The sequence below is a fragment of the Peromyscus eremicus genome, chromosome 5, assembly GCF_949786415.1.
Source record: "Peromyscus eremicus chromosome 5, PerEre_H2_v1, whole genome shotgun sequence".
Lineage (NCBI taxonomy): Eukaryota > Metazoa > Chordata > Mammalia > Rodentia > Cricetidae > Peromyscus > Peromyscus eremicus.
In genome coordinates, this window is record NC_081420.1 from 120,733,981 (window position 1) to 120,806,069 (window position 72,089).

The 72,089-nt window shown below is 40.6% G+C and overlaps 1 long non-coding RNA gene across 2 annotated transcripts; it reads right to left on the bottom strand.

The window, feature by feature from the left end:
- Window positions 1-20,036: 20,036 nt before the first annotated feature.
- On the bottom strand, window positions 20,037-26,402 carry LOC131910764 (uncharacterized). Of its 2 annotated transcripts, XR_009379217.1 has the most exons (4): window positions 26,294-26,402; window positions 25,303-25,445; window positions 24,925-25,050; window positions 20,037-20,396 (listed from the first exon to the last, which is right to left on the bottom strand). It is a non-coding gene; the product is annotated as an uncharacterized LOC131910764 (long non-coding RNA). The 2 variants fall into 2 exon arrangements; XR_009379216.1 differs by lacking the exon at window positions 24,925-25,050.
- Window positions 26,403-72,089: the final 45,687 nt, after the last annotated feature.

Here is a 72,089-nt window from a genome sequence, read left to right on the forward strand (position 1 = left end):
TTACAATGTAATCTAACTCATTAAAATACAGAGCACATTCATAAGAAACCATGAAATATGATTAGAAATGGTAATAGCAAGATAAATAGAAAAACTTCAAATGTTTGATAGGCAATGTACTTCTAAATAATCCATATGTCACTGAATAAATGTGCAATGTATTAATATTTTGAGTTGAGTTGTAATGAAAGCATAATATGAAATGTGTTGACATAGATAAAATATTACTTAGTGAAAATATAATCTTAAATTCATATTTGAAAAGAAAAAATGTCTGTAAACGGATGATTAAGCTAGGAAAAGGAACATCAAATTATTGATAAAGAACATAGAGGAAATGGTAAAGAGGAAGCAGAGAATGTGGAGGTCAGGGAAAAAACAATGAAGCCCAATGTTGAGTCTTCAAAGTTACTGGGAATTATTAAGGAAGCTTGAGAGAAAATAGCAATAACCCACATCAGGAATGGAAAACACAATACAGGAGTAATTTTACAGACATGAAATGAATCTGACAACTTAGATATAATGGAAAATGCCTCAAATCTCACACAAAAGAAACCCAGAAATTAAAATACATTTTGTTAAAGGAAACTTAATCTGTAGAATACAAGGTCATTCATATTTAAGGAAATAAAAACTTTTCTTACAAATAAAACTCTAGGCTTAGATGTCTTTTAAACAAAATAAAATGTAAAATAAAAAATAAAAGCCAGAAAACCATGAAATTGAAGTTGGACAAAACAAGCCAACAGAGAAACAAAAGGGCTTAAGAGAAGGCACGAGAATCAGAGACCGACTCATCTGCACACTCAGGAATAAAAACACTGCACTGGAAGCCCTTTACACATGCAAAGGACCTGGTCAGGCCTGGGAGGCCCTGGGCAGGCTGCTTCAGTCTCTGCTATTTCCGATTAGTTTTGCACAGTTGTTTAAGAGGGTCTTGTTCTCCTGGTGCCCTCTGTCTCCCCCACTCCTTCTGCCCCTCTTCTGTGGGGTTCCCTGAGCCTTGAGGGGAGGGGTTTGATAGAGACATCTCATGTAGAACTGTGTGTTCCAAGGTCTCTCTGTGTAATGTCTGGCTGTGGACCTCTGTATTTATTCTCGTCTGATATAGGAGGAAGCCTCTCTGATGATGGCTGAATAAGGCACCAATATATGTGTCTAACAGAATATCATTAATAGTCATTTCATTGTTACAATTTTTTTAGACCAGTAGTATTTTGTTTTACCCTAGGTCTCTGGACTATCTAGACCCTGGTTTTTTGGTGATCCAAGCAGTATTGGTGTGGATTCCATCCTATGGCCTTAAGTCAAATCAGACATTGGCTAGTTATGCCCACAAGCTTTCTGGCACCATTGCCTTAGCGTATTTTGCAGGCAGGACAGATTGTAGGTCAAAGGTTTGTGGTTGGATTGGTGCTTACTTTTCTCCTTTGGTAGCCTGCCGAGTACCTTTCTGTGTCATAGACACAAGAACAGCAGTTCTCAGTCTGTGGGCTGCAACCCTCACTATGTCACATCAGATACCCTGCATATCAAATATTTACATTACGGTTCATAACAGTAGCAGAATTACAGTTATGAAGTAGCAATAGAAATGATTTTATGTTTGGGGGTCACCAAAGCATGAGGAACTGTATTAAAGGATCAAAGCATTAGAAAGATTGAGAAGCACTGCACTGGAACATGGGAGTAGAAGGTTCTGTGTGGGCACCAGCTGGACCTCTCCATGTTCAATGAGTTGTGTGGGTGTTGTCTTCAACACTGGGGCCTTGCCGTCAGTTTGTAGAGAGCAACCTGTTCTCTTGTCAACAGCCCAGGATGTTTGGGGATTTCCATGGGACCCCTTTGGCTAACAACTCAGTTGGATAAAGCCCAATCCTGGCCCTGGAAGCTTCATTTGGTGACAGGAGATGGGCCAAATTGTTTATATATTAAGAAGTAATTAATATTCATTTTTAAAATTTTAATCTTTATTTTATTTTATGTATATGGGTGTTTTGCCTGAATGTGTGTCTGTACATGTATGTGCAATGTTCTTGGAGGCCAAAACAGAGCATTAGATCCCCTGGTCACAGAGTTACAGAAGGTTCTGAGCCACCAAACCAGGTCCTCTGGAAGGGCAGCCTGTGCTCTTAACCTCTGAGCCATCTTTCCATCCCATTAGTATTAATTTTTTACAACTCAGATCATTAAAAAGAATATTTTCTGTTTCACTTTATAAGCCTAAAGTAAACTTGTTAACAAACCTTGACATTATACGAAAGGAAAAGTATGGGGTGGTGTTTCTCAAATATCTAAATGCAGAAATCTTTCATATATCAGCACATCGAATCCAACCTCATACTTGAAGTGTTAACTCATTTCATCTAGACTGATTTGTTTTACAGTTGAAAGAAATGGATGAAAATCTTTAAATTAACAGAGTGAAAAAGAAAATGGTATCCCCACTAGAACAACAGAAAACATGCAGAACAAAACCTTCCAGAAACCAGAGACAGACCTTTCTTATTGATCAAAGTTGTCCACCAGCATCCTTCATCAAGCATTTTATTGGGGACCTCCCAAGTTCAGATGGCAAATAAATACATGTGGTCATGTGTGTGGATACACATGGAAGCAAACTGGCATCCAACTGTAGATTTAACAGAATTATGTTAAGTGTATTGTAGATGTAACCAACTGTCTTATTAAATAAGAAACACAGAACCAATGCAAAGAAGAAAGCCAAGAGGTCAGAGCTAAGAGCTAAAACCTTACCCTTCCTCCTGTGGTGGTCCTACCTCTCCAAAAGAGAGCTACTTCCTGTGTTAAAGTCTTTATAAAGACTTTCAGTTCTGCCTTCTCATTGGTTGTAAACCCAACCACATGACCGCCTCGTCACTGCCTGTCTGTACAGACCTCCAGGTTTTCTATGGTTGGTATTGAGATTAAAGGCATGTGTCTCCAATGCTAGCTGTATCCCTGAACACACAGAGATCTACCTAGCTCTGCCTACCAAGTGCTGAGATTAAAGGCGTGCACCACCACCACCCGACTTTCCTATGGCTTGCTAATAGCTCTGACCCCCAGGCAACTTTATTTATTAACATACAAATAACATTTTAGTACAAAATAAAATATCACCATAGTGTATATTAAAAGGGATCAATTTAAACTATTAGAATTAAAAAGTAAATTCCATCAATATTTTTAGATAGAAAAAAAACAAATGAAAAAGGCATTGTGTTTCTAGTTTCTAGCTGGAAATGCAAAGTTAATAAAAAAAAAAACTTACAACTATATAAACCTGACGCTCAATTATCACTGCACCTGTACCTGGTACTTTCTCATTGTTGTAACGAAGGATTTAAGAGCCTGTGGGGCTTATGGTTTGACGGTAAAATTCGTCATGGAGGAAAGGCCCAGCAGGCCATGCTATGTCCACAGTCGAGAAGCAGAGAGATGAACACTGGTGCTCAGCTCACTTTCTCCTTCATATCCAGTCTAGAACCACCAGCAGTCAGGAAGCGGAGAGCAATCGATGCTGGTGCTCAGCTCACTTTCCCCTTTCTATTCAGGAGGGGACCCCAGCCCAGGGGATGGTGCTGCCCACATTCAAGGAAGGTATTTCTTCCTCTCTTAAACTCTTCTGGGAATCTACCTATCTATCTGTCTATCTTGTGCTGTCATTACTTGTTTGTTTTTTGGCACTTTTGGGGGGCCCACCACCCAGCTCCCAAATAAATTACACACAGACACTTATTCTTAATTACAAAAGTCCGGCCTTAGCTTGGCTTGTTGCTAGCCAGCTTTACTTAAATTATCCCATCTAGCTTTTGCCTTTGGGCTTTTACCTTTCTCTATTTCTATATACCTCTCATTATTTCTTACTCCATGTCTGGCTATGTAGCTGGGTGGCTGGCCCCTGGTGTCCTCCTTTTCCTTCTCTTGCTCTTCTTCTCTTTCTCCCAGATTTCTCCCTCTATTTCTTCTCTCTGCCTGCCAGCCCCGCCTATCCTTTCTCATGCCTTGCCATTGGCCATTTAGCTCTTTATTAAACCATCAGGTGTTTTAGACAGGCACAAGTAACACAGCTTCGTAGAGTTAAACAAATGTAACATAAACAAAAGTAACACACCTTAAAATAATATTCCCCAACAATTACTCATGCACTTTTCTCTGCTTTCCATGTTCTTTTGTCTCCCTTGCTCTGTCTGATCACTCATCCATTGGGTCTTGTTGCTTTCTCTGAGAAAGCTGTCCCGAGCTGAGCCCCTAGTCTGAGTTTAACACTCCTGTCCACAACCATAGTGCCCTGTGATCACTACTAAATACCTGTCAGCATCCAGGGATGCAACTGCCTCTGTATGTGTCTAATTTACCCTGAGGATTCCAGAGGGAACCAGGGTTGTGTCTCCAGCCAGTGGAGATGGCTACAGCACAGACTTAACCTCAACAGAAAAGCCACACCTGTCACCTGATGCCCGGGAATTGGAGGCACCTTGGAGCAGCATCTAACAATATAATAGAGACAATGCTCTTGGGAAACACTGAACACCCCTCCCACACGAAACTGAGATCTGAGTTAAACCTCACCACTGGATGTTGTTGAGGCCTTGAACAGGTCTGCTAACTAAATCTGATTTGTAAACCCCAAAGTACAGGAGGAATTTGAGACAGAAAGTGCTGTAGCAGGCCTTTTCTTCAGGGCGAGGTCTTTTCTTTGGGCCACCATCTTACAAAAAAATGGTACAGAGACTTATTATTAATTATGAAAGCTTGGCCTATAGCTTAAGCTTGTCCTAGTAGCTCTTATAACTTAAAATAACCCATTTCTCTTCATCTACATGTTGCCATGTGACTCGTGGCTTTTAACTCTCCTCCTGCATGTCTTGCTCCTTCTGGGTTCAGCTGGCAACTCTCCTTTTTTCCCAGACATCTCTCTGTCTAGGAGTCCCACATATACCTCCTCCTGCCTAGCTATTGGCCATTCAGCTCTTTATTAAACCAATGAGAAGGTGCCTTGGCAAAGACACATCTTCACAGTGTACAGAAAGATTATTCCACAACCGAGTGTAAATGAGAGTGAGCCTGTACTGACACTCCTAACTGTAACCATGGTCTTGCCCCTGCCATGTGGCTTACAGACATCTGCTTAGAAGAACCACGGTTCCTGTTCTCATTGATGCCAGCTTGACCCATGGTTTGCTTTGGCCAACAGAACGGGAGCTGTAAAGGCATTCTTCTCATAGGTTGTTTTTCATTACCTGCCACAAGAGCAGCATATGCCAAGGTGGGGGAGGGAGCCCCACCACCTAACTTCTGGGCCCACCGTCAGACGAACAGGCAAAGTGAGAAGGGAATGAGCCGGTGTTACTGGAGGCCACTAGGGTTAAGAGGTTTTGCCATAGGATCCCTTAGGCTAAGGTATGGAGGCGAGCACCAGAATGCCTGCTTGTAGCGGGGTCAGTAGATCCTGTCACCATGGGGATGAAAGCTCAGACGTACCAGAGGAGCCTAGCCATGCATGGTGACATGTTGTACTCCAAAAACTCAGGAGACTGAGGTAGGATATAAGGGAGCTGAAGGGACAACTTAAGCTAAACATTGAGACACCATCTCCAAAACTAAGAGCAGGAACAGACAAGGACCCTGGCTGTAGTACACCAGTACAGCATCTTCTAAGCAGGCTTGAGACTGAGTTCATCCCAGCACCAAGAAAGAAAACTGAAGAAGATAAAGATATGTTATGCCGGCAGGGAAGTGCATGCCTGTAATCCCAGTAGTTGGGAAATAGGGGAGCCAGGAAGGCCAGGAGATCCAGGGCAGCTGCATAACAGGTTTGAGCCTGCCAAAACTTCAAAGAAGCAAAGAATAATCTGGTTTTTCCATTTAATATCCTGGTTTTAAATTGAGCTGTACCTCTGTATCAGTCAGGGTTCTCTAGAATCACAGAACTTAGAGAATGGTCTTCTGTATATTCTGGAATTCTGAAGACGCAGGCTCCACTGCCAGCGAAGGAGTGGATGTGCTGGCAAGGTGAGGGCTAGCAGGTGAGAAGAACCAACCCTTCCTTCTTCCACTGGCCTTACACAGGCTGCCAGCAGAAGGGGTGTGTCTCCCCACCTCAAGGTCTGGATCAGAGGTGTGTGTCATCCAGCCTCAAGATCCTGCTGGAAGGCATCTTGTCTTCCTGCCTCAAGATCCAGATCACAAGTGTACCCTCCATTTCTGGATTGCAGTTCATTCCAGATGTGGACAAAATGACAGGCAAGAACAGCCATCATAAGCTCTGAACAATGACAAATAGTCTTTGATGAAATCCACACAGCCACAGGTGGGACAAATAGGGACTACGTTGCGATCTCTTGTCCGTTCCCTGGTTTTCTCAAGTCTAAAGAGTATTATCTGCCCCATCTCTCTAACAGGGTCACTTTGAGCATCATGTATGTATGACTTTGTGTTTCCTTATGTTTAAAAAAGCTTGCAAAGGAAGAAAATGAATCCAGGAGGTAGAGCATTCTGACTAGCAGCCTGAGCATGCTGAAGGATCAGCCACAAGGAGGCCATTAGCACAAACCACCGTCTCAACTTTCCTGTACCATTTTCCTTGGTCCTCCATGTAAAACAAAAAAAATGTTCTCCCTGGCAGACGTGACCAGCATGGAACTGTCTTCAGAAATCATCCGAGCCAGGTGTAATTCGGAGATGTTAGGAGGCAGAAATGAATGGCTAAAACAAAGAAGATTGGTGTTGGTCTGTGTCCACTGATCCAAGCTACTTTCCTCCTTTCCAACATAACTTCATGTTTATCCATGTCATTGCACGGACTCTCCCAACAGCACTGAGAGGAAAGTAGCCAAGCACACACAGAACCAACAACCTATGAGACTGCTAGTAGATTGAACACCTCAAACACCTTTGGTTTAACTCGTAGGCCCTGACTCAAAATTCTCAAAAGACAGTTGTGTTTACCTGACACATTTGCATGATGGAAGTCAAAGGCAGACTCTTATGATACTCCTGAACTGGGAAGGAAAGGTGTAAGGTTATGTTTTTTCCAGTTGCGTTGTTCACATTTCTTTTCTATTACGCAAATCGGCCGCTAGAGGTCCCCATGTGGCTCCATTTCCACACTCCCTTCTGTGACTCTGAGGCTGACATCCAAGTCCCATCCTGAGAAGTCACCAGGTTTTGCATTTTTTTAATCTGGGTAGGACAGGGCAATGAGTTCGCCTGAAGGAACCGCATGTCTGTATTAGCTCAAGATCAGTTCCTGCTCCGCAGAGCCGAGGAAGAGCTGACTAGTCTTCCAAAGACCGTCAAAGCAGCCCTTGCTCTCCTGTATCCTGAGCCGGGGAGAGCGGCTGCCTGGAATTCCTATGGGCTGTGTTCCTGCTTCTGGTTAGCCCAGATCTCCTTCGCGTTGCACACCCTTCCTTACAACCTGCTTTACTGCGCGGCTTGGCGTTTGCCTGTTTTTGCTTTCTACTGTTTACTTTTGTTATTTTAAAATGCATTTTAAAGAAAACTGCTTCTACAGCCACGTGGATACTGGAGTTCAATTTGAGTTCCAGTTTCCTGAAAAAGTTCTCCTGTCTCATGTCTTTTTCATTACTGTTTGAATTGTCACAAATTTGAAAGCTTTTTAGTTCTCAAGAGCATCAATTCATACATAAGAAGTCACTTTCTTAGTGAACCATGCGGACTTCCACATTAGAAACATTCGCATTCTACAGCAGTCTAGCACCGGCCCTGACCTCATAGCTTATCTTTTTGTCCAACTGAGTGGTTCCTGCCGCTACCTTGCCATGCCCACTTCATTTACATAAAGTAAATTTAACACAGCCGGCAATTCTTTGAAATGAAAATTTTAATTACACACATCCTCTCAGTTAGGCAGCCCTCTGGTTATCTTTATTAACAGACACTAAATAACTTTGCATCATTTAAGTGTTCTCCAGTGTGTATCAACTGATAGAGGCCCGGGGAGGGTGGACCTGAGAGATACCGGCCAGTAGGCAGGGTCAGGGAATAACGTTTAGCCCTCCTGGCTGAGCTAAACGACACTCCCAACATGCAGGAGACCACAACCGGTAAGGCATCAACAACAGGTGAGTGAGTATTTTCCGTTTGATGATGTTTCATTTATTAAACCATGAATCGCGCCAATTTTGGTTTTCTTACTAACTAAACAAATGAATTGAGTAGTATGTTAATGTCAGTCTCATGGGTGGGTTTTACTAGGATTCAGCTGGCAATGAGAGCCGAGGACAAGGGTGCCCACCATTTGGGGCATAGTCTGAATCACAGTCTCCCAGTATAAGAAATTTGCTTCAATTCTAAGCCTAGACAGAATTAAAATAATTGTATCAAGTACAAGCAATATCTTTATATAAATAAACATGTTACTTTGTTTGGGCTATGAAGAGACTCATTTCCAAGCCAAAGTTAGGAGTGAAGGTTCAGGTAGACTTGTGACCTTTCTTTTTCAAAAGTAGTATATCCAGTTTCTCCTGCTGAAAAGAGACAAGCTGTGAGTGAGCATGAACTCTGAAACCGTGAAGGGTTTCTCTTTGTGGAACTCTTACTACAAAACTAAAAACTAAACAAACAAACAGAAAACCTTTTTAATTGGTTTAGGTGTTCTATGGCTGGGGTGAATCTAAACTAGTGTGTTCATTAAAATAAATTCCATGTATTATTAAATTCCTTTAAAGTAGCTTTATTTTTTGGCCTCCCTCTGGGGATATTTTAAGCAATGTTCTCTCAAACACAGTGATTCTGTGTTAGAAATGCAAGGGACCCAGAAGGCAGAGGAGGAGCAGGGAGCTGTGTGAAGCAGAGTTTGCCCATAGGCATAGCTGTGATCTGGGTCTGAGTGAGCAGAAAGGTGCAGAGCATTCTGTGGGATGCAGGGATGGGATCCAGACTCCCCTACAGATGGAATGAAGCAGGAGTTAAGAACATGGTGCAAGGAACAGCAAAGCTGGGTTCAAATCTAAAAGTCTGGAAAACATTGAGGCAAATCATAGTCCCTCCCTTGGCTTCATCTGGAAAATGTGGGCAATGTCGGTACCCGTCTCATAGTAACAGCAGAAGAGCTAAGAAAAGTACTAATACAATGTACTCATTCCAGCACCCAAAACAAGGCAAAAATCTGTTTATTGTATATTAAGAATCACCATCATAGTAAGTATTGATAAGTACCACTAAATAGGTGCTAGCTATGATGATCATGACAGACTGAAGAACAAAGTTGAATATATGGCTGAATAGCACTCCATAGCATCTGTTTATCACATGCTGATGGCCTTAGGCTGCTTCCACATCCTAGTGCACACGAATAGAGCTGCAGTAAGCATGACATGTGGGTGTCTCTGGTGAGCTGATTTCACATCCCTTCAATATACACCACTAATAGAACAGCTACGTAATACGTTTGGGGGAACTCCATACTGTGTTCACAGTGACTGCAGTAATCCATGTCCCTACCAACACTTTGTAAGAGTTACATTTACTCCAAGTCCTCAACACTTGTTTTGGGTTGGGGGGGGGTTGTTTCTTTCTTTTTTAAAGAATACCTATTCCAGCTAGCATGGGGGCACATACCTTTAATCCCAGCACTCAGGGTCAGAGGCAGGTAGATCTCTGTGAGTTCAAGCCAGTCTGGTCTACACAGCACATTGTAAGCCAGTCAGGGTTAAACAGTGTGACCCTGTCTCAAAGCAAGAAGCTGGCAAGACAGCTCCACGATTCAGAGGCCCTTGTAGCTCTTGCAGACGACCTGAGTTCTGTCCCCAGCACCCACTCAGCAGCTCACAACTATCTATAGCTCCCCTCCTAGGGAGTCTGGCCTCATCTGGCTTCCACCAGCACTGTGCACACACAAGGTACATGTGCATACATGCAGGAAAACATTCATACCTATGAAATAAAAATCAGTAAATCTTGTTTCAATCGCTGTTCCAGCTGGAGTGAGACGGCAATTCCCTGGTGGGAACTAGGGCTTCTCCACACACCTGTAGCCTCCTCCATTTTTTTCAAGAAGAATCTGTTCAGATTATTTCCCTATTTTTGAGGACTTCTCCATGTTTTTAAGTATTGGAGTTCTTGGTGTGTTCTGCATAGTAACCTTCTACTGGATGAATAGTTGACAAATTCTGTGCCATTCTGTACACTGTAGGAAACACATTTTAAATGACTTGTCCACCTTTTCCTTTACAACTGCCCTTTTTATATCTTCAACTGCAGGTTACCAAGAAGAATATTCGACATCATTGCCAGACTTAGGTAGAACCCATGTTTTTACATAACACATTTCAATAGTTAAGAGCACTTGTTGCTCTTGTGGAGGACCTGGGTTCAAGTCCCAGCACCCACATGGCAGCTCACGACTGTCTGTAACTAACTCTAGTTCTATGGGATCTGATGCCACTTCTGGCTTCCACAGGCACCAGGTACATAAAGGTGCAAAACACACATGCAAGAAAATCCTCCCACCCATCAAATAAAATGATAAATCTTTTTTTAATAACCGTTCAAGCTGGGGTGAGATGTTAGCCCCCTGTGGCCTGTGGGAGGCTCATTTGAACTAACTTTCCTATCTGTATGTAGACTTTCTTCATGTGTCACCTGCTCCCCTGATACCTTCAACTGAACACTACCAAAGAGAGCATCTAGTGTCATTGCCAGCATCGGGTAGGCACTGGGTTTTTATATAATGGGTTTCTAGCCATTGGAATCTTATCTGAGTTTTCAGTAAGGTGTATCTGTAACATCTTCTGGTGTCAACAGGCTGACACTAAAACATTGACCAGAAACATCCCACAGTTGCCTCTGGGGGTAGGCTCGCAAATTTCTTTCCTTTGGCTTTTTCCTAAGCAGAAATGTTTCTGCAAAGAGAATCAATCATCTCATGCACTGAGGAAATATTTAAAGGGTTTAGAAAAGCAAAATGAACGAACACAATCCCTGCTTCTTAGAAAGCCTTTGTCAGCAAACAGTGCTTTCCGTCAATGGAGGAAGACACATGACGCTGTTCACTGTTTTGTGGTTAATAAAATTTGTGGAAAGATTCATGGTGAAACTGCTTCTCAAAGGATACAGTAGAGGAAAGAGCAAGAAGTCACAGTGAATATATGACACAAACCATTGGCAACAGTTTCTCATCTTAGACTTTCCATTGTGAAATGGGAACTCATTCCCAAGTCCCTTCTATAACTAAGAGTATCAGAAAAGCAGCTGTAAATAGAACCACACAACTGCTTGAAGACTTCTACCATATCCTGAGAATGAGGTAGTGTTCTGGCCAATGCCTAATTCAGAGCTGTGAATGGTCCTGAAGCATTGCCCATTTTCCTTCAGTTTTCTTGCCCCATGCTGACCTCAGACGTAGGTCTGGGGAGGGAGTTCTAGCCCTCATGTCCTCTACAGACATCTCCTGAGATCTTTACATCAGGCTTGAGTTCAGCAACTGGCTGAGCTTCCTCTAAGGTGGTATAGAACAAAGACACTGTTCAATCTAAGCAATGAACTTGACAGAATACAGAAAACCAAACCACTCAACGCAGGGAAGAAGAATCTAGTGCTTGGAAGTGTGTGTAAATATAAGTAAAAGAGGTTCTGCTTAGCTGTGTTTCTTCAAGTCCAGGTTAAAAGTGAGATCTGTTTTGAGTAACATTTAGCCTTTGTCCTACCCACCCGCCCACCCCCCACAACAAGGACTTCAATTTGTCAATATTTCCACGCAGGTAGTAATCACACATGCTCAGTGCTGTTAGGAACCACTTGGAATTTTGTATCCAAGGCTACAAAAATATACAGTCAGACACAGAGAAAGTAAGGCCTCCCCTTCAAGAAACCATCTCAAAAAAAGGTTGGCTTCTACCGCTTCTGGTTAGTGGGGTTATGATGTATATTCAAACATCGTGTGTATTTGTTACAAGAAAATGAGACGAAAAGAGTTCTTGCTGAGCCCAGTCTAAGCCTTTCCTGGGTTTGTTTCCATTATTCTACAAGTTCTTTGCAAAAAGTATTTTATTTTCAGATGAAAGAAACAGGAATTCAAAATGTTTTGAAAACTTACCTCTAGCCAGTGAATGGAGAATTTAGTGTGTAAATCTAGACAATTTCACTGTGGTATCCTCATACTCAACCAATGTCCCATGCCCCCAAGAAATAAAGTCATCTCATTTCTTTATCAACATGAAATATGCTTGAGACAATGTTCACCATTTTTGCTGTCTTAAGTGTTCTGTTTGCCCAGAGTGATGTATATTCATCACCACTGTCTGCTTTCAGAATATCTTCGTTATTCCAAAAAGCAATCGTAGGTCCATTACCAGCCACTCCCTCCTCCTGTGCCCACAGTACCACAGCAACCACTAATTCTCTTTCTACTGCTATGGATTTATTTATTTATTTTGCATATTTCAAATAAATAGATTCATACAACCAGTGGCATTTGTGAGGCTTGTTTCTCTTAGGATAACATGTTTATCTGTGCATATTGGGGCATGAAGTATTCATTCCTTTTTATGGCTGGATTGAATGAATGAATTATTCATTCACTGACTGACAGAAATTTAATAGCAATGTGTGTATTTGAGCTCTTGTGAATCAGGCTGCTATGACTATTCATATGCTACTTTGGGGGAGGACACCCATGTAAATATTCACAGAGGTCAAATTATGGAGTCATAGATACTTCATTTTGTTTGCTGAGTTGGCCCCAGACTTTCCTCACAGGACCTACACTATTTACTTTTCTCCCACCAGGGTGTAAAGATTCCAGTTTCTCCAGATCTTTGCTCACACTTGTAATTTCCACCTTTTGAATTGTTGATGGTCCTTGACTTACCCTGGGGTAATGTCCCCAAACTATAGTGAAAAAAATGAACCTGATGCCCCTAATCTACTAAATCTCACAACTTAGGCCAGTCTCCCTTAAGTGTGTTTAGAATGCTTGTGTTAGCCTACAGTTGAGCAAAATCATCTAACAAAAGCCTGCTTAATGTACAATGTTGAAGGTCTAGGATACTATTGAAGACCTCTAAAAGTAAAAGATGCTTCTATGTACTTGACTTTTTCTGGTAATCAACATGGAAAGTCTTAAGCCAACCCACACTACTTTGGCAAACCTCCATGTAGCCATGCTAGCAGATGTGGCATGGAGTTCCATGGTGTTTCTGGTTTGCATTTCCCTAGTGACTAATGATGCCCAGCAACTTTTACCAGAGCTGCTGGCATTTTAATTTCATATATTCTTTGGGGGAAATGTCTATTGAAATGTTTAAAATGTCTAAATTTTTTGTTGTATAGTTGTAAGAACTCTTTGTATATTCCAGATGTCATCTTACCAGATACATGACTTGAAAAATATTTTCTCCCATACTGGGTTCAACTTCTTACCTTTTAATGTCTTTTTATGGACTCTATTTCCTATTTTGTTGCTTTTGTTTATGGTATCATATCCGAAGAACCATTTTTCCAAATTCAAGGTTATAAAATATATCTCTACATTTTCTTCCAAGAGTAGTTTTACAGTTTTACCTTCTATACATCAATGTATGTATGTGTGTATATATATATACACATATACATATATTCTATATGATAGTTTAAATGTCTATACATATGCTGTATGTATATCTTCAATAAATTTTGAGTTAATATTCTTGTGTGACATGAAGAAAAAGTTCTTTAACCTTTTGCATGTGAATATAGCAGTTATTGAAAATATTGCTTTTTTCCATTGAATGGCCTCCACGCTCCTTTGAAAATTAGTCATAGATATAAATTAACTTCTGGATTCTCAATCCTATCCCACTGATCTTTATGTTCATCACTAGAGCAACACAACTTTCCAAACACTGGAATTTTTGTTTGTTTGTTTGTTTGTTTTCTGGTTTTTTTCATCATGAATTTTGAACTCATGAAGTTTGAATCTTCAGACTGTGTCCTTGGATACTGCTTTAGCTATTTGGATCTATTCATTCCATATGTGTTTTAGGATCAGCCTTTCCATTCTGTCAAAACACTGTGCACACACATGCATTTAATGTGGTCAGTGATGATGTGATGTATACACTAGTCACAATCTCATTTTACAGTAATGAAAGATGAAATAACTGGCCAGAGTACCCCAGTCTTCAGTTGGACTCATTTGCCTTTAGGTAACTCAACTCCAGTCTATGTGCTGAGTGGACAGCTGTGGTTGTCCACTCTCTTTGTGGCTCTCTTCATCACACACAATGATGTAATTGTGTGTTCTGCTTTTTTTCATAAGGAGAAGCCTTCAGTGAAGGTTCACAGTCTATCTTCTCCTGTAAGAACAGCAATTAAGCTGTCTCCAAACCCATGAGACAGTACTAATTTCTTACTCTTTTGTAACATGGATTATATTTTTTAATCTGAGAGCAACTCTTTGATGTGGCCAGTCACATCATGATTATATTCAATACTTAAATGGAAGAAATTAAATAAAAAATGCAAAACAAAATGAATACAACTATTTATTTGAGATCACCAGGACAATGGATCATGACACTGAAATCTGTAGCTTACTAGAAAAAAATACTGTAGAAGTTCACCTTCCCTCCTGAACTATTTTTTGGGTACAGATCTCAAAATCCTTCTGTCATGCATTGGAACAATGTACCTACAAAATGAGTGGGACCTTGCATGGGAATGTTAGCAGACATGATGGCTAAGTATATGTTCATTTGTTTATGAGCAAATTAGAAATATAATGTAATCATTTGTTATTGCAAGTATTTTGGATTTTTTTTCTTGGTCTGTCACAATTGAAGAACCTTGTTAAAATTTAGTATCGTATTTATGTCGATTTCTCCTTTGGTTCACAGTCCTTGTTCCTGTGTTTAGGAGCTACAATGTCCCGTATTTACCTAAGTGTCATTCTGTAATGTATCTTTTATGAAAATAACCCTCCTCCTCCTTTTTAAGTACAGGTGCTTGCTGCCAAGCTTAGCCTCCTGAGTTTGATGCTCAGAATCCACATAGTAGAAGATAACCAACTCCCACAAGCTGTCTATCTATTGCCTTCCACACACACACTGTGGGACATTGATGCCCACACACGCATACACACATATAAATAAGTAGATGAACAAACAAATAATGTAAAATATGTAGGAAGTATGACATATATACACATTTATTTGTTCTTATCCTCTCTTATGTATGGGAAGCCATACAGCCTATTTGCTCATTTTTCCATTGGTTACCTATATGTCTTAATGGATCCTATATGAGATGGATAAAGTTGTACTGAGCCAAATGGCCAATGGCTTATAGGGGCCTTCAGTAAACTTCATGTGTCTCATGAGCTATTGATGCCCTCAGTGGTGGCATTGGTGGCAGTAAAGTATTCAGAGGAGACAGTGAGGCAGAGCCATCCAAAATGTAACAGGAGCATCATGGGTCACTAGTGCAGGCATACACTATCTTCTCATGATGGGATCATCTCAGGGGGTCTAAGAACCCTGATAATTGGGTTTCATAGCCAAAGAGGCTGATTAGACAAATATGGGGCTCAGAAAACTATACATAGCCTGCGGATTTTGTGCAATCTACAGCTTATGGCCTTTATATTTGTAAGTGCTTAGGAAAACAAAAGAATAGCGTTTGAGGACACGTGAATGTCATATGAATTGAGCTTCTTCTGCCCATCAGCCCTGACAGCACAGCCATATCCTCAATATGCTTTGTCTCTACACTGTCTCTGCCTGCTTTTGCACAAGAACGATTTAAACCGACAGGTCTTCGCTGAAGGCAATGTTAAGGAGTGATAAGGACTCTGTAAGGAGGGGCGGCTTGTATACAAGAGGACTGCTTATCCAGAAAGGTCTTGGCCACAAGGAGGGGTTCCCTCATGCACCTCTCTAGGCATGCCCTATTTATCCACCTCCTCCTGGATACTATTGACAGTAGTTGTCTCTTATCAGAACCTTAGTGTAGGGTAACGTCCACATCCACAAGCAGCCATGTTGTGTGGTACCTGCCTGTCCCTGGAGACTTTCCCTCCATTGTCAACCCACCTCTCCATTCCTTTCCTCTCATGAACTATGAGGCACCTGTAGTTCCCTCAGCTTGTAATGGTGTCTCAAATTCTAGACCGTCTGTGACATTATTGGTTCTGTACCTTTGCCTATGTAGTCTAAGTCTGGTGAAATCAAAAATCAAAAATGACTTTCTGAGAGATGTTACCAGAGGTATGGTCATTTCACAGCTGAGAAAACTAAGCCACACTCACCCTGTCTCTGTGCCTGTGTTGTAAGGATGTTCTGAAGCTGCCACCAAGGAGCATGGGGTGAAATTGTCTTCTACTGAGTTCTTTATGGTGCATGCAGTCACTGCATGTTTACTCTCTTTCTCATCTTCTGTCTTACACAGGTATTCCTGTCAGTGACCCTTCTGCCACTCCTGAAGTCCCCGTCCTCACAGCAGAGAATGGCACAGGTTTGTTGTATTTTCACCTACTCTACATTGTGATGCAGATTTCCTCAGTGGGATCCCACTGGTGACCATGGGGAAACTGACCAACACTGAGAAATGCCAGCTAGGCGGCTCGGGGCCTCTCGCCTTGGAATAGCGCACAGAAATAACACTGTGAATCAAAGAAAGTGAAACCAGGAAAGCACCCAGAAACTGGGTGGGGGGGGATGACAAATAAAGGAACCAGGAGCGAAGGCCTCAGAGAGTCTGGAACAAACCAGACTAGTTCACCTGGGCTGGCCCCGTTTCCCTACAGACCTTGAATGAATTGCCTTGAGGTACCTCTATGCCATTAATCTTAAAAGGAAGCCAGTCATACTTGCCCTAGAGTGTTTCTCCACAGATTAAATAGGAGGTCAGTCAGAATACAGGTCCGGAGCCAGATGGATCCCCAAGCCTGCAAGCTGACAGCCATAAGCTCAGCTGGGTGTGGAGATAAGTGTGAGCCTGTGGTGCGAATGCTTGTGCGATCTCTCTCTCTCTCTCTCTCTCTCTCTCTCTCTCTCTCTCTCTCTCTCTCTCTCTCTCTCTGAGTGTATGTGTGTCTGTCTGTCTAGTTTTCTAAAAGGAAGAAGGTAGATGGTCTGTGTCTGTCTGTCTAGTTTTTTAGAAAGAAGAACATAAATGGTGGGGGTGTGTGTGTGTGTGTCTAGTTTTCTATAAGGAAGAAGGTAGATAGGATGTGTGTCTGTCTGTCTGTCTAGTTTTCTAGAAGGAAGAAGGTAGATGGTCTTCTGTGGACTTAGAGATGGGCTTAGAGAAGGCACTCCACATTTAAAATAGAGCCTCAGAAAGACTCAGATGGCTTCAGGATCATAAGTGAGTTGGAATCGTTGAGAAGTATCTACTGAAATGAATGAAAGCAATAGGTTTCAGAAGCCAAGGGAGAAAAATTAGGCCAAGTGCTTAGGACTACTTTTGGGGCTCATGGATCCAATTAACAATCTCACTAAAGAGTAACTTCAACATGAAGCCAACAAGAAGACGTCAACTGGAAAACACGTAGAGCCCCTGGTAGACACACAGTGCTACACGACATGTATTCTATAAAGGACAGCTGTGGTGGGACAGGGCACTATTTATTTTCATGCATCAGTTAATAGTCTAACAACAACACAGAGACATAAAAATTATAATTCTCATTTTCTCTGAAAAAACTGTAAAGCACAGAGAAACTAAGTAACTTGCTTAAGTAATAGACATCCTGTGGTTGAATCCAAAGCCTATATGCTTAGCCCCAAAAAGAGATACAAAAAGCTTTGATGAATCTTTATTCTTTGGATATATTTTGCCACTGTCTAGAAATCTCAGTCCTAAAGAGCAGCAAAATATATCCAAATTCTTGGCTGTGTGAAACCATGTCATATGAGACAATTATTTGTAATAAAAATAGGAGACTTCGCTGTGATAGTGTGAGGGCTTCATTGGTGAAAGGGCAGGAGAGAAAAAACTCTGTGGTGTGGACTGGTGGGGGAAGATTGATTCTATTAGGGCTTTGAGGAAACTTCCAGAAACCTTAACAGATGGGAAATCTGGTGGAACCATTGCCAAATGTTCAAATGAGACACAGTAAGCGTTCGGATTCAGACACCAGCCGAGCCATAAATCCAGAAGATTGACAGCCATGTGAGCCTCTTTAGGCTGGAATAGAGAATAGAGTGTGTGGAGTGTTGGCTGAGAGTCTCTACTGTCTCACTTTTTCATATGTTTCCACACCCTTATGAAGTCATCAGGTGTTCCTCTACATTTTTTCACACCCTTCTCCTCAGTTAATGAGCTGGTTGGCAAGTTTCTGACACAAGAATATTTGTTGGGTAGTAAAAGTCCACATTGAAATGACTAGAGGTAAGAATGACATGTTTCCTAATACAATGTATTAGTTACTTTTCTGCTGCTAAAACAAAGCACCATGACCAAAAGCAACTCATGGAAGAAAGAGTTATTTTGGCTTATGATTCCAGGAGTGAGTCCATGTGGTGGGAGGTGTGGAGAAATCACACCTGCAACTGCAAATTTCAAAGCAGAGAAATCCATTAGGAAGTGAGGCAAGGCTGTCACCAGCGCCATACTTCCTCCATCTAGGCGGCACCACCCCGTAACCTCAGCATAGTTCCATCAACTGAAAGTCAAATGTTCAAACACTCACTTGAGCCAACAAAAATACTTTAGTGTTAAAAAGTGACCAATAACTCCCCCAAAAAATGGTTAAGAATAAGAAATCCTTTTAGCACTGGACAACCAGTTGGTATGTTCTTCCCTGGGGAAGGACATTCCTCCCATTCCCAGCATTCCTCAGTCACCTATAGTTCTCTGAAAACATATATACAAGTAGAATTATATAGGCTGAACAGGTTATATTTAGGAATTTATATGTATATACATATACATATGTGTGTGCAATAACAGTTTTTTATAAAAGAGGCCATAAATTTGAAGGGCAGTGGGGAAGGGTCCATGGGAGATTTTGGAGAGAGAAAAGGGAAAGGAGAAATATAATAAATTATAATCTCAAAAAGAAAAAAGGAAATCTGTAGGCAGATCTTTTCTGTATCTTGGCAGCCACTCCCAAATAACCACACAGAGACAAATATTAATTGTAAGTGCTCAACCAATAGCTTAAGCTTGCCACTAACTAGCTCTTACAATGGAAATTAACCCATTTCTATTCATCTATGTGTTTCCCGAGGCTCCTTTACCTCATCTGTGAACTTCTATGTTGTTTCTTCTGTGTCTGGCTCACGACTCTTCTGACTCCACCCTTCTTCCGCCCAGCATTCTCTCTACCCCAAAAATCCTGCCTAGCTATTGGCCAATCAGCTTTTTGTTAACAATGAAAGCAACACATTTTCACAGTGTACAGAAGGATTATTCCACAGCAGAAATCCTCTTGTTTTAAAACATTTTTTTTGTAAAGACATATGCTACTTATTATTCTGACTTACTTTGAAAACTTCATTTTTCAGAACTGGGAAGAATTGAACACCCTTTTTCCGAGCCAGGTATGTTGGTGTGCATTAATGAAATGACAACCATTCCACTTTTAAATTGTAGTGATTTTGTTTCATATGCCAAAGAAGTGACAGGGCCTATGCCATTGTGAATATATGCCATTAACGTCAGTGACAAAAACAAACAGTCCTGATTTTGAAGGAAGAACTTTTTTCTTTTAAACTTTGGAAGTAGCAGTACATGATTTGGTCTTTTGTTTCTGTCAGTGAGTGTGCAGGAAGCAGACCATAACAACACAATGCTTAGAACACAGGTGACCTGGAGAATCGTTCTAATTCTGCTCTCCCGTGGTCGGACTGGGTAGCTCAGCCTCATTCTACTTGATTTACTCATTTATAAGCTGTTAGTACTACTTCCCTTCCAAACCTGTGATTCTATGATCCATTTCATACCCTTTGATACATGAAAACATTATTTTCTCTCATAATGTTCAAACCATCAGAGAGTTTGTGGCTTTTCCCAATCAATGCAAATACCAACCAACTCTTGTCTGCAATTATGCCTGTGAAGAACACTGAACTTGGTTAAATTCACTGTGTGGCTGAGATGCATAAAGTTCCAGATGCCCACAAGGTTACCATCAAAATCCAAAGTTTTTAAAGATTAAATGTGGACAAAACTATGAAGTATTGATGCATTTTCTGTGAGCAGGCAAGGTTATATCACCTGTTTGGTTTTTCAAATGACACAGTTGATTCTTCACTTTCTTCCTTTTTATCTCCCATAGTGACAATAGCCATTGTTTTGGGGGTGATCGCTGGCATCGTTGGAACTATCCTTCTCTTTTATTACTTAATCAGCCTAGTAACCAAGGTAAGAGTTCACTGTCCATCTTGTTTTAAGTACCAGTGTGAACAACTTTGGGCAGCATAGTCTTCTGAGTACAACTGGAACACAAAGAGAAGCAAAATTTTGTAAAGCTCTATCCTTTTTAACTGGACACCTAAAAACACAGAATCCTCAACTGAACCATTTTTTGCATTTGCCAAATTTAGGGTGACTCCTGCATATAGATCTATTTGAGCTAGTCAAATTTCTACTTGTGTTTAATTTGTGAATAAAATATTTATTTAAGACAATATGTCATACTTAGATACATTTAAAACTTCTACTTATTTCCTTTTTAAGATTGATATTGTAAGTGTGTGTGTGTGTGTGTGTGTGTGTGTGTGTGTGTGTGTGTGTGTGTGTTTGCATGAGTTTGGGTGTACCATGTCTATCCAATTGCCTCCAGCATCCAGAAATGATCAGATCCCCTGGAACTGGTTATAACCAGCCCAGTGTGGGTACTGGGAACCAAACCTGGGTCTTCTGTAAGATCAGTCACTGCTCCTAACCACTGAGCAGTCTCTCCAGACCCACTTCTACTTATTTCTATTCTAGCTGTTTCTGAAATAAATTATTCAAAATTCACCCCTGAATTTTCACCATGTGAATTTTTAATCATTAAAGCCATTTTTTAAAGACATATACAAGACTATACTTTCAGGAATTATTTCTATAATTTGTTAAATACATATTCAATAGTTTTCTAGGGTATATAGGTTTCTACCTAAGATATTTGAGACACAAACCTTGTACATTTGTGATACTGTCCCTGGATCTGTAGTGCTATGTCCTATATCCCAAGCACCAAGTCATATAAGATTGACAGCTGGGCATTTAGCATCTTCTATTTTTAATCTCTCCCTGATTGCTCCACCATAACCCTGATCTGTCTGTATCATACTGATAAAGTTAGAGTGGCGACCACACTATGGTAGCAGGGCCATCACACTACAAATGACAGGAAATCTACACCATCTCTTTGCTTGGATCTTCAGCCACTTTTATAGGCAGTTCCCACAATCAGTCAGTTCTATCACTAATTCTCATTATTCAGTGTAAATATGTCTTCCTAGTCAACACTTTGTCAGTCAAGGTTACACATTTCATTATTTATTAGTAGTTTGGCTGTATATTAATTTACAGGTGCTTGCTTGTTATCTGAGATATGCCAGATATGAAATGACCCCTTCATCTCAAGTCTATACACTGTAGAAAAGTCATCTTCTCAGAAAATATGTGAAAATGCAATTGTCTCTTAGCTAATGTTCAAACCCTGAAATGTTCAGTTGGCAAAATTCATAGAATATTCTCTCTTTATATATGGAAGAATATGGGTCTGGACAACATGACTCTGGAAACGTACTTTCTTCATTTTTATTCTTATTTCCACATTTGCTATTTGCAGAGAATATGGAAAAGTCACTCTATAGGAGAGTATGACTCCTGTTGAATTGAATACTATTTAGAAATTTGGATATAAATTTAAATCAGTGAGCTGGGCATGGTGGCCCACACCTTTAATCCCAACACTTGGGAGGCAGAGGCAGGTGGATCTCTGTAAGTGTGAGACCAGCTTGGTCTACAGAGGGAGTTCTAGTAGCACAGCCAGAGCTACACATAATGAGATCCTGTTGCAACAAAACAAAACAGAATTTAAATCAATGTCCATATGTATCTATGAGATAGAGACTTTTCCCAATAGAATTAGACTACATAACGTTCAACCAAAAGTAAAGGAGTTTAGAAAAAATGATTTTGTTTGAGGCACTTTTATTTGATTTAGAAAATGGTGGTGATAGTTTTTTGGGTTTTGTTCCTAGAAAAGTTCAGTTGACATACACCCTCCCAAGAGCGAAGACACAGACGTGCCTCTAAGTTCTATTGAACAGGTTAGTGGTGTTGTCTCTATACATTGTAGAAAAGTCATTTTCTGTGAAAATTAAATTCTCTCTTAGGTAATGTTCAAACCCTGAAATGTTCATTTGGTGTTTGGGGAAAGGAATGGATTAGTGAATTCCATCTTTCTGAATCATGGGGAAGCAAACTAACTGGATTCACCAATGCTAATTTTTTTTTAATGTGAGACTTGCTCATAGCTTAAAGAGAGTCTCTCCTAGGTAGAGGAGTTTTTTTTTTCTTTTTCTTTTCTTTTTTTAAAGTAAAACAAATTCTGTAAGTGAAAGAAAAAAAAAACCATTCTTTTGGTGTACTCCTTAGATCCCAACCAGCAAAGCAATACGTGTGGGAGACCCAACCATGGTTAGGATGTGATGCTCTAGCTGTAGAGGCAGCCAGCTTCCAAACCTACATCCCACCCCTTAGCTTACAACCTTGAGGAGTTACCCTTTTCTTCCGCCAGCACACAGAGTGGCAATTGTGGATTGGAGGGTAGCCTGGGCTATGGAGCAAGAGTCTACATGGAATGCATATGCCTGTGAGCTCACATCAGCACTTTAGACTCCTATCACTCTCTGGGGACCAGCCTCCAGCAGCAGCGCAGGGCTCAAAGGGAATCACGGAGTTGGCACTAACTATGACTTTTTTATCTGAGGGGATTAGAGAAAAAGACACTCACACATTCTCTTGATGGTTTCCTTCAGACCTTTTCTTTATTTTTCTTTCATATTCTAAATTCTTTATTTTCCTGGTGATTTCCTTCTCTCATCCTTGATGTTTTCCTTCTAACTCTATCTTTATTCTTCATATTTTTCTTCTAATTCTATCTAACTCTGGATGTTTTCCTTCTAACTCTTTCTAATTCTGAATGTTTTCCTTCTAACTCTGGATGTTTTCCTTCTAGCTCTATCTAACCCTGGATGTTTTCCTTCTAATTCTTTCTAAATCTATCTTTATTCTTTCCCTTACAGCTTATATACTCCAGCAAAATCTTTCAGGCAATATAAAAATTACTATATGGTTACATTCTATTTTCCAAGTGAATGGTTATAATGAATACAGGTAAAAACATGTTTTTCATCTCCCTTACATGATTAAAACAAAGTCATCCCAAGAACCTACATATTTTACATCTAAGAAACTTGTTGTAGATTAACAGAGTGTAAGCAAACAGGGCATTTTTTTCTACCCATTTCTTTTTCCTGGCAGGCTGTGTGTTGTGATTACAAAAAAAAGAATCAATCACTTTACTACTTATTTTGAAAGGTAATCTAATAAGGAATCTTAAAGGAATCACAAACCTAAATTTTTATACATGAAAAACAATCAGTAAGCTCTCCTTTTAATCTTTAGGGTACATACCCACTCATCAACAGTTTTTTTTTAATCAGGAGATTGAGGGCAGAAATGGGTATAAAGAAATAATCATCACCTTTGGTCATCAACCAATCCCACCAAGAAAGGTACATCAGCTAATGATAACTGGGCTTCTTTGTTCTTGTTTCCTGACCTTAAAGAGTTCCACATTCAACTATGTGCCTTTCTAAAACTTTAGATTGTCTTCTTGGGTTTTTCACCTCAAAGCTATTTAACAAAAACATCTTAGTCTAACTTTAAGTTATTTTCAAAGCTTTGTTTCAGCTATGATGCACTCCAAAACCTGTGAACATATCTCCCAAAATTAAGGTTTAAAGAATTTAAGCTATCTGGGCTACTGGGACTCAATTGTTTTTCTTAATCATTAACCAAAGCCACAGTCTATATGACTCCTCAATAGAAACTTACGTGTTCCAGCTGTATGACACTTTGTTTTTTGTATTTTTAATCATCAAAACTCTATTTAAACTAACAATATTATTATCAATTAGATAGTACAGCTTAGGAAGAAATCATCTTCATAATAATCCACAGGTAAAAAAAATGCCCAGTCTAGTGGGATGTTTCCATGAGATAAACACACTACATTACAGGCAGTTGGGATCTCTCCACACCCATTCACACCATGCCAGATACTAGAGAAAGACAGCAGCAGCAAAGGCACAGCAGAAATGTAAAGGCACAGCAGAAACAAAAGACACTCTGGAGTCTGTGATCTTGGGGCCTTTCCTATCTGAGATTCACCCTCAGGGATTTTCCTCCTGCTGGGCTGGCACCTGAACTTCAATTGCCACCTGCTGCTCCTCTGACATGGCCACCCCACCGGCAGACTCCGTTCCTAAATGACCTCCTTGCACCTCTGCAGCAAGTCTGGGCCCCTGCATTTACTTCTATACTCAGGTGCTAAGTTGGTACACACATGCAAGATTTCAGGGATGTTTTGTTCATCCCGAAGAATATTGCCCCAGGGTCATTGTTTGTTTAAAGGAAATTTATTACCAACCTTAAATGTGGGAAATAAGCCAAGTACAGTGCCACATGCCTTTAATCCCTCACTCTTGGAGGCAGACTCAAGTGAATCTCTGTTCAGTTCAAGGCCAGCCTAGTCTACATAGTGAATTCCAGGACAGCCAGATCTATGCAGAGAGACCTTGTCTCAAAGACAAAAACAAAAGTGGGAAATTTTTACATCTTAAAAACAAAGTGCAAGGTTTCCCTCTGTGAGAAAAATGTAAACTTTAACAACCCCTGGGGCAGGGAAAGAGGGGAGAGGTGGGAGGTGGTGGGGGAGGAGGGGCAAGGGGGCCTTCATACCAGTAAGAAAACAATTCAGAGTATCTGAGTGAGTGCTGAATGATCCCTCTACAGTCTGTCTGCACGCACAGTCTTGGTATCACTCCACTCATACAGTTCTCAGGAAATTGTGCCTGAAGCGTCAACCTAAGTAGTATGCATTGGGAGAGACATCAGTCGAGAACAGTGAGTTAGAATGCTAAAAATCAACTGAAGCTTTTCCCATAATTATTAACACTCATAACACGTGAACCAAATTTTAGGCTCATTGTTTTCCCATATCAGTGTAGATTAAATTTTTCGGGGTATAGTTGTGAGTGAAATGAATTAAGAGTTCAAACACATCCCACAAGAGATGTGAGAAAACACGAAAATCATTAAAAATGCTTTAGTACTTACTTTACGAATACTGTCCCAAACTGATGCTGAAGCTGAAGGCTTAAGAGGTCAGGATGCTCTGTGGTCTCCGTAGAAACCAGGAATCTTCAGGGATGAGCGAGGCAGAAAGTGCTTACCTTCCTTGTACTTGGTCATGATGTGGGCTTGGTGGGAAATTAGAGTAAGTAAATTTTAGTCAACTGCCCACGGTGGCTTCCTCACGTGACCCTACCAGCCTCACGTACTCTACTAGGCTCTGTTTCACTGGGCTTATTTGAGATACCGTCCTGTGGTATCAAACACAAGAAGATTGGGAAATGCTATCAGGACAAATGCTCTCACGTCCCTTTTGTATATTCTTGAGACACGACGTGACCTAAGTGCAACCTTCCAGTCAGGAAGGTAGGGCTGTGGGGTACACTGAGGGAGCTGGCTGAGTGCCGTTCCTCTAAGCAGTCAGAGGAGTGCAGCAACAAGCTTCTGTGCAGGTTCTTCATAAAGGACATTATTCCTAAGAAAGACCTCGCAGACTGGGAGCCTGCCTTCAATTTGACCATGTGTATGTAAATCAACTCACTTTGTTACTGTTGTGGCTCTAGGCCTTGCTGCTACCCACTTTCTGTGGTTTCTCATCTCTGGAGAAGGGAGGAGCAGAACTGTGTTTGTTTCTCACCTGGGATTTCTAAAATAGATCTTCAAAAGGAAAAACTTTGTGCCTTTCTTAAAACAAACAAACAAACCCTCCAATAGAGCTAAACAAAGGCTATTTTATAACAATCACCTTCAAAGACTACTCCAAGAATGTAGCATCCTGGCATTTACTGGATGCAACGATCTCACATTGTTTCAAATCTAACGGTGTCCTGTATGACTGTTTTGTATCCACCCCATCCTTCTACAGAGCACTGTTCAAGAAGAACCTGCCGATGTTTGAAAGACCTCAAAGACAACACAAGACTTCAGTCAATGGAAAAAGTAATACAAGAATCAGACATCTCAGTAAATTATGTACCTTCCTGAGCTGTACTGTTATAAGAGAAAATGTCACCATTTGAAGCTTCACGATGGGGGGCGGTGGGGGAGGGACACCTCTTTTCATTAGTAACTGAAGACCACCTGGGTGGGGGTGGGGGGACACCTCTTTTCGTTAGTAACTGAAGATCACGTGGGTGGGGGTGGGGGGACACCTCTTTCCATTAGTAACTGAAGATGAAGAACAAGTTTCCTTGTACACTTGATTTCGTGTTGGTAAAAAAATTTTGTAACTACTTGACTAGAAATTTTGCTCCAAAATTTCAATTGAGTTTATATGCTGTCCATTAAGACTGACTTATTCGACTGTGTTATATTTTGTTCATAATGTTATCATTGAAAGGCCTATACTATCTCCATGAAATCCAAGTTCCTTTATCATTCTAACTGCTGAATTCAGCTTCACTGTTTTAAATAAACTAAAAGGCCAGCAAGTCCTACCCCTGTCCTTCCTTGCCAGACAGGCAACACACAGTTTCATGTTAGTGGTGTGGGTGCTTTTCCCACACTAATAAGCTCACATTCAGAAATGCCACAAACATAAATGTATGCAAGGACACACATCTATTATTTGATGTGTAAGTCAACACAAAAGTTTTGGATATTTTGAACAGTGAGTTGATTTTGGATGATTCAAAGTAATTTGCCTGACAGTGATGGATTGACTCCTTCAGAGTGCACACTAATGTTGCAAAGAGATGTTTAAAGACCAGAGTACCCTAAGGATGAAAATAATCATGGACCCATCCTAGCAATAGAAATCAGAAAGTAACTACAGCAATATGTGTAAATATGAGGTGCAGGTGAAAACTTTAATGGGTAATCTGAGTTCCCAATAAACTTCTTGAATCCATCTAGTGAAAGCTTCCCTTATTAATAAAACTTTGGGAAATGAATTATCAAAAAGAACTTTCTAGATAGAAGTGACTAAGGAACTTTGTGACTAGACTTGACACTGTACTCCTTTATAGCAAAACTTAAAATAATCAATGTTTTTATTAAAGAGGACTTGAATTTGGGAGGGGTGGGGAGGTAGAGGTGGATCTGGGAGTGCCAGAGGGGGTAAGAGATAAATATGTTCAAAATACATTATGTGAAATTCTTGAAGAATTAATAAAAATACCTTTTAAAAATCAAAATAAAACAAGACCTGTGACTATCTATTTCCAAGTTGACAAGATTCCATATGGCTTTGCCTTGTTTTCTGATAACTAAATAAATAGCTACAGTACATACTTAGTCCTAGAAATTTAAATCTACTTTTAATAATTTTTTAAAGAATCTACTTACATGGTCAGAGATGCTTTATGCTTGTCACTTATTTAAAATAAAGAATAGAAATAAGAGAATATTTGTTGATATATATTTTAAGTAGATTTAAGAACATTATTCAGTTATTATAATTCAATGATGGCCCAAGTGCCAAGGTCATTTTAAATGTACTTATTTCAAACAATATAAAATGCTAGACTAAGAGAAGACCTGAGTCTAACCTTGTGTCTAAAGCAATTTACTGGTTAAAGACAGTAAGAGATTAGAGTAACGTTCTGTCTCAACAGAGCTCTGGAATGCAGAGGATAATTAAAGTACAGATTGCTTTACCCTCCTGGAACTGTTCTGGGCAGTTTCTCTGTGCGTCTCAATTGGCTTTCACATTGAAATTTAGTGTTTGCGTGAAGAAGTGACCTTTAGCCTCTTTGTATTTTTTTATAATTAAATTGAAAAAAAAAAAAAAAAAAGCAGGAAGAACTCTTTCCTGTGAAGACATCAGGACCCTATGCACGACTGTAATTGAAGTTCTTAAAACTGGGGATTGAGGTGAGCAAGGGTGGTGAAGCTAGTTAGAAAACTTATTATTAGATGCTGGGTGTTTCCTTATAGAGATGTAAACAGAGGGTCCACACGGGAGAAAGAAGCGTTCAGTGTGAATAAGAAATTCAAAGCACTGGGGAAGAGTGTACAAGCCTAGTGTTGCTGTGAGGTTAACATACAGTGATGCACCCATGTCCTGTATCTTAAGCATTTAGTCCACCAAATAGCTATTTTCACAAAAGAAACTCCTGAAATCCAGACGCTGCTCAAATAAAAAGATAGGAAAAATTCTACCCACAGCATGCGTGTGCCTGCGACAAGTCAGGGCTGGCATGTCATGTCCCCAGCTCTGCCCCGCTGGAAGGCATCCACTGGTGGCTGCAAACTCATTTTCTGCTTCTGTTAGAATGACAGCAAAGAGTGGAATGTTCAGAGAAGGGCTTTATCTCCAAATGCATCAATCACCCCAAGGGTATAACAGGTCATTCTGGAGTGTTCCTGGGTCAGAAGTCTCGGAAGGATTCATGAGACCCACAGTCCCCCAAAAGAAAGGTAAACCCAGTGACCCCAGTGTTCCCATGCTCTGCCCTCTTATACACGAACACACTCTGTCTTGCTCACAGGAGACATAAAGTGGAGGCATAACAGGCCCTGGTCACATGCTGCATCTCTTCCCTTGATTGACAGGAAGATGAAGACCTCCACTCAGCCTCAGCCTTTGCATAAATGTGTATCATAATTCCCAAGATGACTTCTTTGGATATGTAAAAATATAGGGCATTTTGGAAACCTTGGGACATGATGACATCATGATACAAACTACAAGTTCTACAAATAAGAAAGGGTGTTAATAAACGTACAACAGCATGTGAAAGATGATGAGTTCTATGTAAAGAGCTCAATGTTGGGGTGGGGTGCTGTTTGCAGAGCTAAATGCTAATCTCAGGGTGTAGGATTATAGTTAATCTTGGTCTTTTCCTTTCATTTTGTTTGAGATTCTTGATAGTCTATAATATGCTCAGTTATATTTTCAAAAAGTTGAAGCCATTAACATTTTCAAAGTTAAAGACAAACCTGAACATGACAGCTGCTAAGACACATTTCCCCTATGGATAGCCTACATGGGATTTACCTATGACTGGCCAGAAGAGTCATCCAAAGTTCTGAGTTCTTACCGGGTTCCATGTCCAATGTGTCCAGTGACTATGAGAGCAGCTTGCAACTTAGGGACAAGAATTCCAGCCCTGCAGGGGTCATCTAAAGAACACTTCAGTATAGATGGGCTTGAGAATCGAACTTAAGAAGATTAAGTGGTATCCTGTGATTTGAATACAGCCTTGAACTTCTTCTTTCCAGAGTTATGAACAGAGTTTAATCTGGGCTTGCATCACCAGTGGGTGAAACATTATTCAAAGAAGGTTATTAATTAGGGTTTCTTTCTTGGTGTAAGTCTCTTAGAAATGGTTTTGTCAAATGCTAGCAATGTATCACTCACTATAACACATTTTTCAGCCTTGACCCTTCTCTTGGCTTCTTTCTCTGGTAAGTGGTGTTATTTGTAATAGGATGCTCTGAAGACATTATTTATTCAATTGAATAGAACTGTGATTGAATTATAGTTTCAAATATTGCCAATTAGTGTGAAAATCATTTGCCTTCTCAGTTGAAAGATAACATGTCTCTATCAAAAGTATTCAGTTTAATATGTCTTAATGTAAGTAAATTAAATTCTTTCTGGTATTACTAATATATAGAAGTGCTAAATATTTTAATTTCTTCACATCAAAGTATCTCTACTATTAGACATTGGGGCATATTAATTTTCCATTTTTATAGGTGAAAAATCTGAGACACAAAGAGCCAAAGTAATTTTCCAAATAGGTCAGTATGCTATTTCAGCATTCCAACAGAGGCTGACCCAATGGTCTAAGCAGATGACCGCTGTCCTATACTGTCTCCAAAACAAACTCATAATGAAGTGTATTCCAAAAGTGGTTCTTACACATGCCTACATTGCTCCTGCTCCATCGTGGAGGTAGTGTTTGGCCATGCCACAGGCGACAGAGGTTGTACTATTGGTACACAGTGGGGAGCGGTCAGAAGACAGGAGACACCCTATCTTCCCTACAGCCTACACACACACCACAAAGAACCATTTAGCCCAAAATGTCACTATTGCTAGGTTGAAAATCCCTTAGCTAGAAAACCAAAATGTGTGCAAATAGCCATAAGTATTCTGAAATGAAAAACAGTGCATGGAGCTTTTCTGTCCAGGAATTATAGTACAGTAGAAGCTATACTAATTAGATATTAATTGAAATACCAAAGTATAGTAAAGAAACAGACTTTAGGCAAACACATAACACAGAACTCATTTACAGACACTATGAACCTAACACATAGCATGTAGAACATAAGCAACACAAAAGCAAACTGAAGACAGCTGACATGTGATTCGGAAAGACTGAAAGCTAACTGAACATGAGCTCCAGAAGACAGAAAAAAAAAAAAAAAAAAAAGAAGTCACTTAAAGGAAAGAGAAGAGAGGGATGAAGTCGTCAGCACAGCAGGTAGAGTGAGTTGCTGGGAGGGAATGCTGCAGAAGAGTGTGGCCAGAGTCACCTGAGTGTGAACAGCCAGCAGACAGCGTGCAGGAAACGAAGATCTTGAGATGCTGGACCTGTGTATCGTGGAACTATGGTTGTTGAGAAAGCGGAAGTAACAAGTCAGTTCTCAGCTTGGAGAATTTTTAGGCCCCACTGAAATCCTCAAGATAGGCAAGACTGAGTCAGAAAACACGAAGGTGGCTAATATGCATAACCAAGACCCACAATGAAAAACAGGCATAAATAAATAGAGATTAAATAGAGATTTAAGAATGTTCTGGTCAGTGCTTGTAGGAAAGAAAACTTATCGCGTAAGTGTTTGAGACCTATTTCATATCCAAAAGACCACTGGAAAAACCTCATCTTTCTGAGTCTAAATGATATGGTTGGGGGTGGTGGCATAGGACCATTCAGTAACAAAATGCTATGGCCTTTCAACTAGCTGTGTGACTCACTGGATTCTCATGCATCTTTAGAGACCACAGACATGCATATCTACCCAAGGAACGGGAAATGGAACTTGGGCTCTTGCGAGATGCCTTTCATTTAATGAGCTGGCTCTTTCTTGCTAGGAGTAATTTTAAATGATATGATACCGATGCATTTAATATTGAATCATCTCTCTATTGTCACTAGCAACAAATGTGAGAGTCCTAAAAGATATCAGCATATGAATGCTCCTTCTGGATGAGAAGTCTACACTTCTCACCTCTTTCCATCTTATTTATTTCTTTAAAGGGCCCATCTTCAAATCCAGTCACATTTGGGATTAAAGCTTCATCATATAAATTTGAGGAGAACACATCATTCAGTCTATAACATGGCTTAAGCATAAGAAGAATAGTTTTTAATAATATGCTGTCAAAGAAGAATCTTAGGGGAAAATGAACATCTACCTATAAGTCCTATGATTTAATACCTCGAACCCAAGCTAGCCAAGGCATCTCTTTATTCACACTGTAGTTAAGGTGTAGCACAGTCCTCATGATGCAGGGAACTTAGCTACTCTTAGCCTACTGCGTTCTCTCTTAAATCTTCCTTACCTGAAAAATATGAATAATTTCATCAAGAGTTCTGTGTGGGAATTCAGTGAAATGATAACAGGAGTGCATTGAATCAAAGTAATTTTGGAATAAAGAGAGCTCTATATGTGAGCAATAAATTTGTACCCAAACAGCCTTTGTACATAGCAAATAGTGCCCCCTTTGTATGCATAAACAAATCACAACCTATTCTGACAGTATTCACTTGGGCCAAACAAATGAGTCTAAATGACTAAGAAAAAAAAGGTAAAGGAAAAACAAGTTTTTTTGCTAAGGTGTATCTTAAAAATCCTGCACTGAGAGGCTACGAACCCAAGTAAGTTTGTGTACTAGTATAGTGGTTGGGTTATCCCATCCAATAGTCAGTCATCGTTCACTTGTAGGTCCAGTATTTTCCACAAAGCTTTCTCAAGGCAGCAGAATTGGGAGGATAATTTCTATGTATTATGCATCTTCCTCCAACCACAGAATTTAAAATTTAGGGATCTGTTTCCCTACCAAAGCCCCATCCAATTAATGACTACCACAGTCCCCTCCTGGTGATTCTCACAGACTTCTGCACTCTGATCCCCAAGCAGCCATAATATACCTGCCTGGAAGAAATACTTTCAGCTATGTCAACGGTACAGGTTCCAAGAAAATGGCCTTGACATTAAAGCTCTAGATGTAAAAAATTCATTGACTTTTTCTCTTCTGGACCCTACTCTATATTCTTCAGATCCATCCCCCAATCCTTAGGTCTTGTAATGGTGGAAACGTTAAAGCCAATAGATTTCCACACATATGTAAAGACTTGATTAGGTAGGCATGAAGTCTTTAATGAAATTAAGGATATGTACATCAACACAACCGAGCTAAATTTAGTGTGCAGTTCATAGCCATTCATTGGAATGTAAGAGCCAAAATCCACGTCTTTCCTTTCCTCTTGGCCATCTCCCTCTAACACTTTGTCCTGACCGTGGGCCAGGGAAACTCTAGCTACAAATGGCGCCCAACAGGTTAGCACGAGTTTCCACCTAAAACCTGAAAAAAAGATTCTAAAATGGAGCTAAAAAGAGCTTCCTAGTTGTCTCTGATCCAGCCACGCAGCACCAACAGTTCCAGGAAAGACTCCTGTTTTCTTTGAGGAAAACAAACGTGTGGGAGCCCGTTCTCGGGTTCCTCGTGGCTTTACCCAGCAGGTCCACATAGAGGATGATTAGACCACGGGCCTGAGTGCAGGTGTCTGAGATGGTCTGCACTTGGCTGTGCTGGGGGAGGAGGTCTTTTGCTCCACCCCTTGGCGTCTCTATAAAAACCCTGGGGCAGAGGCAGTCGGGGCCCGTTGGAATAGGTTCCAGGCCCTCTCGAGGCTATCCTTTATTTTCTATCTGTTTATCTCCGCGATATTCTCCGCAATAAATTCTTCTATCTAATATTTCCTGCTGCTCGCACTCAAGAAAACTCTGGGGAACTGTGGGGGTGGTTGGGTAAACGCCCCACACAAACGGACGTGGAATTAGGTCTCTTTGCTCTACCACTTCTTACGCATTTTTGAAAAAATTTAAATTTAATGAGCAACAAAGTCTTGCTGAAATGAATGTTTTTGAGATCCTTTCCATCACACCACTTCTCAGCTGAATCTCCAGCTTTGACTGGGTTGCACACTATGACTTAATTTTTAAAATTTTTGTATCGTGGGTCTCATTATGACATTTTCAAACATGTATATAATGTGTTTGGTCCATATGCATCCCTCTTGTCCTCTCATATCCCTTATCTTTCCTTCTGGTCCCCTTTCCCCACCATGTGGGCCTCCTTCTAACTTCATGTCTCTTGTTTTTCAACCTAGATTTTGCATATAAAAGTATGATGTTTGTCTTTCCAAATATGTTTTTTTCCACTTAATGATGATCTCCAATTTCATTCAATTTCTTGCAAATAACATAATTTCTTTTCTTTTAATGTGTAGGTGTTTTGCCTGCATGTTTGTCTATACATCTATACAGTGTTCACAGAGGCCGGGAGAGACAATGGAATGCTTGGGACTGAAATTATAGACATTTGTGACCTGCTAGGTGGGTGCTGGGAATCGAATTCAGATCCTCTGGAAGAGCAGCGAGTGCACTTAACCACTGAGCCATCTCTCTCTCCAGCCCCCTTACTCTTTTTTATAGCTGAATAATACTTCAATGTGTGTCCATCTGCCTGTCTGCCTCTCTCTCTCTCTCTCTCTCTCTCTCTCTCTCTCTCTCTCTCTCTCTCTCTCTCTGTGTGTGTGTGTGTGTGTGTGTGTGTGTACATGTGTGTTTGTGTAAATCTCACATTTTCTTTATCCATCATGAACAGCTATACTGACAACACAACATGACTATTGTAAATAGTATTGCAATAAACTTTGAGTGTTACATGCCTTTGATTTTTTTTGTATACGCCCAGGACTGGTATAGCTGGATCATGTTAGTTCTATTTCTGGTTTTCAGAGGCTACTTCATACTGATTTCAGCAACAGATGGTCTAATGTATGTTTTCACCAACAATAGGGCTAATTTCACCTGTAGCCTCAGGAATGCTTCTGAAGAAGTGGTCTTCTCCACGATGGCCATGTGAGAGGAACCCTCACAGTGGTTTTGATTTGCATTTTCCTGGTGCCTAAAGATGTTGAACATGTTTCCATCCACTTATTGGGTATTTATACTTTTTTCAGAGGTGTGTATTCAATCCATTTGCCTGTTTGACATCTAGTGTGCTATTTTCTTTCAGCATTTGATTTCTTTAGTTCTTTACATGTTTTAGATATTAATCCCCTACTAGGTGAATATCTGGAAAAGATTTCCTCCTATCCTGCAGGATGTCTCTTCATGGCATTTCTCTGTAAGCCTAAAATTTTAAGAATTGCCATGTCTTGCTGTTTCTTTGGACTTTGAAATCCTAAGGCAGTGCTAAGAGAATTATTTCTGTATATATTTATAAAGCCTTAATTATGTTTATAACACTCATAGTACTCATGCCAAATAGATGTCCTATTGTAAATACACAGCTAAGTCAATGCCCACTAACTGTCAGTACGTCTTTTAAGCAGAAGGCGAAGGGGACCATAGAGAATAGTTTGAGTGGTGACTTACATAATTTATTTCTGCCAGTGACATTTCTTCATTGTAGGAATGACAGGGACACAAAATAAAAGGTCTGTCCAAATGCCAAGTAATTAAACATAGTGATGGAACTGCATCAGGCTTCTGGGTAAGGCCCAGGCTTCTGGGTGAGAAGGATAAGACATTAGTCTACATTATCTCTATGATCATGCCTTCACATTATGTCGTGAACTACAAATTGTAACACTCCAGCCTTTTTATTTTTCCCTAGGAGTAAGCTAGAGAGAAGATGTTTTGTAGCATTTCTTTTATCTTTTGGATACGTATTTATAATATATATATTAAAATGTTAAGCTTTTCTACAGTATAGAATTGCCTAAATATTTTATTGATAAGGATTTAAATGGAAATTGAGACCTCAGTAGCTCCATTGTCTGCCCACACTAAACAGAAACTGTGAAGTAGGAGCAGAAAGACCCAGCTCATGTAAGAACAGTGACTGACTGTATGTAGTCTTTCATATCCCCTCAAGCCTTTAGCACTTTTGTGCATACAAACAAGAACATAGAAACAAATGCTTAAAGGGAAACAGCTTTATAGAGCACAGAAGTGTGCATGTGTGTTGGTGTATATGACTACGTATACTCGTATGTGGAGGCTAGAGGTCAATACTTGGTGTTCCTCCATCCCTACCCACCTTCATTTTTGAAACAAATTCTCAAATCTGTACCTCACTAATTAGCTGCACATGCTGCCCAGAAAAACTCAGGGATTCTCTAAGCTCCACCTCCCAAGACTGGGAATCCAAGTGCATATCACCAGGATTGACTTTCTCGTATGGATGCTGGAGAACCAAACTGGGTCCCCAGGCTTGCATAGAAAGCAGTCTACTCACCAAGCCATCTTTTCAGGCCTATTAAAGATAGAGTAATACCCTAGTATCCCAGGGCCCTCAGTTTTAAATAACACAGTAATTGTAGAGTTTCTGACTCCCTTATCCTCTCCCTTTATCCATCCCAGATAAAGACTCTCCATCACCAATGTGTAATAGGAGATGGTTTTCAAGTCTATTTCATCTTCTGAATAGAAGGCACTAACTCTTAGGTAGGGTACTGTTTAAATAGTGTAGGATGCAGAGCCTGCACTAAGGTGATAACTGCATTCTATGGTCTACAGAAAGAAAAGCTACGGTTTAGTCCTTTTAAATCATGAAATGAAGCTTCAGAAATCTGTCTCCAGCTTTCTAAGCCTTTTATGACTCACAGAAAACAAAAAGTCAAGGAGTTCCCTCATCGGGTCTGGACTCCAGTATGGCTTCATGACTAGACAGTGCTTCATCAGGCATTCACGGGTTTCACTGTAACCACTGAGGATGTCACTCACACACTGTTAGGCATTTATTTTCCAACTGACTTGGTGTCACCTCCAGCTATGGGTAACAGAGCAGCAAGAACAAGGGAAAGACTTTCCAATGTTTACTACCGTGATGTTTTAAATATTATTTTAAAAACAAGATCTACTTTGTAAAACTTAGCAATATCCCAGGAAAAGAGTTAAAACCAACATAAAATATGCTATACTGGAGTTAAGAAAAGCTGGTGATGTTGTGGAGAACAGCACAAAGATGGTATAAAGGTGTAAGCTAGTCCAGTCCACCTGTGCTGTAGGTAAGAAGCTCCAGAAGGGGAAACCAGGGTACCTTTCTCACCATCCATTTACCTCATCATAAAATGTCTCACCCTATATGGTCACCCTATGAATTATTCAAATCCAATGGGAGCTCAACAAAAGAGGTAAGAATATTAGCAGAACAATTACTTTTAAAAAAAAAAAAGAGGGAATACAGTGAAACCCTCGTGACATAAAAAAAAGGACAGCCAACTTCATCTTAAACAAATACAAACCATGAGAACATGGCACCTCAAGACTTACCTGGCCCAGTGATTTCAGACCTGAAAATTAAGATCGTGTCCTGACAGAGGAGCTGTGAAATGTCACCTCCTGGGCAAGACATACCCATGACACTCACTAAGTCACAGTAGTTGTGGGTGCCTGCAATGGGTCTGCACAAGAATGACCCCATCAACAGCGAGGCACGGATGCAGGAGGAGCTCAAGGGCCCCACTCTTCACTCTTGGACTACTTGCTACTGATAGATTCAGGGAGCATGGGGTCATTCCCTTGTGTATACACTAGTGACCACAGCAGGCCAATGGATAATTGCAATCTCTATTAAACTAAATGGGTCACAGAGCAAAACCAAAAGTCATTCATCTTGGAAAGAGATGGGTCGTGACTGGGAGGGGCAAGTGGGAGGGCTGGAGAGCAGTCAGAATATATTAGATACATACATAAAATTATCAAAAAACAAAAGTAATCAATAAAAAGGGAAAAAAGAATATACCCTGAAATTTAGCCATAACTAGATTCTACCCATGTTCAAATGAATAAATAAGAATTTGCTAAGAATTATTAAAGAAAAGGAATTTGGGGAGGGGATTTAAGAGGGGTAAAGGAAGAAAGGGGATATGATGTAATTATATTTTAATTAAATAAAAATTGTAGCACCTACAACATTATAATACACTAAAATCCATCTTAGAGACATTTTTATAAAATAAATACATCAAGATTAAAGTTAGAAATCTAACAGTGTTGTGCATCATTTTGAGTACAGCTGTTTTTTCTAACTTAATTGAGGTATAATTGAAAACTGAAACTGTATATATTATATTGTATATATTCAAAATGTATCAACTAAAGCTATAATACATATAGATACTGTGAAATTATAACCACAATCAAGTTAGTTAACACACTATCACCTCACAGAGATGTGTGTATGCACGTGTGAGTGCATGTGTGCATGTGTGTGTACAAGCATGAGTGTGTTGAGAATATATAAGAGCTCCTCTCTCAGCCAGACTCAAGTGTACATAGAGTACAGACCAGTTTACCAGTGTTACCATGCTGCTTAATTAGGCATTTCACAGCCCTAACCAAAATAATTTTTAATTCCATCTTTGTTTTTAAAAAAATCAGAAAACTCAGTGTTATAAAGGGCTAAACTGCAAAAATTGGAACAGAAAGAGTTAAATGGAGTGGGAGATGGGAAGGGAGGGTAGAGGAGAGAACATGAGGAAGGCTGGCTAATGCTACAGACCTTTCAGGAAGAAGGTCATGAAATCTACTTCTGTAGAAGCTTCCATAGGTAGGTAGGTAGGTAGGTAGGTAGGTAGGTAGGTAGGTAGGTAGGCAGGCAGGCAGGCAGACAGACAGACAGACAGACAGACAGACAGAAAAATAGATAGATAGATAGATAGATAGATAGATAGATAGATAGATAGATAGATAGATAGATAGATAGATAGATAGATAGATAGGCAGGCGGGTGGGCTGGTGGTCAGATGGATAGATTGATAGACAGATAGATAGATAAAATGGAGTTACCATGTAACAAGACAATACCCCTATTAGACACTGGAGTTAAGTAAGCTGGTGATGTTGTGGAGAACAGCACAAAGATGGTATAAAGGTGTAAGCTAGTCCAGTCCACCTGTGCTGTAGGTAAGAAGCTCCAGAAGGGGAAACCAGGGTACCTTTCTCACCATCCATTTACCTCATCATAAAATGTCTCACCCTATATGGTAACCCTATGAATTATTCAAATCCAATGGGAACTCAATAAAAGAGGTAAGAATATGAGCAGAACCATCATAAAAAAAGAGGGAATACAGTGAAACCCTCGTGACGTAAAAAGGACAATCAAAAACTGGTTCTTTTTTGGAGGTTTTGCCAGTGAGGTCCCGCAGACCCCCAACATTATAGGCTATTTGCACTGCACTTGGTTACCCTCTAGAACTTGATGGTAAGGCAGAACTCCTGAAGGCATCACATACTTGAGTCAGAACATAGAGAAATCATACTGGTACTGGCCTGGAAGCTTCATCCCTATCGTCTAACTTTTCATTGTGCTGGAAGGTGCTGTACATGCTGCAGGCAGAGAAAAGTCATCATCCTCCCTAAGACATTTGAATCAAGTATTTTTCTCCCTCATATTTGTAGTTAAAATGGGCTCAGTGACCCGAAGAGTGTCTGTGAGTGTGGGGTGAGAGGACATGGCAGTGAGACACAGAGTCAAGAGAACTCAGTAACTTGATTAGCTGGAGATGGGACATACAGGGAAAGAAGAGACAGAGACTAACTTGTGGGAATTCATTCTCTCCTTCCAGCACAGGAAACTGGGGGCTCAAAGTCAGGTCATCAGCCTTGGTGGGAACAGGCTTTACCTCCTGAGCCACCTTGCTAACCCTATAATGATAATATTATTGATATTCACATCTAGAACCAAAATTGTTGGCTCAGAGGATGTGAATATTATATTAACCCATTTTCTTATGATGCAATGAAACACCTGAGGTGGCTGAGTATAAAGAAAAATGGGTATGGTTGGTTTTTTTTAACTCTTACTCTTTGGGGGCCTACCACCCAGCTCCCAAATAAATACACAGAGATTTATTCTTACTTATGAATGCCTGGCCTTAGCTTGGCTTATTTCTAGCCAATTTTTCTTTTTTTATTTAAATTTTTTTTCATTTTACATACCAACCACAGTTCTCCCTCCCTCCCCTTCTTCTGCTCCCCCTCATCGCCCCCCTACCCCCCATCCACTCCTCATACTCCCTTGGGGAGTAAACACAGGCTGGCATACCAAGTTGGGATAGGACCAAGCCCCTCCCCGCTGCATCAAGGCTGCACAAGGTATCCCTCCATAGAGAATGGGCTCTAAAAAGCTAGTTCATGTACCTGGGCTAAGTCCTGGTCCCATTGCCAGGGGCCCCACAAACAGATCAAACCACACAACTGTCACCCACATTCAGAGGGCCTAGTTCAGTCTCATGCAGGCTCCCCAGCTGTCAGTTCAGAGTCCATGAGCTCCCACGAGCTCGGATCAGCTGTCTCTGTGGTTTTCCCCCTCATGATCTTGACTTCACTTGCTCCTATAATCCCATCTCCCTCTCTTCAACTGAATTCCAGGAGCTTGGCCCAGTGCTTGGCTGTGGATCACTGCATCTGCTTCCATCAGTCACTGGATGTATGTTCTATGGTGACAATTAAGGTAGTCACTAATCTGATTACAGGGGAAGGTACGTTCAGGCACCCTCTCCACTATTGCTAGGAGTCTTAACTGGAGTCATCCTTGTGGGTTCCTGGGGATTTCCCTAGTACCAGATTTCCCCCTAACCCTATATTGGCTCCTTCTATCAAGATATCTCTTTCATCTCTCTCTCTCTCTCTCTCTCTCTCTCTCTCTCTCTCTCTCTCTCTCTCTCACCCTCCCCCAGCTCGGCCATCTCCATTCCTCATGTTCCTATCCCCTATCCTCTCCCCTCTACCTCCCCTCCCAGTTTACCCAAGAGATCTTAACTATTTCCTCTTCTTGTGGTGATCCATGCATGTCCCTCTTAGGGCCCTCCTTGTTACCTAGCTTCTCTGAGGTTGTGGATTGTAGCCTGGTTATCCTTTGCTTTATGTCTAATATCCACTTATAAGTGAGTACATACCATGTTTGTCTTTCTGGGTCTGGGTTGCCTTACTCAGGATGATTTTTTTCTAGTTCCATCCATTTGCCTAAAAATTTCATGATGGCATTGTTTTTTATCGCTGAGTAATACTCCATTGTATAAATGTACATTTTCTTTATCCATTCTTTGGTTGAGGGGCATCTAGGTTGTTTCCAGGTTCTGGCTATTATGAATAATGCTTCTATGAACATAGTTGAGCAAGTGTCCTTGTGGTATGGTTGAGCATCTTTTGAGTATATGCCCAAGAGTGATAATTGCTGGGTCTTGAGGTACATTAATTCCCAATTTTCTGAGAAACCACCATACTGATTTTCAGAGTGTCTAGCCAGCTTTTCTAACTTAAATTATCCTGTTTCTCTTTAAGTATGTTTTACCTCTGGGCTTCTTACCTTTCTTTATTCTATATATCTTTCTTTCCTTCTTACTCCATGGCTGGCTGAGTGGCTGGCCCCTGGCATCATCCTCTCCTTCTTTTCTCACTCCTCCCTCTTCTCTCATTCTTCTCTCAAGCCTAGATTACTCCTATTTCCTCTCTCTGCCTACCAACCCCACCTATTTCTCTCTCTTGCCTAGCTGTTGGCCATTCAGCTCTTTATTAGACTGATCAGGGGTTTTAGACAGACAAAGTAACACAGCTTTACAGAGTTAAACAAATGCAACATAAAAGAATGCAACACATCTTTGTATCATTAATCAAATATTCACAGCGTGGACAAATGTAACACATCTTAAACTAATATTCCACAACAAAAGAGCTTTATGTTTTGTTACCCCCGCCCCCACCCTGCCCCAACGCTGAAGGTTCAAGGGCTCAGACATCAGCTCAGTTCTGGTGGAGACCTCATGGCAAATGATATAGCAAGAAGTGAGTCTGGGAGAGCTCATACAGTGAGACAGGAAGCCAGAGGGTAGCTCAAGAGCCATGCCTTATCAAGAACTAATTAGGATCTCAGAAGAGTCACATTCACGATTTGTGGGTGCAACAGTCCACTGATCCTAATCAACTCTCAATGGGCCTAGCCTCTCCAAGGTCCCACCACCTCATCATGTTGACACCCTGGGAATCAAGTCCCAGGGGGGCATAGTATTCAATCATCTACCAAACCACAGCAGCTACTTCCTGTTACTAAATACTCTAAATACTGCTGAGCAGTGATCTTATTATACTGTTGTCATAAGTCTTTGAATACATCCTTTTCCTACAGCCTCATCAATACTCAAAGTTTTCTCTTCCAGTTCCTCCCCACCTCCCATCCCAGCCAGATCTACCCTTTTCTGCCTCTCATTAGAAAACAAATAAACATCTAAGGGATAATAATGAAGTATAATAAGATAAAACAAAACCAAACAAACCAGAATAGGAGAAAACAAACCAGCAGAAGGAAAGAGCCTGAGAAAAGGTGCAACAGACAGACAGAGATGCAAAGACCCACCTCTTCACACACTCATCCTGTAAAGACACAAAACCAAAAGCTGTAATGTATATGGAAAGGACCTGTATGGTAGAAATAAAAATTAATTGAGAAAGAGAAAAAATGCCCTGACTCAAAATTATGAGACAAGGAATGTCCCAGATTCCTTGTCTCAAAGATGCTGTTGAGTTTTTTGAGTTGGCTATTTACTGCTGAGCATGAGGCCCATCCTTAACAGTAGTTTATTCCCCATTTGAGACTCACTTGGAGAAAACTAGATTTTCATTTGCCAAGTGGCTATCAATTGGAGACAGCTTCTGGATTAGGAGTGGGGGCATGAGTCCACTTCTCCTTTCTGTTCTAAGACCCCATCTGGTGCAGACCCATGCAGGCCCTGTGCATACTGCCATAGTCTCTGTGAGTTCACATGCATCGGTATTGCTGTGTTTAGAAGGCCTTGCTTTCTTGGTGACATCCATCCCCTCTGGCTCTTAATTCTTTCTTCCAACACTTCTGCAGAGTTCCCTGAGCCCTAAGAGGAGAGATTTGATGGAGACTGGGTGTTCTGAGGTCTCTCACTCTCTGCATATTGTCTAGTTGTGGGTCTCTGTATTTGTTTCCATCTCCTGCAGGAGGAAGTTTCTCTGATGATGGCAGAGCAAGGCACTGATCTTTCTCTTTTGGGAGCATGCAGAGTACCTTACCATACTTAGAACATTAGTCTGTAATGGCGAAGGCTCTGTGTAGGCACCAGCTCCACTTCTCAGTGTTCAATGAGTTGTGTAAGTATTGTCTTCAGCCATAGGGCCTGTCATTTTGTGAAGAGCAACCTATAGTCTTGGTGATAGTCTAGGTTGTTGAGGAGTTCCCATGGGACCCCTTTGGACAATAAGTCATTTAGATGTAACCCAATTCCAGTACTGGAAGCTTCATTTAGTGACAAGAGATATCTACTTGGGGTTCTGTCTCCCACATTTTTTGGTGATGTCATTTATATTTCCTTCTTATATGTATATATTTTAGGAAGCTTCTACTGTATTAGGTTTCCATACTACCAATCAAATGGCCCTTAATTTTAGCTGTCTCTCCTTTGTTCCTGTCTTACTTTCCTCTCCTCATTTGATCCTCCTGTTCAAGTCTACCCCAATCCATCCATAACAATCTATTCTACTTCCCCTTCCTAGGGAGCTCCATCTCTCCCATTAGTCCCTTAATCTATACCTACTCGCTGTAGTTCTATGGATTGTAGCTTGGTTATCATTGACTTAACAGCTAATATCCACATATAAGCAGATATATATCATTTTGTTTTTCTGGGTCTGGGTAACCTCACTCAGAATGATTTTTTCTAGTTCTATCCATTTACCTCTGAATTTCATGATTCCATATTTTTTAATGGCTGAGTAATATTCCACTGCGTAAATGTGCCACATTTTCTTTATCCATTCATCTCTGGAGGGACATCTAGATTGTTTCCAATTTCTGGCTCTTATGAATAGGTCAGCAATGAACATGGTTGAGCAAGTGTCTATGGTAGGATAAAGCATCTTTTGAGTGCATGCCCAAGTGGTACAGCTGGATCTTGAGGTAGATTGATTTCCACCTTCCTGAAGAACTGCTGCACTGGTTTCCATAACACTGGGTTGTTGTTGTTGTTTTTTAACTTCTTTTTTTTTTTTCTTTTAGTTTTTCAAGACAGGATTTCTCTGTGTAGCCCTGGCCATCCTGGAACTCTCTATATATACCATGCTGGCCTTGAACTCAGAGATTCACCTGCCTCTGACTCTTGAGTGCTGGAATTAAAGGTGTGTGCCACCCTACCAAGCACATTTGATAGTTTTTTAAAGATATACTTTTATCCTTTATTCATGTGTATGTGTCTATGTGGAGGCTGGAAGAGGTAGTTTCATCCCCTGGAGGAGAAGTTACATAGGTGATTGTGAGCTCCTTGTGTGAGTATTGGAAACTTGGAGCCTCTGGGAGAGCAGCTAGTGCTTTTAATCACTGGGCCATCTCCCCAGCCCAACCCTTAATGTTTTTAAACTGTAAGTTTTGGAAATCAAGTCTATGCAAAGTCTCATTGTAATTTAAGTATTCTTTCTCCACGCAGAGGGTTGAATGTAGCCCTATATTTATGGGTATGTGAAATCCTTCTTTGAGACTTTACCCAACCTTTGCATGATTTCTCCTATTCTTTAATCTGATATAAAAACAGCCTATGACTTGCTTTGGGGGAAGTAGTTCCATTTTCTTTCTCATTTGTTATGTTTTCAAATTCAAAATATGTATATGTATATATACATACACACACATTTTAATTTTGATGGAGTCAAATTGTTCTTTTCCTTTGTGTATGCAAGTTTGTGGTTAAGACTTCCTGGATCCATAATCACTACTGCTTTTAATAACTTTGTAGTTGTGTTTTCGTTTGTTACTGTTATCATCGTCGTCGTCGTCGTCGTCGTCGTCGTCGTCGTCGTCATCATCATCATCACTGTGTGAGTGCATGCATGCCGGCGCACCTGCACCATGGAACCCGTGAGTCTCAGAGGACACCTTTCAGGACTTGGTTCTCTCTTTCCACTGTGGGTTCTGGGGATTGAACTCGGGTTGCCCGGCTTGTGCAACAAGGACATTTATCTGCTGAGCCGCCTCACCACCCTCTGTAGTCTTGTTTTCTCGCGTCCATCTGTCCTTCCTACCCTTGTTTTCTCCCCCTTTCCTTTCTTCCCATTTCAAGTCTTATCTATAATTTTTATTATATGATATAGGACATGTAATTAAATTTCCCTTGTATGAATAGAGTCACTTGTTCAGTATCTTTGATTCATATGTGCATAGAATATATTTGAGGGTTTTTTTCTGAACCATTGATCAATTTGTTTACTCCAAGGTGCTACCTAGTTTCAATTACTGTAAATGTCTGTACTATTATACATCCTAAAGCAAGTTAATTCTTTTCCTTATTTTTAAAACTATTTCCTTTTTTCAGTTTTATATACATTTAAATAAGTCCATAAAGTTTCATGAAAGGTCATTTTTGCATATTTACAGAAAGAACAATTTAAAAAACCGATCTTTACTGGATACGCAGAACATTGTCCATGACTCCCATTCATGAGCATGGACCATCTCTAGTGACTCAAGTTCATCATTTTCCCTGTGAGGACCAGGGCTTTTTCCTCCAGGTGCCATCCCTAGTGGTACAGAGTCATTGCATTGCTACTGGGTCAGAGCTGAGCTTTTACTTTCTGGTTTTATAGTGTTGGCTGGTGGTAAGGATTCTTAATGGATGGAGACAGAACGAAGGCTAGTCTGAGGCATGCACTGGGGGTTGGGCTTCCTGGCTCTAGGTGCAATCTTCTCACTGATTAATTCTGTCACCATTAATAGGCTTCTTAGCTGTTCTGACTTAATTTCCTGATTTCTGAAATGATAATCCTTATAAAGTTCATATACTAGGCAGTTAAATGCCTATATAAGCATTATGGAGAATAATGTATGAAAGCCTAGATACATGTTTTCAGGGTATTCTCTGGCAGCCAAGTTGTTGCATGTCAGAGTGGCTAATAAAAACAAAGAGCACAAAATAACCAAGTTAAGCCTTTAATCACTGTGACAAAATACACAAGAGTCCAAAACTGGAAAGTCCTGAGGCTGCCCGGGAATTAGCCCACTGTTGAGGGGCTGAGCACTGGATCAGTATTTACACGTCGGGTTCCATCACTGACCCAGCTTTAGGTTGAGCCTCAAACCAAAGCTCTGGCGGCTTCAATGTCGGAAGAAGAGCTGAGAGTGCAGAACCCTGGGTCATGAGTCAGAGTGGGGATATCGTCTCCTGCTTTTCATCCCGCTCCCCATCAATAAGGAGGGGTCAGCAGGAGGGGCTGACCACACCTGAAACGATGAACCCTTGGAGTGAAATTGTTAATGTTGACAGCTTTATCCAGCCGTTGATGCCTGAAACTGTGACTGCAGCTATTCACCATAAGGCAATTTATGACTCACAAGCATAGGCGCGCACACACACATGCATATGCACATGCACACATGCACACGCGCATGCACACATGCACATGTGCACACATACACTATACTCACTATACAGCAAGCTATGCCTGGAACACCCAGTGTGTCCCACTAAAGAGATGAGGAAACAGGAATTGTCATACGTCACTGTTTGAAAGCTGTTCCTGGAGGAGAGCATAGTTAGTCAATGCACTGGAAATTCTGTCCTAGACTTTGGATGGAAAGAGTAGGTTTGTGCTCCAGGCCTTCTACTCGAGAAAAGGAATAAATAATGCCATTTGCAGAGGAACACTGAAGGTAAAGTCCGAAGACTATTGTTAGGTCACTCTTAGCATCAGATCTTGGCGGGGGGGGGGGGGGGGGGGATGGTTGGTGAGACCCTGTGGTAGGTGATGACACTAAAGGCCCTGTTTTCCATCTTTGCCTGTTTCTATCCCCTTCGCCTCGTGGGTATACAGGGCCTCTTCATATAGAGGAGGAGTGTACCTCCTCACTCCAAGTCAGAACTTTGATGTATGCCCTGCTGTGGCAATGGAACATCAATCAATGTAGGAAGAAGTTTGAAAAAGAATTTTCTGTTTGGGCGGTGGTGGCACATGCCTTTAATCTCAGCATTTCGGAGGCAGAGGTGGGTAGATCTCTGAGTTCAACACAGAGAAACCCTGTCTCAAAAAACCAGAAAGGAAAAAAAAAAGGAAAAGAATTTTCTTATTGTTCAAATTACTTTCTTGTTTTTCCTTTTATTCTTTTTCATTAATGTATTTTAGTTAATGTTCTAATTTGCTTTCTGTTGCTATGATAAATACCATGACCAAAAGCAATTTAAGGGAAGAAAAGGTTTTCTTGGCTTATATTTCCAGGTTATATTTCATCACTGAAGGAAGTCAGGGCAAGAACTCAGCAGGAGCCTAAAGCAGAAAGCACCAAGGAGCACTGCTCACTGGCTCCCCCACTCTTAACTCATGATTAGCTAGCTTCTTACACAGCCACAACCACCTTCCTGGGGAGTGGTACTGCTCACAGTGGACTGGGCCTCCTCCATCAAGTGAAAACTCAGGACATCCCTTAGATGCATGATCACAGGACGATCTGCTCTGGGCAGTCCGTCAACTGAAGCTTTTCTCAGATGACCCTAGCTGTGTCAAGTTGACAGTTAAGGCTAACCAAGACAGTCAGTATACAGAATAGTAGGTTCTACTGTGACATTTTCAACCTACACATCATGGCACTTTGCTTACATTACCCCCATTGCCCTCTCTTGTTCCCCTCCCCTCCATTTCATCTCCCCTCCTCCCCTCAAATAGCTTGTGTAGACAGATTTTTCTTTGGGCCACCAGCTTTAAAAAAAACAGCACAGAGACTTATTATTAATTGTGAAAGCTTGGCCTATAGCTTAGGCTTGTTCCACTAGCTCTTATAACTTAAAGTAACCCATTTCTTTCCCTCTCTCTCTCTCTCTCTCTCTCTCTCTCTCTCTCTCTCTCTCTCTTTTTTTTTTTTTTTTTTTTTGGTTTTTTTTGAGACATGGTTTCTCTGTGTAGTTTTGGTGCCTGTCCTGGATCTCGCTCTCTAGACCTGGCTGGGCTTGAACTTACAGAGATCTGCCTGGCTTTGCCTCCTGAGTGCTGGGATTAAAGGCATGTGCCACCACTGCCCAGCAAAGTAACCCATTTCTACTCATCTATGAATTGCCTCATGACTCGTGGCTTTTACCTCTCTTCCTGTATCTCTTGCTTCCTCTGCATCTGCCTGGAGACTCCACCTTTCTTCTTCCCAGAGCTCTCTCTGTCCAGAAGTCCCTGCTATATCTCCTGCCTAGCTATTGGCCATTTAGTTTTTTATTAAACCAGTCACAGTGACACATCTTCACACAGTGTAAAGGAATATTCCACAACAAGCCTCCATGTACTTTCATATCATTTATACATGTGTGTGTATACATCAGTCTAGAGTCCACACATGTGAGAAACATGCCATATTTATCTTTCTTTTTATTCCTCCAATACCCTCTCTTACTGCTCCTTCCCCTTCACTTTAGAGCCCTCCTCTTCTCCAAATAGTCTCCTACTTCTAGATCATATATGCTGGAAAAACACATTTGCACATCTATCCTTTTCATCTCTGAACATTGCCATCAGAAATACGTGGTTGACCTACTGAAGAATGCGTGAAGGCAGAGCACTGGCAAGTCTTCCCAACAATCCTAGATGAATCTTACTAGATTGGCCAACATACAGTCATTATCTGGGCATGTAAGAGCCAAGCAGCTGAGTCACAAACTAAATAATTTCTTGTTGTTTTAAGCAAATAAATTGTGGTTATTTGTTATGCACTGTTATTATGGTCATAACCCAGGAGTAGTAGAACATGCCTGTCCCAGCACCCAGGAGATAAAAACAGGAGAGGTTCAAGCATAAACTGAACATAGGTACAATTAGCTATAGATGAAGGTAGCAGGCATAGGCTAGAAAAACGGCCCAGAGATTCTTATGGCAAGGAAAAAGGAGGCAAAGGTGATAACTCATTACATACAGGCATGATACATTTATGAAGTCTTGGAACTGATCTTCAGGCAAAGTGCAGAAAACAGCAGATGATCATTATATAAAAAGTACCATGGGAACTTAACTTTAGAAAAGGCCACAATTTTGTTCTTTCAAATCAAAACAGATCAGCATCTCATAGTTAGCAAGTCAACAGTGGCAACCCTAAGATGCCTGAAAAATACGACATAAGGAAAAGAGATTGAAGCAGTCAGTGCCCGGGGATTTCAGGGGTGCAAAGCTAATGAAGGGGAGCTCTCCGGGGAGGTACTCTTCAAAGCTACATCTGTGGAGCGGACGGTGAGGGGCTCAAAGTACCGTTGGTCAAGACTCCTGACTCGAGCTGTGTCTGCACACGTACAAACAGCTCAGAGCCTTGCTGTTGGTCCTCCGTGCCAAATTCTGGTCATCAATACTTCATTTCCCAAGAGCAATACCTGCTATACAGTTACTGGTAAGACTGGAGGCTGGAAAGGCAGACTGCCTTTCTGAACTAAATCGAAAAAATGCTTTTTTTATCTCTGTCACCAGAGGCAACAGGCTTGATGAGTTTTGAACAGGGCAAGGCTCAGAGAAATACTGCTTTTCTTTCTTATTTGAAACAGGGACTACCAGAGAAAAATAAGTATAAAATGTTTACAACAAAACTACTTACACTTTTGGCTCAGAATATAAAAACTATTTAATGAAAATTATAATAATAATAATACTTCATAATAGAACAGTCTGTTACAGAGACTAGTCATGCCTCCTGACTCTTCTACTGAACCTTATTAACTAGAAATGTTAGCTACTATAAAGGTAATTTTTACATTAAGTAATTTTTCAATATTATGATCCAATGTATTCATTCAAATTAAAGTTTGGTTGTTTTTTGGTTTTTGGTCTTTTTTCTTTAACAAAATATATACTACAAAGAGGATGCAATGTGATCTTGTACTTGAAATATGTTTTTAAGTCTAATGTAATTGACAATTGGACCAATTATATTCATATTAAGTTAAAGACACTTTGGCAATTAACTGACTAAAATCAGACTAAATGGAAGGACATTTGATATTCCTTGAATGTCTTTGAAAAGTATAGATGAAGGTCACTTGCTTTCTCATTAAGTATTTCAAACTAGACCAGGTCTGGTCTTTTAGCCTGCACATAATCTGTTTAAAGTCAGTTAATTGATGGTGTTTTTCTAATCATGAAGTTCATGTAGAATGTTTTGTTTGGTTTAAAAATGTCAGAAGATCTGTGGACAATGTCCTCATAACCCTTCTGCTAATCTTAAGAATGGACATGCTCCCCATATTGAGGCAGTTACCCTCAGACCTCGTCTAGATACCCATCAGAATACTGGATGGAGTATTGTGAGATTTCTGAGTGCTTAAGAGAAGACTCCAAGAAACCAAGATAAGAGTCCTGTGACCTCAGTTTCTTCAAAACGTGGAATTGCTCTTGGATTATGCTTTTGTGCCCCTTCTGGGTGTAGCAGATAGGAGTGAGTTTATTTCTGATTATTCATTACAAGTGGCTAATGTTATTTGTTTATCCGCCTCTATGGAAAACCGCTTTTCTGCCATGTGCAGCCTGCCCACCACATGTGGCTCGCCCTTGTGAGTAGACACTCTACTTCTCTTAACCCTCAGAGTGTAAATTGTCTGGTGCTCTGGATAAAGTTGGCTATTGCGTGAGACTTTAGTCCACCTTGTTTTTAGGCTCCACTCTCCCAGGCCCACCACCTCTAGGACAGTGAACAGGTACCGAGTAGAGTTTATGTCCATCAAACCAGAAAGTCAGCATCACTCACTATGAGCATTAGCCACCCTGCGGCTGAAGTTCCTCCACCCCATGTGACCTGCAACTCAAGCCAGGAGCAACATCAGGAACCAGCCTCAAAGGTCCGCACATGGACTCAGAAGTTACCCTCAGCAGCACGCTAGGGTGGTTTGCAAAGAAGCAAGGTAGAGTGCACTGTGTACATAGATGTACAGTTTGTCACGATGGCTTTTACAAAGAATCATTATTCCAAACACAGGTCCCTAAAATGCACGAGAAATTGGAGTTCAGGTGAATATTCCATATCTCCTTCAATCTCAATAAAAATTCCAGACCTTTTTTTAATCTTGCAAATGAAGACCTTAGTTCAGCTACAGTTAACTGGAGCTCCAAGAGTCAGAGCTTGCTCTGAACGTTTTTTGTGACTCAGAAACACATTTGGAAAATCCTCATTCTACCATCTAACCTATTGTGCTACACAGTGAGAGTATAAAAGCCTTCCAACTGCAGGTGGTCAACAATAGCTTGTCTGAAAGCACATACTGCTCCTTCCTCATGTGGGCTAAAGAATGCCTGGAAGAGGGATGCATAGCCCATGGTGACTCCAAACAGCACTTGTTTCCTTTTCCAACAGGATGGCTGCATCGTGCATCAGAGATGTGTGGCCACATAACTCCCTGGGCAATAGGTCCATGACAGGAGTTTTCTCACCATGCTGTTAGAGACTTGGTGAAGAACCACAGGATGAAATGACAGTTAGAAGAACTGTATCTTTTCCTTGTAAATGATCTTAGGATGTAATAATAAAATCAAATCCTAGGAAATACACAGAAAAACACAAAACCCTGTTATAAATCCAGAGAAGCATCGTGTAGAAGTGAAAGTCTCATATGTACAGAGCAATTTAAAAACATTAAATTCATTCTGCAAAGGGCCAAGAAATAGAGCTGGTACCTATAGATGTTGGAGAATCAAATTTTGGCTATTAGAAGAAATTACTTTTTTTAGTTCAACATGAGCATAGGGGGGTGAATTATTTATAAGAAAATGGGCAACTTACCAGCAGCTACACCACCAAAGAAAATGTCTCCTACTTCACAACACTAACTGCCAATAGCCTCTAGAGGTAGGATGGGGTCTGCAAGTCCCCTCCCATGCATGACAGATGGTTGACAGGCCTAATCTTGTGCACATCTTATGCAAGTAATCCCAGCTGCTGTGCAGGAGCAGCCTTGTCAGGAGGAAGACAACCTTCTGTAGCACTGTCCCCTCCGCCTGCCCCGTCTTCCTCGATGCTCCCAAGGCCTGGAGGGAGAGAGCTGTCCCACTTAGAACTAAGACCAACGGTCAGTTATTCTCTCACTTAGACCATTATGAGTCTCTGCAGTAATTTCCCTGATGCAAAAAGAATCTACCCTGACCAAAGCTGAGAGCAGCACCAATCTATAGGTAAAAACGTAATTATTTAGAAGGCAGTTTGATGCAATAAGGAATAATTTCCATGCTCAGATTAAACAAGAATAAGCCAAGAAATGTATTTCTCATCACTACAGATATTTAAACATAAACTGGACAATTTGTCCGATCAGAGTATTATGGAAACTATTTAAGTCTCTTGAGACTTCAATTATACAAATTCCAAGTCCTTCTCGTCTCCATATGGTATGATTATTTTTCAAAAATCAAAAGTGGACCAATACTAGCAACTTTCTTTTTATAAGATTTAATTAATCAAATTACTAATAATTCTTTCCTTATTTCTAATATCATAAAATTTCTGCCATCCTTTTAGCCAGCCTCATTCATCTCTCAATCATTCACACCTCTGGTCTCGACAATCAAGAGTAAATAATGCCTTGGTTTAGGAAGCATACAAGAATATACTTGATTACTGCCCGCCCATTCTCATAAGAGTCAGTTGGCAGATCCATTATTTTAAATATATGTATAAATGCCAAAGCAAGGATTACTCCAAATTCTTCACAGGTACCTCGTATACTAATAGGTAAATTATTTAGAAAGTTTAAGCTTAAACTTAAATCTAAAGTGCCTGGTGAAAGAAAGTTTTCACGTGGCCATTCCTCCCTCTGCATCCCAGACTTCAGAACACCAGAGCCTGGAGGATGGAATACTATGAACAAACAAACAAACGATACTGCAAAATGCCTTAGAGGACACTATCGTTTTGCATGATTAGTGTCACCATTAGCCATCAGACAGTCCAGCACTGGAGCCTTACTCCAGGAGGGAATTAGAACATATGTAGTTGACATTCCTTTTTGGAAGAAAATGTCAAAATGGCTGAATGATAGAACAGCGTTCTGGCAAAGGGATGACTACCTCCTTTTTCTACTGTGACTTAAGCTTCTTTTCCTCTTCCAATAAGGAGATAATTGAGTCTCTGTAAAGATGTACCAGAGTTTGTAGCACTTAGAGCCACTGCTTGCAAAGATGCTACCATGCATCATCTTGAAGTTTGTGATTGTGGGGTGGACACTCAGTATCATCCCACGAGAGTCCTTCAAGCATATAGATCCAACTTCAAGGAAGCTGGTTTGTGGACAAGTCCGTCACACTGAGGATTCTCGAGCCCATGGGTATGATTTCAAGATGATGGTCAGCCTCCTAATCAAAGGGTCAGGCTCTGGTGTGTCTGGTCCACATCCTGCCAGCACCCACAGTGGACACCAGCTTTATCAGAAGAACTAGCAGCAGAAATGCAGGACAGAGATGGAGGTGTTCTAATAGAACGCAGAGCCTTCTGGAGACTTTGCTTCAGAAACTAAGATTAGAGAAGTCCTTCCTATGACACCAAGAAATGACCTTCAGCATCTTTTCTAAAATATTCCATGATGTATAGCCCCCAGTGGAATGCCGAGTAAACTCAGGGAATTTGCTGATGGTCACACAGCATGAAGAACTGTAGGGCTTTATTCATGCCCCCACTTTCTTAGCTTCCCTTGACTCCTCAAAGCATACTGGTTCTCATCTGCACCTCTTTCTGAAAATGGCCGTGTTTTGAAACCATGTGACTCATTCCATGGTCATCCTAAGAGCAATTACAATAGTCTGTGATTAGCACAGAGTAATGATCACTGAAACGGAACAGTAATTACCCTCTGCTGAGCACCTTGAGAACAGAATGCCAACAAGCAGCCACCCTGGCCACCCACCCACTCAAAAGAACTCTCTTTTCAGAGCAGAGGGTGAGTCTGAGCATCTCTCCAGGCCCTCTGGAAGACACTTTTACATCTGAAAAGAAATGTCTTTGATTGTATCATTTGTTTTTGAATCCCAGTACCCTGAAGGAGTTCTAACCTACCCAGCCCATTTTGTAATGTTTGTGTAACTAGCCTGGCCTTCTTCCTGCCAATGAATCATTTTAAACAGCAGTTCTTGCCATGACCACGTCTCATTCCCACCAGGCTTTGGTGCCGTCTTTGGTCCTTCCTTCCTTCCATTCTTCCTTCCTTCCTTTCTTTCTCTCTCTTCCTTTCTTTCTGCTTTTCTTTCTTTCTTCCTTTTTTCTTCTGTTGTAGCTGGATAATTTCTCTCCAGCTCCCGCCACCAAGTCCTGCCAGTCCCAGAGCCCACTTATAAAATAAACACACAGACTCTTACATTATTTAAACTGTTTGGCCATTAGCTCAGGCCTATCATTGTCTAGCTCTTACTTTTATATTTAGCCCATTTCTATTAATCTTTACTTTGCCACATGGCTCATGGCTTACTGGTACCTTACATCTTCCTTGTCCTGGTGGCGGCTCCAGGCAGTCTCTCTCTTCCCTTCCTGTTCCCTCAATTCTCTTCTCTGTTAGTCCCGCCTATACTTCCTGTCTGGCTATTGGCCAATCAGAGTTTATTTACATATAGCGATATCCACAGCACTTCCCCTTTTCTTCTTTTTTTTAAAAAGGAAGGTTTTAACTTTAACATAGTAAAATTACATATAACAAAACAATTATCAAGCAAGAATTACAGTTACAATATTAAAGAAGAGATCCTATCTATCTTATATTTGTGAGTTTAAGGTTTTATATCTAACTTATCTTTTATTATAACTAAGGAAAATTGTAAGTATCTAGTCTTTAACCACATCAAAGACCTCAGAAGGATATAACACTGCCTGAGAAATGGGAGAAGGATGCAAGCAACTTTTGGGAGTCTTGCAGGGTAGACAGAGACAGCTGAGCCTGGACAGTCATGCAAAGTTTTCTTGTAAAGTTGGGGCATCTGTCTTCAGCCCACAGGCCTAGAGTCTCTTATTCACTTTTTTCTGTGTCTTGTAGAATGTCTGGCAGTTTTCTCTGCAAAGCAGGAACCTGAAGGACCGTTTTGTCAAGCAAAGTTCAGTGGTCACCTTTCTATGGGTCCTGCATGTCCAGTTGATCAAGCAGTCCAGGCAAGAACAGTTTCTTGCCCAAATGGCTATTTTTGTCAAGGTGAAGATAAACTCCATATGGAGTGTCTTCGATGCCCATCCTCCTCTCTGAAGTAAATCGGTGCTGTCAGGAGCAGACATGTCTCACTGTCCAAAAAGTCTAAATTTTTAAAACATTTTAAATGCCATATTCTGTAGGTCTTTGAAGTGTTTGAAGACTACCTATCTATCTGAAATATATCTATGTATACCTAGAAGACTTAACTAACATGGCTACAAATATTATCATAGATGACTAACTATTAATCTATTTTTTAATTATCCATTACAATTTTAAATGAGTTACATAAACATAATACCTCAAACAAGAATAGAAATATATATACAGTATAACAAAATTAAGTTTAAATTTGTATCAATAAACTAAAATCTATAGCAATGTAAAACATTTTAAACAAGTTGTTACTCTTTAAAAGTAGGTTCATTAATCTACCCTTTCATCCTATCATATCTAAACTATCCCCCTTTTTTTTTTTAGAAAGAAATTGTATTTATAATCAACCTGCTTTAAATAAAAATATTGTTTTTTCTCTGTCTCACACCAGAGGGCTCTTCTGATTTGGGACACAAGAATCTCTTAACCATTTTTTTTTTTTTTGAGCAATATGTCTGGGTTTAGAGGGGGAGTGAGCCAATTCCATCTCTAAAGCCAGCTTGGTATATCTGGGAATTTGGGCGTAGCTTCTCTTACTACTTCCTGCTGGAGGGGGGCGCTGTATCTTATGGGGACACAAAGAAAATTTTAGGATCATGGAGTAGTCCGTGAGGCTGTATCGTCTGAGCCAGTTGCCTTGAAACCATTCTGAATGTTGAATCATCTGGGCCATGGTGTCACTGGAGACCTTTCAGGGGGTCTGGGCTGGTCAAACCTGATGTATCTTAATCTGGAACAAATCCATAGTCTCTGGCTTTCTGTGGAAACAAAAGCAGAGACTCTTTTCCAAAGCAACATATCCTTATATCCAAATTTTGAAGTCAAGGTACCTTTAAAATTTACATTTTGGCATAACTCAACAGCTTTTACAATCAAATGTTTTTCTTCAGTTACGAATATCAAAGACAACATAATCCAGATTCTCTGTGTGATAGCCATTCTTTACATGGCTTATTACCTTTAATGTTTCCTTAAAGACTTATTTTTAAAAACTATCTATTTGTTTATATAACTGTATATATTTCTTTTTTCTCTCTTTTAAGCCTACGTACTATTTACACACATTGTGAACTATTCCATCTGAATCAGTCTTATTGTGAACCTATTGATTTAAATAAACTGCAGCCTTCTAAGACTGAAACGGTGCTGTGGCTGTTGGCTCCGCCCACTTCAGTTTCCCAACATGGTGGTGGTCCGTTTTCTGCCAGCTTTGGGAGCTGTAACTCTCAGAAATAGTGGGTCTACGCTTTTTATCAAAGTAGCGTGTAGCCCAGAAACCTCTTTTTTTTTTTTTGTATTAGCAAAGGCTAAATCCACCACACAGCTTAATGTGCCACTTGCAGAGGCCTCATTCCCGCCTTACTGCATGTCGAGCATGCACGCCAGGAACCCGCCATAGTAGCTCAAACACGCAGGCTGCCGCTAGCTTGAAAGAGACAACTAGGACCTGTTTTTAGCTCCGTTTTAGAATCTTTTTACTCAGGTTTTAGGTGGAAACTCTTGCCAACACGTTGGACGCCATTTGTAGCTGGAGAATTTCTCTCCAGCTCCCGCCACCAAGTCCTGCCAGTCCCAGAGCCCACTTATAAAATAAACACACAGACTCTTACATTATTTAAACTGTTTGGCCATTAGCTCAGGCCTGTCATTGTCTAGCTCTTACTCTTATATTTAGCCCATTTCTATTAATCTTTACTTTGCCACATGGCTCATGGCTTACTGGTACCTTACATCTTCCTTGTCCTGGTGGCGGCTCCAGGCAGTCTCTCTCTTCCCTTCCTGTTCCCTCAATTCTCTTCTCTGTTAGTCCCGCCTATACTTCCTGTCTGGCTATTGGCCAATCAGAGTTTATTTACATATAGCGATATCCACAGCATTCTGTCTTTCTTTTTTCTTTCTTTCTTTCCTTCTTTCCTTCCTTTCTTCCTTTTTTTATTGTAAGTAGATGTTTGTGATTATTGTAAATTTAATAGTTAAAATCATACTATATTGAATAGGGTTTATACCCACACATCAGTTGGAGTTTAATTTTCTTCTTGTTCCTCATGGCTGTATTATTCTTCCTAAATAGATTCAAGTGAAAAAAAAGAGCGGATGAGTAAAGATGAAATCCACAGTTTAGGGAGCCCAAGCATCCACAGGAGACTGAGTCGCTGGTGTTGGCTCCCCACTAGAGAGAGCTGCTGGTGCTGGCCTTCCTTCTGGGCTCCTGTGTGGTTGGTTGTCCAATGCCCCTGCTCTCTGGGAAACTTTACACACTAAAGAAACCCACAGCATCGTTTGCTGTAGACACAAGTGTTTCTAAGATAGAAATTTCCCTTTTGCTTATTTGTGCTTTTATCTGCTCTCTTCCTGCTTCAAATGAGAATTTCACAGCCAAAAGTAATAATCATAAAATGTCTTAAAAATATTAGGCCATATTTTTAAGAATTAACAATTAATAACAAGTAAGATTTTTTAAAGCACCTCCACATCTGTGGAGACAGACAGACAGACAGACAGACAAACAGGCACACACACACACACACACACACACACACACACACACACAGGAGCACCAAACTGTTGAGAATGTAAAAATATGACTTGTTGCTAGCAAGCTCAAAAGTAACAAAAGCAGGAATTTGGCCAACGGGTGAAATGGTGAGCAAAGATTAGCTGTCTGGTTTTATCCATTTATAATTTTAAGAACTACTCCGAGTCCCTCCCACACACGGCCCGTGTCTGCCCTGACCTGATAGCCACAACACTTGAAAGCTGTACACCTCATTTAATTCTAGAACTCTGGCATGCTGCAGCTGAACACTTACAATGAGTGAGGTTCCTACTTGCTCAGTTCTACACAAGCATACAAGAATCCTAGGAGTCTGTAGCAATAGCCATGCCTTTTTAGCTGCTGAGAGGCAGGGGCCTGCATGCCTCTGGCGTGGTTTTGGTGCATGGCCTCTAAAGACCACCTGAGATGATTCCCTCATATTTGTCTGGGATAGTCTGGTTATGAATAGAATAGAGACTTTAAAAGATTTCTATCATTATCCTTCTCTAATAAAACTGAAAAATTCTAAAAATAGTTATATTTGGGGCTTAGGATGGGTTGGATGCCCACCACCACCACTACTGATATGTTAAAATTACAGCTCTACTGTCTCAGAATGTGAACTTAGAAATAGGATCCTGGCAGACATGGCAAAGATAAACTTATGCTGGAGTTGGGTGGGTCCCTGCTCTAATAGAATTGGTATTTTTACTGAAAGAAATTTGACAGACAGAGAGACAGACACGCACAGAGAGAAAGGGGAGAGGGAGACAGAGAATCGTACGTGACAGAGAAGGCAGACATCAGGGAAACGAAGCAGAAGCCAAGGAAAGCCAAGATTGTGGACACTTGAGACTCTTGAGACTGGAACGGTTTGCACCTCACACCTCTGCCAGCCCCTGAGCAGCAGACTTTCAACCCAAGGTTGTAGGGCGGTCCTGCAGAGCACTCTCCCTGAGTCCTTTCTCTCTTTCTCTCCTCAGCCTGCTCCCGTCCCCTTGGTGTCATGACTTGCTGTTCTGTGCGCATGTGTGTTTGTGATTGTGGGGAAGAAGGTCTCTTCTACATCAGCTGTCAGTCAAATTTCCCAGTGTCAATTTGTAGGTTCCGAGAGAGCATTTCCATGTAAATAACTAACTACTGAACGACCGCTACGTGACCATTTTCTGATCTCTTGAACGTTTCACTTCCGTTCTCTTACCTAACCAAAGCAGGTCAAAGGAAGCTGATTGGCTGCTCAGCTGCACTAAGTCTTTTGTGGTTTTTAGTTTTAAAAAATCTTGAAAATGTAAACCAGTTCCCAGAAGTGATTTTGGAAAAGCTCCCACCCATTTAAACATGCTAATGGGAACTCCACAAACCCGCAAGGCACAGAGGACTAGTGCTGGGCCCTTGAGTACCTGCCACACTCTGTGACTCAGTGAAATCATCTCTGCCCATCATTTGTTTCAGCAAGTGACAGAAATATCATAAGCATCACCTCAAGCTGATCCACACAAATAGCTTTTTAACGTGGACCCCTCTTGAACTATAAAAAGCTAAGATTCAAGAGGTTAGTTAATTAAGCTACTTGTCCACACCTAGGATTTATGTTTGACCCCTGACCTCGGAGGATTCTGGAGTTTTTGTGTGTCAAGTTACCTTGTTATTTCCACAAATCAGTTTTGGTAGCCTTTCAGTTGTAAATACGCATGTACAACAAGAGACTTTAAGATGTCTATTATGATGAAAATGCTTTGTTTATCAATTTCAGAAATCATCTTAAGAGAGTTTAATCTCATCATAAAAGCCAGCACATCTCTGTCGATAACTACAAAGCTGTATCAGGTATCACCAAGCCTTCTATTTTCATGTGAACTGTAGTCCTGACCTTGACTATAACAAAGCCAAGTACAGAGATGTACAACTATAAACCCAGAACCCAGGAGACTGAAGCAGGAGGGTCTCAAGATAGGGGCTAGCCTGGGCAGCATAGTGAGTGAGACATTGTCTCAGAAAATCTTCTTTTAAAACTTTTTATTAAAAAGAAAATTTTACATAATATATGTTGACTATGTTTTCCCCTCCTCAAATCCCAGACCCTCCTACCTCCCTATCTACCCAACTTTACATTTTGTTTTTCTCTATATATTTTTCCTTTTTAATTTTTTTCTTTCATTGAAAATAAATTTTTTTCAGATATTCTGAGTGTGCTCTTCCTCCCCAAATCTGGATCTACACCCTTTCTGTTTTTTGTTAGGAAACAGGCATCTAAGGAATAATATAAACTACCACAAAATAAAACAAAAACAAAGAAATCGGAATAGGACAAAACAGCCAAGAAGAAAGAGAGCCAAACAGCACAAGAAGCACATGTAGACACAGAGACACAGTCCCACATGGGAACCCAGTAAAAACGCTAAATCAGAAGCCATATATATATATATATATACACACATATATATACATATATATATAATATGTATATATATATGTATATATATGCAAAGGACTTGTAAGGTTAAAAAAAAAAGCCCTGATTACACACTATGAGACAAAGACCCTCCAAAGACGCCATTGAGTTCCTTTTGTTTTGGCCATCTACTGCTGGGCCTAGGGCCTGGCCTTAAGGGTAGTTTGTTCCCCCCAGTGAGATTCTTTTGGAGAAAACTAATTTTTCATTCGCAAGCAGTTATTGGTTGGAGAGAGCTGCCCCTGTCTGTGTGAGTTCATATGTGTACCAGTGCTGTTGTATCTAGAAGACACTGGGTCTCTAAAACACTGTTTCCTTGGAGTCAGCCAGCTATTACCTCTGGCTCTTATGATCTTTCTGCCTCCTCTTCCTCATAAATCCCTGAGCCCTGAGGGGAAGGCTTTGATGAAGACATCCCATTTAGGACTAATTACTCCAAAGTCTAATGCTGTGGATGATTGATTGATAAATAAAACTCTGATTGGCCAGTAGCTAGGCAGGAAGGATAGGGTAGGCAGGACAAGGAGGAGAAGAATTCTGGGAGGTGGAAGGCTGAGGGAGAGAGATGCTGCCAGTTGCTGCCATGACAAACAAGATATAAGGTACCAGTAAGCCATGAGCCATGTGGCAACTTATAGACTAATAGAAATGGGTTAATTTAAGATATAAGAACAGCTAGCAAATGGGCTAAGTGGGCTGTGGGACTGCAGGGGCTTGGCGGGACACAGAGAGAAAACTCCAGCTACAGTCTAACTCTCTGCACATTGTCCAGTTGTGAGTCTTTGTCGGTGTCCATCTACTATAAGAAGCGTCTCTGATGAGAGCTGAGCAGGCACTGATCTGGGTATAGAAGTATGCTATGAAGACTCACTGAAAAAAATCTTTAATGAATCCATTGATCGCTTCCAAATTTTCCAAAATGTAGCACCCCTAGCAATAGCAGTGCATTTAGATGACGTATCTGCAGATTTTAAGGGCAATAGGTTTGCTTAAACAGTCTAGTAAATGAATTTAATGAGAACATAAGTAAGGTTGAGGAAGTGATTCCATTGGTAGAGTTCCTACCTAGTACACATGAAGTCTAGGTTCAACACCCAGCACCACACAACTGGCCATGTTAATACATGCCTATAACCCAGTATTCTGGAAGGGAAGGCAAGAGGCTCAGAAGTGCATGGCCAGCAGGTCACGACTACTTAAGACCCTGTTTCAAAACAAATTACATACAGATATAGACATGTATAGATTAAACTGAGGATTACTATGCTGACATTACATTGACTTGCATTGTGGAACACCAGATTGAAACCATTAATATCTGCTACTGACACAGGGTCATGTTCACTGTTGACTTTCGGGATTCTTTGATTACACAAAGAATACTAGAAAGACACTCAACATTTGCAACAAGAGCATTTGCGTAAGAGAATTCGAGCATAAACGTTGCATTTGTATCAAAGAAGAGATGCAGAAACAGATCTAAAGTGCAAGAAAGGGGAACAAGAGGACGAGGGACCAGGCCCCATGGAGGTACTTTGTACCATTGCGTGTAAGTCTTGGTGGATGCCTAAGTGATAAAGAGTGAAGCCAAGTATAGAAACTGAAATGAGCACAAGAGGCAAGCTTTCCTGGGGCTGTCCCCTGCACACTGTCCACATCACTCCCTTCCCTCTCACTGCTCACCTGACAGCCTTGCTGTGGCTGACTGCAGGCTTGCGTGGGGTGCTGGCCCTGTGTTGTGTTATCCTCTGAAAGCATCCTTCCTGGGTCTCAGAACAGAGTTTCTTTTTGTTTGCTTTCTTACTGGTGAGTGTTTGATGTAAGATTAAAGCTGCTGAACAGCTGGGACCAGGCGTCTACAGTCACTGCTTTCAAGAAAATATCAAGGAAATGCCTTCTATAATATAAATGTCACATTCCTGACTTTTATATAATTAAATATGCTTAAGGAAATACCCACCATGTGGAATACAAAAAAAATATATTCTTTACAGAAAGAGGCTTTTGTTTTTGTTTTTAAAACTTTTTGTGTATGTTTATCTACATGTGCATGGGCATCATGTATGTGCAGTACCAGTGGAGGCCAGAAGAGGACGATGGAGCCCTTGGAACAGGAGTAACAGATGGTTGTGAGCCACCATGTGGTTGCTGGGAGTGCAACTCAGGTCCTCTGCAAGAGCAGCCAGTGTTCTTAACCACTGGGTTGTCTCTCTAGAGTTCTGATTTTTAGCTATTTTAGTTAAGAAAATAGAAAGAAGGCATGGCGTACATTAAACTGGATGATGGTGACTCATTTATTAATGTCACAGGTAATTTTGTTTAATGTGTTGCAGTTATGGAAATGCATAAATTATTTTTATTTTAGTATTCAGATTAAATATGATCATATAAAAATGTAGCAAAGTAGCTATCCCTAATGGTTCATAAAAGAGTAATTGTGACTTACTGTGCCTATTAGAATTTCACATTAGATAACACATAACCAGAGTTTCTTGCTTAGGGTGAAAAAGACAGATTCTAGTAAGAATCAAAGGTCCTAATGTTTAAGAATCTTCTCAATACTTCACAGGAATGAAGTAAGAATTCTTGAGTACATTCTGTGGGTAAGAACTTGTTTAGCAACTACTGTAACTGATATGAAAGAGCACAAAATTGAATGATGCTGTGCATGCTTATCTCACAAAAGACACCTGGTAAGTGTGAGCTGGAGGAATACAAGGGCACTGTCTTGCTTAACAGCCCCAAGTTGGTGTGACAATCCATCAAAGTATGGCATATTTATTTGGTAAAATACATGCAGCAGTGAAAGAGATCAGCCCCCTACCATACGTAACATTGATAGATTCATCAATAATACTTGAGTGGAAGAAACTAGACTCAGAAGAATATGTCTTCTGACAGTCTACAAAACCAGTATATGAACCTCAAGAGATGGGTTACTTCTGTGTCAGAAAGAGGAGGAAGAGATAGGTGGTGGAAGGAGGTGATGCCTAATGCCCTGAATCTTGTTGACTTGAATGTGTTCATTTTTGACTGGTTCAACAATCTGTATCCTTGGGAATTTTGCATTGTTCTGTACCTATGCTACACTCCAGTGGATGACAGTACAAACTAACAAGAGACTGCTTAACAGAGGGCACAGCATCCTTAAGACTCAGGCTAGTTGTCTACAGCTGATGCTTTTGTTGACTATGTGGGTAGGCATGTGGAATGTAGAGGACCATTCCTCCTCAGGCAGCATCCACCTTGTTTTGGTTTGGCTGGGTCTGTGCATGTAATGATTTGGTTGGTTGGTTGGTTGGTTGGTTGGTTGTTTAGGCGGCCTTGGTTGGTTTCGTTTTTGTTTTGTTCTTAAGCTCTCTTGCTAGGACCTGTGACTCATTCACTCAGCTAGACTGCCTGGCTAGTAAGCCTCCAGGATCTGCCTGTCTCTTCCTCCCATGCTGGGACTACAAGTGCATGCCACCTGGGCTGGCTTTTTATTTGAGTGCTGGGATCTAACTCAGGTCCTCCTCCTTGCACAGCAGGTAGTTTGCCAACCGAGCACCTCCCAGCCCACTTTATATACTTAGCATGGGTCTCTGGCATCAAGGGACCACTGGGACTGCTGAGCCTATGGAGTGTTTTGTTTCATGTTAGCTTTTTATATTTCAGTTGGCCACTGCTCCATGGCTTTCCTGCTACTCTTCCAGAAACATAGTGTGAGTTGTGGATAAAAAAAACTTCCACAATTAGCCAATAAGTTGTTCCAATATTTTCTGTGAGACTAGTGCCCAGTCCATGTGGTCGTCACTCAGTGTAGATGGAATTTAAGAAGTGTCTTATTATGTCTTCTCCTTTTGCTTGGAAAGTACATATAATGTCTAATGTCTGTTTTTCTTTTATTTGCCAAGCAATTGCTAAGTCAAATCAGCTAATGGCCCAGTGGATATGTTTCTGCCTTGCCTATAGACAAGATCTATTCATTTTCTACTGCATCATGCTGTTCTACCAGGTTCTTAAAATGGTCACTCCTGAAATATATATAAGCAACATTATATGAACTGTGCAGATTGGATTTATATATTTATAGTTATATTTATATATTATATTATATATTTATATGTGTAGGTATATATATGAGATATATATATATATATATATATATATATATCAATAATTAAAGGGGAAGAGGTCATGGATTTGAGAAAGGGCAAAGAGAGATATATGGAAAGGGTTGGAGGAAGAAAAAGGGAAGGGGTAAAATAATGTTAATTTCAAAAATAAAAAAAATAGTTGCTTTTTAAATGCAGCCTCTCTCACAGAAGTCCTCTCCAATTAATTCAGGGTGTGTGGTCTTCAGTCAATCTGTTCAACATGACTGCCATGTCAGGTCAGGTCTACGGTTCTTTAATTGAATCCCTCCATGTCTACCAGATGAGGCTAGTATTTGCTCTGCCCATGACCAGGAGGTGGTGCTTCCTGCCTGTGGACATGACCTCTTAAAAGGAAAGTTAGAGGAGTCATGTGTTCTTCTTGGTATGATTAGAGACCTGATGGCCATGTGCATTAGCTCTCCGTGAGAACAGAGGAAGATTTCAGCTGTTTACTCCGTTCTGTATTTAGGGACTGTATTTCCCCAACTTATATCTTAATAAATTTCCTGATACCCCTTAAGCAGACTCCCGTGGACTTCTCGAATTATCTGGCGCTCACGTGAATCTGAGCCCCACGGCCCACAGCCTCTGTGGCTGCTGGCTCTCCCCACACTCTGAGCTCCAAGCGAGCTCCGCCAAACCACTGAGCCCCTGCAGCCCGGCATCTGGTCCCAGGCACTTCCCCAGATCCTGCTATGGTACGCACATTTCTGCCCTGTGTTGCTACCCACTAGCCCATGCATAGCCACTCTGCCACTCAGGGTCCCCAACTCTTATCTTTTGAAATACCTGCTCCAAGCCCCTCCCATCCGCCCAGTGGCCGCTGCCTCCTTTTCTACGCAGCCGCAGTCTCTGCGATCCCCTGGGACCTGCTGTGACCACTGGGACCTGCGCACCACTAGTCCTGCACCGCTCCTAGCTGCCTGCGGATGCTCGCTCGCTTGCTTCTTCAAATCCAGCAGCCCTGTGCCACCAGCCACCCAGCTATCAGCAGGTGTCCCAGACAGGAGGCTCCCACCAGTCACATAACAGTGCCTGAGCTCTAGCTTGTTCAGTGTATTGCCTCACTGGTGTATATAATCCTTTGTAATCCCTGCAGCTCTGTCTAGTACTCACAGCTACCAGGTAGGGGTTTGCCTGGATGAAACTTTAATTCACAGGAGCCCAGTCGGGAGCCTGAGTCAGCCTAAACTAAGCCTAAAGTGGCAATACACTTGTGACACCTGCTGACCAAACATCCTCATTACATCCTAAAATCAGCACAAGAACCAGCCGTCTGCCTAGGACAATCCACCAAGGATCTTATTTGAGGTAAATTACTTGATAACTTTACACCTTAAACTAATTAATAAATTAATTAATTAATACATTAATTTTTTTCTTTACAAATTTTAAGTCTCTCTCACACCATGGTGTATAATATAACCATTCAGGAATTTAAAAATTTCGCCGGGCGGTGGTGGCGCACGCCTTTAATCCCAGCACTCGGGAGGCAGAGGCAGGCGGATCTCTGTGAGTTCGAGGCCAGCCTGGGCTACCAAGTGAGTCCCAGGAAAGGCACAAAGCTACACAGAGAAACCCTGTCTCGAAAAACCAAAAAAAAAAAAAAAAAAAAAAAAAAAATTTCTTTGTTTCTACCATGGATGGAATTTTACAAGACATATACGACCTTCCTGGGACATATACAATTTTCACTATAATGGTGATTAGCCTGGAAATTCATATCATATTCTTAAAAAAATGGTTTGATAACAGCGTCAAATATGAGACACTAATTGGACTGATACAGACTTTGCAAAGTGGTAATAAGAAGTTAACCCAGTAGGTTCATTCCTTGGAATCTGCTAATTTATCACACCAAATTCAGTCCATACAATCTACTAATGATAAGTGGACAAGCAAAATTAATTTTGTGGAAAATAAATATGAAAAATTATTGGAGGGCTGGAGAGATGGCTCAGTGGTTAAGAGCACTGGCTGCTCTTCCAAAGGTCCTGAGTTCAATTCCCAGCAACCACATGGTGGCTCACAACCATCTGTAATGAGATCTGGTGCCCTCTTCTGGCCTGCAGACATACATGCAGGCAAACACTGTATACATAATAAATAAATCTTAAAAAAAAAAAAAAAAAAAAATTATTGGATAGAACACTTTTTGTTGAAACTAATTTGCATGCCATACAGATTATCTCTAAGGAGGAAAAGTTACCACTAATGGATAAAGTTAAATCTGTAGTTAAATCATGTGTCAATGATGAAAATAAGAAACTTATTGATTCAATTAAGTCATTGGAATCATTTACTATTCAAGAGGCTCAGACCTTAGGAAAAAAAGCTGGTTGAAAGAAGAAGCTAAGTCCCTTGAACAGCAAGGTAAGATTAGAGGTTTTAAAATTTCCCAAAATCAAATTCTTGGTGAGGGCTGTTTTGCTGATGTAAATAAACAATCTACCTTTGATGAGCATACCTTATCCATATGCTGTACAGCAGGCTTAAATGCTTGGGAAAAGATTCCAGAACCAGGAAAAACAACAGAGGTATATAGTAAGGTCATACAGGGCTCAAAAGACATTTTTACTGACTTTTTAGAAAGATTTACCAGAGCTGTAAACAAGAACAATATCATATCAAGAGGTTAGATGAGTACTAATTCAATCTTTGGCTTTTGAAAATTCTAACTTAGAATGCAAAAAGATACTTCTGTCTTTAAAGGTCAGATCAGCACCCATAGAAGAATGGATCCAACATACAATCAATGTTGAGTCTCTTAACTATGATGATAAGGCTTGGATAGGAGAGGCAATTTCCAAAGGCATAAAGAGACTTCAAAGAGTCAAATGTTTTAATTGTGGTAAATCAGGCCACATAAAAAGAAATTGTACACAGGGCACTCCTAGGAACAATACTTCTTCTAGGAATAACCCAAACAGAAGGCCCTAACCTTCTGGGTTACGCAGAAGATGCAGCAAAGGCCAACATTGGACCAACAAATGCAGATCAACAAGAGACATAGACCATCAGGAAATGCCTTGAGTGGCCTCTCATAAGCCCCCATATTGAATGTGGTCCAGTCACTGTGGAGGAAGCTCCTCCCCAGGACAGTTAGATGATCCACTGCCTAACGTAAAAAATCATACCACATTGGATGATAGAACAGCTTTGATAGATAAATCAAAAACTTTAAAAAACACCATAAAATGAATATTTTGATAGACTTCCATAAATGAACAAAGACCAAAGCTAAGGGTATGAATAAACATTGTACTTGAAGGCTTACTGGACACAAGTATGGATGTAACTATAATTACACCAGAATCATGGCATCCAAATTGGCCTCTACAGGAGGTAGATGTTCAATTTCTAGGGATTAGAACCCTATCCCAGGTAAAACAAGCACGAGATGGATTGAATGCACAGGGCCAGAAGGACAGAGAGGAAAGTTGGTGTCATATGTGACTAATATAACAATGGATCTATGGGGTTGTGATCTGTTACAGCAATAAAATACCCAGATTGACATTCCTCCAATCTCAGAGGTAGACCATAAACCAATTCATGTTTCTGGGAAGAATATTATAAGGTACCATAAAAAACAGTCACTGACCATTCAGGCTGTATAAAAACAGCACAGCAGCCGTTGAACTCTCAGAGGTGCTAACAGTCCTTCCTTAAAATGACTAATGGACAGACATGTCTGGGTCGGGCAGTGGCCTATGACACAAGAGAAACTACAAGCTTTAGAACAGCAGGTTCAGGAGCAAGTAAATGCTCAACACATTGAAGAATCTATAAGCCCTTGGAATCCTCCTGGATTTGTTATTAAAACAAATCTAGACAATGGAGAATGCTGACAGATCTGAAAGCCATAGATAAAGTAATTCAGCCTGTGGGCTCTCTACAGAATGGAAGGTCCTTGCCCTCTCTGTTGCCTAAAGAATGGCCTATTATAGTTATTGACTTAAAAGACTGTTTCTTCACTATATTTCTACCAGAAAAGGATAGGGAAAAAATTTACCTTCACAGTACCTACTTACAATAATTCTCAGCTGGTTAAGAGATATCAATGGGGCCGGGCGGTGGTGGTGCACGCCTTTAATCCCAGCACTCGGGAGACAGAGCCAGGTGGATCTCTGTGAGTTCGAGGCCAGCCTGGACTACCAAGTGAGTTCCAGGAAAAGGCGCAAAACTACACAGAGAAACCCTGTCTCGAAAAAACAAAAACAAAAAAAAACAAAAAAAGAGATATCAATGGGAGGTCCTCCCACAGGGAATGTTAAATAGCCCCACCCTGTGCCAATATTTCATACAAAAACCATTTGAAATATTTCATGTACAGTTTCTACAATCTATAATTTACCATTATATAGATGATATCTTATTAGCAGATCCAAAGTTAGATACATTAGAAAACATGTTCAAAGAAGTAAAGAAAGTTTTGCTTTCCTGGGGATTACAAATTGCTCCTGGCAAGGGGAACACTCCTCCACTGTTGGTGGGAATGCAAACTTGTACAGCCACTCTGGAAATAAGTATGGCGATTTCTCAGAAAATTGGGAATAAGTCTTCCTCAAGACCCAGCTATACCACTCTTGGGCATATACCCAAGGAATGCTCAATCTTACCATAAGGACACATGCTCAACTATGTTCATATCAGCATAATTTGTAATAGCAAGAACCTGAAAACAACACAGATGCCCCTCAACTGAAGAATGGATAAATGAAATGTGGCACATATACACAATGGAGTACTACTCAGCAGTAAAAAACAATGATATCATGAAATTTGCAGGCAAATGGATGGGACTATAAAAATATCATCCTGAGTAAGGTAACCCAGACTCAGAAGGACAAACATGGTATTACTCACTCATAAGTGAATACTAGATGTGAGGGAAGGGCTGGCCAGACTGCAACCTACAACTCCAGAGAGGCTAGCTAACAGGGAAAGACCTTAGGAGGGACACATGGATGATCCAGCAAAGGAGAAGAGGATGAGATCTACATGAGAGGACTTGGTGTGTGGGAGGGGGTGGAGGGTGAGGAGTAGAGGATAAGAACATAGGGAAATGGGAGGGTCGAGCTGGAACAGGGACAGAGTGAGAGGGCAGGGAGGGAGATAGGTGAGGATATTATGGGAATAGAAAGAGGCAGGGTGCTGGGGAAGCTCCCAGGAATCCACACAGATGACCCCACCTTGGTCTGCTGGCAGTGGTCCAGAGGGTGATCAGTCTAATGAATAACCTAGCTGTCATCAAAGAGCCTTGGTCCAGTGACTGATGGGGGCAGATGCAGAGATCCATGACCAGGCACCAGGCTGAGCTCTGGAAATCCAATCAATGAGAGAGAGGAAGGATTCGGTAGGCGGGGGATGTCAAGATTATGATGGGAGGATGTGCAGAGATGACTGGCCACATGAGTAGAAGCCCATGAACTGTGAACTGGGGGCTGTGGCACCCACATGGGACTGGACTAGGCCCTCTGGATATGGAAGACAGTTGTTTGGCTCGTACTATTTGGGGGGCACCCAGGCAGGAGGATCAGGATCTGTCCCTGGTGCATGGGCAGGCTTCTGGGAATCCAGTGTCTGTGGTGTGATGCCTTGCACAGCCTTGGTGCAGTGGGAAAGGGCTTGGACCTGCCTAGGCTCAATGTGCCAGGCTCTTCTGACTCCCCATGGGAGACCTTGATTTGGGGGATGTGGGGATGTGGGGTGGCTTGGGAGAGAGGGCTGTGGGATGGGAGGAGGGAGGAGGGAGGATCTGTGGGTGGTATGTGTAGTGAGTAGAAAATTTCTTAATAATGAAAAATGAAAAAATAAAAATAAAAAAACAAATTGCTCCTAGAAAAAAAAAATACAAAGAGGAAATTCTATCAATTACTTAGAATATAAGATAGGTCTATTAAAAATTAGGCCCCAAAAGGTACAATTCAGGAGATATTGATCTCGGACTCTCAATGACTTTCAAAATTTGTTAGGAGACATTTCCAATTTACTGCTCACCATTGGGATAACTAAAGATGAACTAGTAAATTTGTCCAGTGACCTAGATGGAGACAAGGACTTAAATAGTCCAAGAGAATTATCAGCTGAAGCTGAGAAGGAATTGGCTCTAGTAGGAAAAAAAAAAAAATACAAGAGGCACATGTGGATCATGTAAATCCAGAGCCTAACTGCATTCTGGTTATAATACCGTCTAGACTATCCCCTACAGGGATTTTGATGCAGAGGGAAGATAGTATATTAGAATGGATATTTCTACTACATAAAGCAAGTAAGAAATTAAAGACATATGTGGAAAAGATTTCTGATTTGATTTTAAAAGGAAAATTAAGATTTCATCAATTGACAGGAATGGACCCAGCAGAAATTGTAGTACCTTTAACTAATGAGGAAATTTCCTCTTTATGGAAAGATAATGAATATTGGTGACAAGCTTGCAGTAATTTTGTGGGAGAGACTAACAACTGTTATCCCAAAAGTGAGAGAATAAAATTCATAAAAGGAACCAGTTAGGTCCTTCCACACATTGTACAAAAAAAAAAAAAAAAAAAAAAAAAACAATCTCTGGAGTCCCCACATTCTATACTGATGCAAATAAATCAGGAAAGGCAGGATATAAATCAAGAGATTTAAGTAAAGTAGTTCAAAGCCCTTATAATTTTGTGCAAAAGTCAGAATTGTATGTCAGTCTTATGGTACAAATGGACCTCACAGAACCTCTCAATATAGGTACTGACTCTCAATATGCAGAAAGAGTTGTTTTACATATAGAAACTGCTGAATTTATTCCTGATAAAACAGAATTAACTTTGCTATTTATACAATTACAGGAAATTATCAGAAATAGAGAACATCATATATATATATATATCTCACACATTAGATCCCATACAGGTCTGCCAGGTCCTCTAGCACAAGGTAATGATGAGATTGATTGGTTATTAGTAGGAAATGTGATAGAGACCTCAGAATTTCATAAGAAACACCATGTAAATAGCAAAGATTTTTAAAAAGACTTTTTTAAAAGCCAAGAAAATTGTTTAAAAAATGTCTTACTCGCTCCTTCTATAACCAAACTCCATTACCTGTAGGAAGTAATCCTAAAGGTATACAAAGAAATTAAATTTAGCAGATGGATACGTTTCATTTTGCAAAATTTGGAAAATTTAAATATGTACACCACACCATTGATACCCATTCAGGATTTCAATGGGCAACTGCTTTGAGTTCTGAAAAGGCTGATTCTGTAATTACACACCTAGTAGAAGTTATGGCCATCATGGGAATACCTGTACAAATTAAGACTGACAATTGTCTCCAGTAAAATGATCTGTGTTATCATATAAAGCATATTACAGGTATACCACACAATCCTACAGGACAAGCAGTTGTAGAAAGATCCAATCCTACTTTAAAAGAAATGCTTTATAAACAGAAAAGGGGAAAAAAGCCCCAAAGATAGATTGCATAATGTCTTATTAACCTTGAATTTTCTTAATGCTGATGAGAAAGGACAACAGCTGTGGAGAGACACTGAATAATAGAAAAAACTACTGAGTTAAATCAGCCTGTGTACTTTAAAGATGTGTTGACCGCAGAATGGAAACCAGGATATGTGCTATGTTGGGGAAAGGGTTTCGCTTTTATTCCCACAGGAGGAGAAAAGCTATGGATACCATCAAAATTAATAAAAATTCAATTCAAAGAGGAGAAACCTCTTAATAAGGAAAAATGATAGCTCATCCACCGATGTGACAATTCTACAAGTTGTAAGGAAAACTCACCTAACAAGGGTTGGGGCAAGGTTCTGTTTTTGTATCTACAGGAAAACAAAAGTACCCAACTTCAAGAAGTTAAAAAGACCTTGGGCACCTAGATGTCTAAAGCAGAAGGGAAGGCAATCCAGGAGAAGTTAATAAGCAGAGAAAAATCAGATCTATTAGTACCAATATATTCTCCAGGGTTAAATACCACTGCCTAACACCCATATCTCTTTACTTCTGAGAAAAGTTGTGGTCCCAACTCAATTCTAAATCAAACTGGCTTTGGAGTTGGAATGCACTTCTCTCCTTCTCTAAACGCAAGCATGTTGTTAAAAGAAAAAATTAAGAGATTCAGCCTTAGATAATTCACATTGGCATGGATTCTTGTATACTGATACAAATGTAAAATTATTTTTC